The 72,089-nt window shown below is 43.3% G+C and overlaps 2 protein-coding genes across 2 annotated transcripts; both read right to left on the bottom strand.

The window, feature by feature from the left end:
- Window positions 1–29,171: 29,171 nt before the first annotated feature.
- Window positions 29,172–29,631, bottom strand: LOC126238393 (cytochrome c oxidase subunit 5A, mitochondrial-like). Its single transcript, XM_049947787.1, is given in 2 exon segments — window positions 29,172–29,441; window positions 29,443–29,631. Coding segments are annotated over 2 exon segments (459 nt in total).
- A 9,036-nt stretch (window positions 29,632–38,667) lies between these two features.
- On the bottom strand, window positions 38,668–59,056 carry LOC126198772 (uncharacterized). The gene is made up of 2 exons (XM_049935336.1): window positions 58,196–59,056; window positions 38,668–39,339 (listed from the first exon to the last, which is right to left on the bottom strand). Exons 1-2 carry the CDS (start codon window positions 58,562–58,564, stop codon window positions 39,328–39,330), a joined length of 381 nt encoding a protein of 126 aa, XP_049791293.1. The 5' UTR covers window positions 58,565–59,056; the 3' UTR covers window positions 38,668–39,327.
- Window positions 59,057–72,089: the final 13,033 nt, after the last annotated feature.

Here is a 72,089-nt window from a genome sequence, read left to right as displayed (position 1 = left end):
CGGCATTCGCGGCGCACGAGGCGGAGGGTCAATGTGGAGGCTGGCCGTGTGGCATCGCCCGCTCTGCCTGTGAGTGGACATGTGGCTGCTCCTTCAGCAAGGTCCGAGCAGGCACACGGGGGGAGGGGTTTATTAGTTATTGGGAGCTCCAACGTTAGGCGGGTGATGGAGCCCCTTAGGGAAATAACGAAAAGGTCGGGGAAGAAGGCCAGTGTTCACTCTGTCTGCTTGCCAGGGGGTCTCATCCGAGATGTGGAGGAGGCCCTACCGGCGGTGATAGAGAGCACTGGGTGCACCCGACTGCAAATTGTTGCTCATGTCGGCACCAATGACTCCTGCCGTCTGGGTTCAGAGGTCATCCTCAGTTCGTACAGGCGGTTGGTGGAATTGGTGAAGGCGGAAAGCCTCGCTCGCGGGGTGGAATCAGAGCTAACTATTTGTAGTATCGTTCCCAGAACCGATCGCGGTCCTCTGATTTGGAGCCGAGTGGAAGGCTTAAACCAGAGGCTCAGACGATTCTATGAAAATCTGGGGTGCAAATTTCTCTACCTCCGCTATCGGGTGGAGAAATGTAGGGTCCCCCTGAATAGGTCAGGCGTGCACTATACGCCGGAAGCGGCTACAAGGGTAGCGGAGTACGTGTGGAGTGCACATGGGAGTTTTTTAGGTTAGAGAATTCCCTTCCTAGGCCCGACAAGACGCCTCCTGAGACGCGGCAAGGTAGGAGTAGGCAAAATGCAACAGGGAATAACAATATTAATGTGCTAATAGTAAACTGCAGGAGCGTCTATAGAAAGGTCCCGGAACTGCTCTCATTAATAAACGGTCACAACGCCCATATAGTAGTAGGGACAGAAAGTTGGTTGAAACCAGACGTAAACAGTAATGAAATCCTAAACTCAGATTGGAATGTATACCGCAGAGACAGGCTGGACAGTGAAGGGGGAGGCGTGTTTATAGCGATAAGAAGTGCAATAGTATCGAAGGAAATTGACGGAGATCCGAAATGTGAAACGATTTGGATGAAGGTCACGGTTAAAGCAGGCTCAGACATGGTAATTGGATGTCTTTATAGGCCCCCTGGCTCAGCAGCTGTTGTGGCTGAGCACCTGAAGGATAATTTGGAAAATATTTCGAGTAGATTTCCCCACCATGTTATAGTTCTGGGTGGAGATTTTAATTTGCCGGATATAGACTGGGAGACTCAAACGTTCATAACGGGTGGCAGGGACAAAGAATCCAGTGAAATTTTTTTAAGTGCTTTATCTGAAAACTATCTTAAGCAGTTAAACAGAGAACCGATTCGTGGCGATAACATATTAGACCTTCTGGTGACAAACAGACCCGAACTATTTGAAACAGTTAACGCAGAACAGGGAATCGGCGATCATAAAGCGGTTACGGCATCGATGACTTCAGCCGTAAATAGAAATATTAAAAGAGGTAGGAAGATTTTTCTGTTAAGCAAAAGTGACAAAAATCAGATTACAGAGTACCTGACGGCTCAACACAAAAGTTTTGTTTCAAGTACAGATAGTGTTGAGGATCAGTGGACAAAGTTCAAAACCATCGTACAATATGCGTTCGATGAGTATGTGCCAAGCAAGATCGTAAGAGATGGAAAAGAGCCACCGTGGTACAACAACCGAGTTAGAAAACTGCTGCGGAATCAAAAGGAACTTCACAGCAAACATAAACATAGCCAAAGCCTTGCAGACAAACAAAAATTACGCGAAGCGAAATGTAGTGCGAGGAGGGCTATGCGAGAGGCGTTCAATGAATTCGAAAGTAAAGTTCTATGTACTGACTTGGCAGAAAATTCTAAGAAATTCTGGTCTTATGTCAAAGCGGTAGGTGGATCAAAACAAAATGTCCAGACACTCTGTGACCAAAATGGTACTGAAACAGAGGATGACAGACTAAAGGCCGAAATTCTAAATGTCTTTTTCCAAAGCTGTTTCACAGAGGAAGACTGCACTGTAGTTCCTTCTATTCTCGCACAGATGACAAAATGGTAGATATCGAAATAGACGACAGAGGGATAGAGAAACAATTAAAATCGCTCAAAAGAGGAAAGGCCGCTGGACCTCATGGGATACCAGTTCTATTTTACACAGAGTACGCGAAGGATCTTGCCCCCGTTCTTGCAGCGGTGTACCGTAGGTCTCTAGAAGAGCGTAGCGTTCCAAAGGATTGGAAAAGGGACGTCGAAGAGATGTGCAGAACTGTAGACCTATATCTCTAACGTCGATCAGTTGTAAAATTTTGGAACACGTAGTATGTTCGAGTATAATGACTTTTCTGGAGACTAGAAATCGTATCTGTAGGAATCAGCATGGGTTTCGAAAAAGACGTTCGTGTGAAACCCAGCTGGCGCTATTCGTCCACGAGACTCAGAGGGCCATAGACACGGGTTCACAGGTGGATACCGTGTTTCTTGACTTCCGCAAGGCGTTCGATACAGTTCCCCACAGTCGTTTAATGAACAAAGTAAGAGCATATGGACTATCAGACCAATTGTGTGATTGGATTGAGGAGTTCCTAGATTCAGAACGCAGCATGTCATTCTCAATGGAGAGAAGTCTTCCGAAGTAAGAGTGATTTCAGGTGTGCCACAGGGGAGTGTCATAGGACCGTTGCTGTTCACAATATACATAAATGACCTTGTGGATGACATCGGAAGTTCACTGAGGCTTTTTGCAGATGATGCTGTGGTGTATCGAGAGGTTGTAACAATGGAAAATTGTACTGAAATGCTGGAGGATCTGCAGCGAATTGACGCATGGTGCTGGGAATGGCAATTGAATCTCAATGTAGACAAGTGTAATGTGCTGCGAATACATAGAAAGATAGATCCCTTATCATTTAGCTACAAAATAGCAGGTCAGCAACTGGAAGCAGTTAATTCCATAAATTATCTGGGAGTACGCATTAGGAGTGATTTAAAATGGAATGATCATATGAAGTTGATCGTCGGTAAAGCAGATGCCAGACTGAGATTCATTGGAAAAATCCTAAGGAAATGCAATCCGAAAACAAAGGAAGTAGGTTACAGTACGTTTGTTCGCCCACTGCTTGAATACTGCTCAGCAGTGTGGGATCCGTACCAGATAGGGCTGATAGATTAGATAGAGAAGATCCAACGGAGAGCAGCGCGCTTCGTTACAGGTTGATTTAGTAATCGCGAAAGCGTTACGGAGATGATAGATAAACTCCAGTGGAAGACTCTGCAGGAGAGACGCTCAGTAGCTCGGTACGGGCTTTTGTTAAAGTTTCGAGAACATACCTTCACCGAAGAGTCAAGCAGTATATTGCTCCCTCCTACGTATATCTCGCGAAGAGACCATGAGGATAAAATCAGAGAAATTAGAGCCCACACCGAAGCATACAGACAATCCTTCATTCCACGAACAATACGAGACTGGAATAGAAGGGAGAACCTATAGAGGTACTCAGGGTACCCTCCGCCACACACCGTCAGGTGGCTTGCGGAGTATGGATGTAGATGTAGATGTAGAATACAACGAAGCCATTGTACGAAAAAACGCAATACTCTGCTGGTACCAGACTCTGCACAACTCCAAGTCAAACGTCACTGTACGGAGAATTCCACTACTGCGTCGTAAAGTACCGTAGAGGGGTATCACAATCAACGGCAAAAACTGACGCGGCGATAATAGATACAAAAACGTGCTGGTAAACACTGGTCTGCAAACGATCTGTTTGAGTGATAACCGTGAATGTGTGGTTACGAAGTCCAGATGACTCCAGTGTGAAATATTGTCCTAATTACTACAAATGTTGTGGAAAAGAAATTTGTCTGATACGTTCCCATCTAATTGGGCTCAAATTTGACCCAAGCCCTAACTTAATAATAAATACAACAGTACTGCAGTAAGTTGCATATTACATTTGTACTTGTTAATGAAGTATTATACATCTACTCCTCATAGATCTAATACTGTATGCGTCTCCGTGGTGAATTACGGATTAACCTGTAATACTTGACAATTCTGCTCCAATTATATCAGCCGGAGTGCAATACATTTTACTACTGAGATGACATCAGACAGAAGACTCAAGCGGATTATCAAATCCTGGAGGACACGACAAAGACCCTACTCTAGACATCCATCTTCGTCATATTGGCGCATTGAGATGTTCTCTTACAGCGCCAGCAGTAAACTTTACCGACGCCCGACCATGCACGTTACACATGCCCCAACGTTTCACAAGGTGTACACCATCAAGTACTGTAAAAGTCGAAGGCGCACTCGTCCATCTGGTTTTCTCGGAAGAATGTGTGATTTAACGATAGCATCCACTGGTACCTCTAATCATATTTCCAGTGAGAAACGTTGCTGATATGGTGATTCATGAACAGCATGTTGATTCACGTTAACCTTATTAGATATGATCGTAATCAGGAGGTGTACCTTTCAGATACGTTAGTACTAGCTATGACAATCTTCCTTACTGAAACAAGTGGCTGTTCACAAACATGCATTCGTAATTATCGCACAGATGGTTCGCCCGTGGATTCATGTTTACCAGGACATTATTCTTCTATTATCGTATACATTCACCAGCGTCAGTTTTCTCTGATAATTATGAATCAACCTGTATTTACCAAGACGCATATGCAGAGAAAGAGGACCGCATAAAGTGAATAATATAAATAGAGGACACAAGACACACACACTCGTTCTTCACTGCACAAACTATGTACCATAAAGTAACTGGCAAAACTACAGGTACTTCATAAGTATGAAATGTATTTACTCTAAAATGAATTGATGGTATTGTAGTGGACTGACAAGGCAGCCAGTCCACAGTGAAGTAGCCGAAAGGGCACACGTACACACACGCCGACTGGCGCGAAGTCTGGAACAGGATACGTGATGAATGTGATAAAGAAAAGAACGTAGCTACTAGAACACTTAACTTTTATATCGTCCTTTGGTATACAGCATTCTTGATGATACAAGTGAGACTCTTTAGATTCATGAAGTAACTAATGGCGCCTTGCTAGGTCGTAGCCATGGACTTAGCTGAAGGCTATTCTAACTGTCTCTCGGCAAATGATAGAAAGGCTTCGTCAGTGTAGTCGCTAGCAACGTCGTCGTACAACTGGGGCAAGTGCTAGTACGTCTCTCGAGGCCTGCCGTGTGGTGGCGCTCGATCTGCGATCCTGACAGTGCCGACACGCGGGTCCGACATGTACTAATGGACCGCGGCCGATTTAAGCTACCACCTAGCAAGTGTGGTGTCTGGCGGTGACACCACAGGTATGATGCTCCACTTATATTTTTATTGTATACAGCACGGTATATGCAAGGCGCACTCGTCCATCTGGTTTTCTCGGAAGAATGTGTGATTTAACGATAGCATCCACTGGTACCTCTAATCATATTTCCAGTGAGAAACGTTGCTGATGTGGTGATTCATGAACAGCATGTTGATTCACGTTAACCTTATTAGATATGATCGTAATCAGGAGGTGTACCTTTCAGATACGTTAGTACTAGCTATGACAATCTTCCTTACTGAAACAAGTGGCTGTTCACAAACATGCATTCGTAATTATCGCACAGATGGTTCGCCCGTGGATTCATGTTTACCAGGACATTATTCTTCTATTATCGTATACATTCACCAGCGTGTTTTCTCTGATAATTATGAATCACCCTGTATTTACCAAGACGCATATGCAGAGAAAGAGGACCAATTATTTCTTGCGAAAGAGTAGGATTTTCTGTACATCCACAAAGCTGAGGTAGAGGTTTGAAATATCTATACTATGGTTTCCTTACATTTTGCATTTGCATTCATTAACATCTGCAGCGTTACGTAATTAGCTTGATGTGATTCGTACTTTTATATCTATCTCTATGTTCACATTACTATTAAAATTTCTGCATAATTACAGTCTTCCGTAAAACACATTCTGCACATGAAATAGAGATAAAAATTGCAGTGAAGAGGTTGAATTTGGTGTCGTTTAATAAATTCACAAGCTATGTAAGACATTTATCACATAAAACGACTTATAGTTATATTCAGATCAACAGTTACAGTTCTCAATAGACAGTCCATAATGAATGAAAGAGTAGTAACGGCTAAAAAGTTAGTGCTTCCTTATCATCAGATAAGAGTCTAATGTACTCAGCCTACAAACACTTACCCAATGTTTTTGATATTCTCGGCGATGCAAAGAGGCCACCTTGAGCGAGCGATTTCGTAACATCGAGTTGCCAATCGTATATTGGCTACAAGCGGTGAAGGTCAGGCAGTTACGACCGTGTAACAGGCCGAGGAACAGAAGCGCCGACAAAGAGATCGCTAGCGCCGAGCCACAGAGATAGCACTACTACAAAGTTGGCATGCGCGAGGCTCGCTAGGCGTTCCATTGTAATGCCAAGCATCTCAGCCGTCCCGATGTACATCCTAATGGTGATGGGACATTCACTTCCAGTTTCCCGAGGGACAAGGAAGAAATGCAGGGTTAAGAAAAGCTACAAAGAAAAGCCTCACGAGACTATTTCTCGAACGAGACGAACTAATTGGTTCTTGTCATGTGGAACAAAGAGCTCTGGGTCTGCAGTGGAGTCTTCCTCTTACGTATAACTTTAAATACTAGTGGACATTAATGCTGTCACCTTGAAACAAGTGTTATAATTGCGCATCCATCTAATTTGACCGTAACAATCTACCCGAGAAAAACGTCATTGCATACAGGAATATATTCAGTTATGTATGTATCCTTAGAATGCAAGAGGCATCTCAGGGGCAACAACAAGTAAATGTCAGTGATTCATAGCCCGGTCTGAATTAGTTCGCATTTCACACCTAGCGAGCTGGATGTGCCCGCCAGCAATGAGCGATGTCATCTTCTGCTGTGTTGTCACTTCCGCTGCGTAAAATATTATGGCTGCCAGTTCTCAAGTAGGAAACTCGTCAGGACACGAAAATTTCGCTTATTTCAAGAGCAAACGTAACATCGACCATAGTTGAAACGAAGGCGGTTTTTGACACACCCACGAGGGGATGATCACAGATACGGCCAAACGTTGGCCTCATATTTGACAGGTCACTTCTGTGCAAACTAAAATGAAAGACTATTCAGATATTTTGGCTTCCCCCCCCCCTCCAAAAGAATAAAAAAAAACAAATCCCGCCTTTTTAGAAAACAATCCCCTAAAATTCATGATCCGCAGTCGACTCAAAATTGACGGGATCGATAGACAACTGAAGACTGAGCATTTTTCATCTTCATTTACGGGGGACTGCAAAGGCATAGTTTGCGCTTCAGTCTGGAACCGCGAGACCACTACGGTCGCAGGTTCGAACCTTGCTTCGGGCTTGGATGTTTGTAATGTCCTTAGGTTAGTTAGGTTTAAGTAGTTCTAAGTTCTAGGGGACTGGTGACGTCAGATGTTAAGTCCCATAGTGCTCAGACCCATTTGAACCATTTGAAAGGCACAGTTTCCTAGAAACCGAGGAGAGAAACTTTTTTGACTGCCGCTTATGGACCCATAAGATAAGCACATTCCAATGAAAGTGCAGCGGGCTTAACGACCAAGGCATCCGGCTGGGGAGCAGAGAAACCGTGTTGGATTCTATGAAGTTTCCTACCACTTGAGGACCATGAAGAATTAAACTCTCATTACATTATCTGGCTTCTGTATCTGGCGAAATTTCGGCCCGTTTCCGTTAACTACACCTCAGGCAGATAAAATATCATGTTTGTGACAGTGTTTCTTTCGGATGCACTCCCACTGTTGTAGCTTTCGCTTTCCATCTGATCCCTTGCAAAGCACATTACGTAGTTTTTTCATTTATTATTATACATTAACCTTACAGCGTTAGCCTAATCTTCGCATGGCACGCATGACAGAGGTGGGAAAAACAGATTATTGCAGCTACAAGTAAAATGAATCAGCCGCTAAGGCGACGCACGAAATGCGACGCTGCACCATAAACATACCGTAGCAATCGTTTGTACCAGACTGTACAAGACGGGGCGAGCTGTATGTTCCAGAGAAAAGAGACTCCAATGAGCGGATAACAAACGCGTGTATAGCGCAATGCAACCGTGTTGGGCTTACGGTGAATAGGGTATATATAAAAGGTGAACGAGAAGTCTATTGATAAGACTTCGAAGGTTGATAAAGGGTGCTCCTGTGTGTTTTCGTATAAGGCACCTGTGAATCCAGGTGGTTTGTTACAGAATAATCACGTGTCGTTTGATTTGTTACTCCAATTTGTTGCGTTGGTGCATAAGTTCGTAGCGTTTTCCCATAAGTTTGGTTCTAGGCGCTCAGTCCGGAACCGCGCGACTGCTACGGTCGCAGGTTCGAATCCTGCCTCGGGCATGGATGTGTGTGATGTCTTTAGGTTAGTTAGGTTTAAGTAGTTCTAACAAGGGAACCTCCCCATCGCACCCCCATCAGATTTAGTTATAAGTTGGCACAGTGGATAGGCCTTGAAAAACTGAACACAGATCAATCGAGGAAACAGGAAGAAGTTATGTGGAACTATGAAAAAAAAAAGCAAAATATAAAAACTGAGTAGCCCATGTGCAGTATAGGCAACATCAAGTACTATGTAAGCTCAAGAGCGCCGTGGTCCCGTGGTTAGCGTGAGCACTTGCGGAGCGAGAGGTCGTTGGTTCAAGTCTACCCTCGAGTCAAAAGTTTAATTTTTTATTTTCACACAATTATCAAAGTTCAGGCACTCACACATAATCAACTTCGCTCTCCAAAATTCCAGGACACGTTCAGATTTGCTTGGACATATGCAGGATTTGACGGTCTACACACGGAAAAATTTGAAAACGTTAAAAACATATGTTTTGACAGAGCACAGGGAAAACTGTGCGACTGTGAAACTGTTGCATTCATTTGTTGCAGTTTATGTGACAAACACCTATGTTTTCATCACTTTTTTGCGAGTGATTATCACATCCACAAGAAAACCTAAATCGGGAAAGGTAGAAGAATCTTTTTACCCATTCGCCAAGTGTACAAGTTAGGTGGGTCGACAACATACACTCCTGGAAATGGAAAAAAGAACACATTGACACCGGTGTGTCAGACCCACCATACTTGCTCCGGACACTGCGAGAGGGCTGTACAAGCAATGATCACACGCACGGCACAGCGGACACACCAGGAACTGCGGTGTTGGCCGTCGAATGGCGCTAGCTGCGCAGCATTTGAGCACCGCCGCCGTCAGTGTCAGCCAGTTTGCCGTGGCATACGGAGCTCCATCGCAGTCTTTAACACTGGTAGCATGCCGCGACAGCGTGGACGTGAACCGTATGTGCAGTTGACGGACTTTGAGCGAGGGCGTATAGTGGGCATGCGGGAGGCCGGGTGGACGTACCGCCGAATTGCTCAACACGTGGGGCGTGAGGTCTCCACAGTACATCGATGTTGTCGCCAGTGGTCGGCGGAAGGTGCACGTGCCCGTCGACCTGGGACCGGACCGCAGCGACGCACGGATGCACGCCAAGACCGTAGGACCCTACGCAGTGCCGTAGGGGACCGCACCGCCACTTCCCAGCAAATTAGGGACACTGTTGCTCCTGGGGTATCGGCGAGGACCATTCGCAACCGTCTCCATGAAGCTGGGCTACGGTCCCGCACACCGTTAGGCCGTCTTCCGCTCACGCCCCAACATCGTGCAGCCCGCCTCCAGTGGTGTCGCGACAGGCGTGAATAGAGGGACGAATGGAGACGTGTCGTCTTCAGCGATGAGAGTCGCTTCTGCCTTGGTGCCAATGATGGTCGTATGCGTGTTTGGCGCCGTGCAGGTGAGCGCCACAATCAGGACTGCATACGACCGAGGCACACAGTGCCAACACCCGGCATCATGGTGTGGGGAGCGATCTCCTACACTGGCCGTACACCACTGGTGATCGTCGAGGGGACACTGAATAGTGCACGGTACATCCAAACCGTCATCGAACCCATCGTTCTACCATTCCTAGACCGGCAAGGGAACTTGCTGTTCCAACAGGACAATGCACGTCCGCATGTATCCCGTGCCACCCAACGTGCTCTAGAAGGTGTAAGTCAACTACCCTGGCCAGCAAGATCTCCGGATCTGTCCCCCATTGAGCATGTTTGGGACTGGATGAAGCGTCGTCTCACGCGGTCTGCACGTCCAGCACGAACGCTGGTCCAACTGAGGCGCCAGGTGGAAATGGCATGGCAAGCCGTTCCACAGGACTACATCCAGCATCTCTACGATCGTCTCCATGGGAGAATAGCAGCCTGCATTGCTGCGAAAGGTGGATATACACTGTACTAGTGCCGACATTGTGCATGCTCTGTTGCCTGTGTCTATGTGCCTGCGGTTCTGTCAGTGTGATCATGTGATGTATCTGACCCCAGGAATGTGTCAATAAAGTTTCCCCTTCCTGTGACAATGAATTCACGGTGTTCTTATTTCAATTTCCAGGAGTGTATTCCTGTCATGTGGAGCACATGCCGTCACCAGTGTCGTATAGAATATATCAGACGTGTTTTCCTGTGGAGGAATCGGTTGACCTATGACCTTGCGATCAAATGTTTTCGGTTTCCATTGGACAGGCACGTCCTTTCGTCTACTAATCGCACGGTTTTGCGGTGCGGTCGCAAAACACAGACACTAAACTTATTACAGTGATCAGAGACGTCAATGAATGAACGGACAGATCATAACTTTGCGAAAATAAAGAAATTAAAATTTTCACTTAAGTGAAGACTTGAACCAAGGATCTCTCGTTGCGCAGAGGCTCACGCTAGCCACGGGACCACGGCACGCCTGAGCTCACAATATCCTTGATGTTGCCTATCCTGCGCATGTACTACTCAGTTTGTACATTTTGCTTCTTTTTTCATAGTTCCACACAACTTCTTCCTGTTTTCTCGATTGATCTGTGTTCAGTTTTTCAAGGCCTATCCACTGTGCCAACTTATAACTAAATCTGAGGGGGGTGCGATGGGGAGGTTCCCTTGTAAGTTCTAGGGGACTGATGACCACAGATGTTAAGTCCCATAGTGCTCAGAGCCATTTGAACCATTTGAACCCATAAGTTTAATAAACACAACACACAGATATAACAGAGACTTTAGTCATCAATAATATATTCTCCTTCACTATTTACAACAGTCAGCCAACAGTGGGTTAACTAACCGATCCCGCAACTGTAGAAATCGCGTGATTTTCAGGCGAACTTGTCGAGCCTTGTTCGGAGCGCATTTTCAACCGGAAAGGAAGTTCCTTGGCTCAAATGGTTCAAATGGCTCTGAGCACTATGCGACTTAACTTCTGAGGTCATCAGTCGCCTAGAACTTAGAACTCATTAAACCTAACTAACCTAAGGACATCATACACATCCATGCCGAGGCAGGATTCGAACCTGCGACCGTAGCGGTCGCTCGGCTGCAGACTGTAGCGCCTAGAACCGCACGGCCACTCAGGCCAGCAGGAAGTTCCTTGAAGGCTGTTTCATAGCGAGAGCAAAAGGTGAAAATCTGAGGGCGCAAGATCAGGTGAATAAGGTGGTTGTGGAATGACTTCCCAACTCAACTCCTGTATAGTGTTTTTTGACAGTCTAGCACAGGGCTTAACAACTGGCCGGTTTTGAGAGCGAGTACTCGCGTCTGCTCACGCACGTGCTCGCGAGCAGGTGCAAGGTCGTGGAGTAGGGAGGGAGGGAGGGGATGGAGGGGAAATGCGCGCGCACGTTTGAATGTGAACTCGCGTTCTTAGCAGATTTAACTAGCCATCTGAATGCTTTGAACATTTTACTACAAGGTAAAGATCTGCTAATTACTCATTTCATAGATCGAATACGAGATTTTAAAATGAAATTGACACTTTGGGTGAGTCATCTGGAAACAGGAAACCTAGCTCATTTTCCTAAATTATCATCCATGCAAGATGTTCACAAACACTGTGAACGTTATTCACATAGTTTAGTTGATCAGCGCTTTCAAGATCTGACAGCACTAGACAGTGATTTTGATCTGTTCTCTCCATATTCAGCGAATATTTAAGAGATTCGTCCTGAACTGCAGCAAGAAATTATTGACCTGCAGTTTGACAGAGAATACAGAGACAAATTTCAGAACAAGAAAAACATTTTGGAATTCTACAGACACTTCCCTCAGGATAGATTTACTCGTTTGCACAAACTGGCGGCTACAATAATATCAATGTTCGGTTCCACGTATGTTTGTGAACAACTGTTCTCTGCAATGAAATGTAACAAGACGCTCCTGAGAAACGCACTGTCTGATCGAAATTTAAACTGCACGCTGCGCCTAAAATGCACAAGAACAATTACTCCGAACATAGACGCAATTGTAAAGGGCAAAAAGTACAAGATAACCGAGAATCCCACACTTCAGTGACACCTTTTATTGTGTAACAGTTCACAAATTAATGCGAATGTAGAGTCATACACTAAGCTAATAAAATTATGTGGTACGTGTACATTCTCCTTTATTTGTTACATTTGTCGCAGTAATAATTCGTGAGTGATATCCCTGCAGGTGGCCGCGGATTTACATTGACTGGCGGCAGCTGTTGTGTGCCCCACGTGACTTTCCCCACTCTCCGCTCTAGTCCGGTAGTGGAGGTAGCGTGCTCGCGCTGCTCCGTGCTCGCGCCTTGCTGCTCACAGCTTGCTCCGCGAGCACGTATGTTGTGAATCCCTGGTCTAGCAGAATGCGGGCGCGAGTTGTCGTGCAATAGTGTCATTTCACTCAGTCTTCCTGGTCGTTGTTCTTGGTCTGCGTCTGCAAGACGTTTCAGTGGCTAACAATAGATGTCAGCAGTGATGGTTACACCTCGGGGAAGCAATTGTCGCTGTTCCACCAGAAGCATAACATTCTCGCTTATGGATACGCGCAGGTCTTTGTACTAGGAGTTGCTGCTTCGTTTGGCCTCAACCATTCAAATGGCTCTGAGCACTATGCGACTCAACTTCTGAGATCATCAGTCGCCCCGAACTTAGAACTAATTAAACCTAACTAACCTAAGGACATCATACACATCCATGCCCGAGGCAGGATTCGAACCTGGGACCGTAGCGGTCGCTCGGTTCCAGACTGTAGCGCCCAGAACCGCACGGCCACTCCGGCCCTCAACCATTCCTTTCTCTTCCTTATGTTAGCGCAAAGACAGCGTTTCTGGTCACCAGTAACGACACAGGAAAGGAATGGTCGGTGTTGTTCACTACCGAACTGATGGTGAGCAAGCAGATATGCACATACGGCCACCTGTTGATTTTTGCGATTTTGGCTTACGATTAGAGCATGCAGCACCCATACATCTGATTTTGAACCTTCCTCATTGTATACATACATTGCACGATGGTGAAATGATCAGTTCGTAACATTTTCCAACTCTCGAGTACACTGACGTCGATATTTGTGGGTTAATGCGTCTCCTTGATCATGGGCAGTTAGTAATGTCAAAACAGTTCTAGACATCAGAGAACCATTTTCTTGCCACACTGTGTCCAATGGCGTTATCCCCATATACGGCACAAATGATTCTGGCCGCCTTCTTGCTGTCACTCCTCTACTGAACTCAAACAGATGAATATGTTGAAGATGTTCAGATTTCTCCAGTTGGCACTCCATTTTCTAGCGTCCACAACTCCACTCACTATCACCAGGTGAGAAAATGACAGTATGTAAACTCAGGTAGCAACAGAGAACTAGAAATAAAAGATGACAATCGATAAATAAACCCATAGCAACCGGAATACCAACATGCAAAAAAAGAAAAAACGCTACAAACTTATCTACCAACCTGTATTGCACTGAAATTATCTGCAGAAGAGTGCAAATATTGACGCTATGAGCGATGTGTCTTGTACATTAGCAGACTTGTGCCATACACTCACGGTACTCGAAGTTGCAAGGAAGGCCCACTTGTCTCTTCGCCCTCATGCTTGTCTTGAGTATAGCTCGGTGACATCTCGCTTTTGTTTTTTTCGTTAGTGTTACTTGTACGTTAACGGTGGTACATGGCAATATGGATAGGATTACTGGTGAAGAGTTGGCCGACATCCACTTAGTGTATGGCTTCACTGAAGAGCGGCACATGGAGCCGGCAGTTGTGACCGAGCGGTTCTAGGCGCTCCAGTCCGGAACCACGCGGCTGCTACGGTCGCAAGTTCGAATCCTGCCTCGGGCATGGATGTGTGTGATGTCCTTAGGTTAGGTTTACGTAGTTCTAAGTCTAGGGGACTGATGACCTCAGATGTTAAGTCCCATAGTGCTCCGAGCCATTTGAACCATTTTTGATCGGCACATGGACGCATGCTGAGCTGTTTCCTCAGTGATGGCGACTGCCAAGTGTACGTGTTTCGTCTACGAATTGTTGTAGCGTTACTATACGTTTGGTGTTGTACATTTTGGTAATTGCAATTACGAGTACTTTCAGAGAAACATTCGTAATTTAATTGGGATAACAGACTGAAAAAATTACTTCGTGTTTTGGAACACGGTTCTAGGCGCTTCAGTCTGGAACCGCGCTGCCGCTACGGTCGCAGGTTCGAATCCTGCCTCGGGCATGGATTTGTGTGATGTCCTTACGTTAGTTAGCTTTAAGTAGTTCTAAGTCTAGGGGACTGATGACCTCAGATGTTAAGTCCCATAGTGCTTAGAGCCATTTGAACCATTTTTTGTTTTGGAACTAGCCAATGGTGACCACAGGTGCCATATGCCAATAACTCTAAAACTGGCACAAACACAGATAAAACAGTTATACATGATTGCTTGACAATTCATACAGCGAACAGTTTTTTAAAATACAAGGGTTATGATGAAACTGAATGAAATATCGAATGGTCCACTGTAGCTGTATTTGCTCACGTCACTTATAAACCTACACAACCGGTCCACAACTTTAAAGTTGCGTCTTCTGGTGCGTATATATGTACTATGTCACAGGTTACAGAACGCCGCAGAGCAGCGATCGGCGCGGCTAGGTAAAGTTTTCAGCCCTCCTCAGCTGATAAAAAACCATCGTCAATTGATAAAAAGACCTTGAGCAATGATGAGTGTCATGTCCGTGTTAAGTCGCCAACTGTACACTTCCCGGTTATAATATGCTCTAGTCGGCCTATGTCAAGCGACAAAATGCCCCTCATACCTAACCACGCCAATTGCTACTCTGCAGCATTCTGTAACCTATGACATATTTGCACCAGACGATACAACTTTGAAGTTGCGAAACAAGTTGAGTGGGCTTATAAGTAACCTGAAAAAATACAGCTACAGCTACTTTAATGGTTTAGACACCTGCATAAAAAAAAAAATTGTTCACTGTGTGAATCGTCAAGCAATCGTGTACCTTTCCCTGAACAACCTCCGAAATTTGTCTTTAGAGATCAGTGTCAGTCCGTGTAGATGTGAGCCTAAGGGACACCTTGTAATAACCTTGTGGTCGCTGATTCATACCTTCAAGTTGACTGAATCTGAAAGTTCGGATTTGTTTGTCGCCAGCACTTCGAATATGTTTCCCTCACTAGTGGATTGTCTCGCCAGCTGCTAAATCTATGTCTGGTAAAACGATACAAAGTTCTTTTTGCCCGCCTCTTGTTCTAAATGCTTGGATGTCCGAAGAAATAGACAACAAATTGAAATAGCGTCCCACTATTACGGCAGTCCAATGTGTGCGTCAATAATGTAGTTATTCGTTAACCGGCTATTGTACCCTCAATGTTAATCTACAGACAACTGTGGACTTTACGTTACGTAGGAGGGCACGAGGTGTACTTCGACAAACAAGTGGATGGTGCGACGTGCTCACGTGTCAGCCGTATTGTTTGAGTACCTCGGCTGGTGTACCCTGGACAGATAGCGTGGTGGACTCTAGCGATAACACAGTGTGCCGTGCCAACAGCGTTGCTACCCAGGGGAGCTGCCAACAGCCGGGGCGACGGCACCCGAGGTCCAGTCGATGTTAGCGTTGCGCGGTCCACTTCCCATCTCCTGTTCGGCGGGCATGACTGCCGCGTGCTGACTCACCGCTTCCCTTGGAACCCCAGCCGAGCCTCCAAGCAAGCTCGCCAATATTGCTACGTTACGTCACGCGCTGGAAGGCAAAAGCACGGAACAGACGCATTGCATTGGCAGTTCCCAGAACACGCTACGATTTTCCTTCGGCGTCTTACACCTAGGGTCGGTCCGTGAATCCGTGAGCATGTTTTGTTTCCGCACAAGCGATTTCCGATTGGCGCCCCCCCCCCTTTCCCTTACAAAACGCTCTTTTCCCTCGTACATTTAATTTACAACCGCGTGTGTCTGTCACTACTAATTGTGATATGTGTTGTATACAAATCTCGCACCTTGGTGTCCTCTCAGCTTGACGCCCCAAGCGTCAGTACTAATTGTCGTACGTCCTATGCAGAACTCCTGTAGGTCCGCTTTCCCCAAAAAACTGTAGGCTACGCACACGACAAAAAGTACACGGATCGACCCAATCCGGATTTAGGATCTACAGTCACGTGGGCTTAATCTTAGCTGCGGGATTAGCCGAGCGGTCTTAGGCGCTGCAGTCATGGACTGTGCGGCTGGTCCCGGCGGAGGTTCAAGTCCTCCCTCGGGCATGGGTGTGTGTGTTTGTCCTTAGGATAATTTAGGTTAAGTAGTGTGTAAGCTTAGCAGTAAAGTCCCATAAGATTTCACACACATCTTAGATGCGGGCCCTACCCGGAACATGTTTGTGAAAACCAACCGGCAAAAATAACATTTTACGATGTAGATCAATTTTCGAATTAAAAGCCTGTAACATAGAATTTATGGTTCATTATTCAATTACATAAAATTTTGCTATGCAATTTATTGGCTCAAATGGCTGTGAGCGCTATGGTCTTCAGTCCCCTAGAACTTAGAACTACTTAAACCTAACTAACCTAAGGACAGCACACAACACCCAGTCATCACGAGGCAGAGAGCAATTTATTGTTTTATGAATTGATGAGATAATAAAACTGAAGAGAGTTGTATAAGTTTTCGCCATCATTACAATTATATTTTCATATAACATGCTATAACTGTACTTGAATATGTTTATAAGGGAAATGAAAGGTAAAGAAAGGAATGTAACAAAATTGTTCAAATGGCTCTGAGCACTATGGGACTTAACATCCGAGGTCATGAGTCCCCTAGAACTTAGAACTATTTAAACCTAACTAACCTAAGGACATCACACACATACATGCCCGAGGTAGGATTCGAACCTCAGACCGTAGCGGTCTCGCGGTTCCAGACTGAAGCACGTAGAACCGCTCGGCCACAGCAGCCGGCCGGAATCTAACAGCAAAACAAAATCATACTTTCGTTCAATTCACTACAACACTTTCTCAAACAATAAGCCTTAATATTAAGTTTTGTAGCCGTTCTTCTTCTGCTGCTCTTCAATTATGATCATCATGCAGATAAGAACCAACCCGTCTTCTGCAATTGAATTTTGTTGCAAGAGACAGCTATGTTCTTATGCTCGTGATAAACATAGGAGCCTTGAAATAATATTATAATCAGCAACCTGGTTTGCACCTAAACTTTACATTAGTGAAGCTAAACACAGTACTTTTATAACTTCGTTGTCTTAAAACATCAATTTCAATAGTAAGCGACGCCAAAACATTGAGCCTGTCTTCTAACACAGGGATTAGAAACCAATTTATGATCCATTTGAGCGTTTAAAATGACCTTTATCCACTGTTGTTTGTGACCATAAGTGACAGTTATATTCTGAGAGCGACCCTGACGTTAGGAAAATGATCTCGCACTTTTTTTTATTAACGAAAATTTTATACATCAACCTCTCTCCTAATTAGTTATTTGTCATTTACCTCATCATCTTTTTGAGACTTGTGTAAAACGCCTCGAACTGAATGAGTTCACTTTCTAGCTCATCGTCCAAGTCAAACTGTTGCCAAAAAGAGAATCAGCTAGTTTATATGAATTACTCTATTCCACCTTTGTTCATGGTGGTATCGCAACCCTCTGTTGTTACTTTTTTTAAAAACAGTCATAGGTTGCACAATGTTCCTTTTCACCTCAAGAACGTTCTTAGGATAATTAGGAACATTCTGCAACCTACGACTGTTTTTCAAATAGTAATGTCGATTTGGATATAGCTAGGACGGGAAGGAAACTGTTTTCAATGGATCAGATTGACGTCTGATCATCAGACACAGTCAAGAGGAGACAAAACTACGCTTATTCTGCGCTTCAGCTGTCCACTTCTGTACTCATTGCCAGTGTAAAAAGCTAACAACTGTTTTCAATTGGTATTTTTCAAAGCCATCGCTGTTTGCTCCTACAAAACCCCTTAGGGATGTTAGTGCTAAAGCAATTTTGTTCATGTCCATTGTAGGAATCGGCAGGGTTTCGCTATGATTCTTTTCTTTTTACTTGTCTCACGACATCGTACCAAAATACTAGTGTTCGGAGCCCCATTTCCAACTCTGATATTTTATTGTGCAGACTATGTGGAATAAGACTGCATTCTTTTATTTTCTTATAACCTGGAAAAAGGACTTTTGTAAGCATCTGCTTGACTTGACTAATGTCTTTTTGTTACCCTTTTGGGACCAGCGTGGGTTTGCAAGTTTGTGACTTTTTTGAAGCAGTCAGTTTGAGCTTTAAACCAGTTAGTTGGAGCTGCAAAAAGACATATTTTACGCAGCAGATCAGGTTTGATTTACCTGCTGACACAGAAACATTAGAAATGGCAGGCTCTTAAATGTGAATTGAAGAGGTACTTTTTTTCTTCAGATTTTCGATTAGCACTTCTGGTTTCAAATTCCTCCTTCTTTTATGTGACGATTATTTTGTATATTCTCGAGGTCTACAGTAATGAATTACGAGGAAAAACATATAATGCGCTACAACTATGGGCGCAGCCGCCATGGTACTGTAATAGTGATGATCATAAATTTTTGGAGTTGTTTCCAATTGGTACAGTTATTACCACGAATTATTTTAAAATAAAATGCATTCATTCATTTTTAAACGCATTTGTTTGTTCGACTTTAGAATTACACACTAAAATACTCGCTATTGTCGCGTGTCTTTGCTATAAACCCACGAATCAGTAAATGTATCTGTAAGACGCTATCGATTTTTATACATCTTGTAAGTTTGCCTCACTATCAGGTTAACGAATAAAGTGGTATTCCCCAGCTTGAACAGTCCAAGAACTTGCGTCTGACTACAGGAAATAAAAGACAAATATGGGTCCTGGTTTGGATGAAATTTCTGCGAAATAACTCGCTTAAAACTGCCAAAATGTTGTTCGGAATTCCATTTAAAACTCTTATCAATGAAGTGCCGCGAGATGACCAGTACGCAACTGGGAATCTGACGAAAGAAAGTCCGGGCGAGGAGGGGGGAGGAGGTTAAGAGGTGAATACTGACTTGATGCACATCAGCTGTCCACTGAAAACTTCTGCTGAATAAACCGACACAAAATTGTTGCGTCTAAGTCTCTCATGTATTTCAGAGGGCCCGCATCGCACTTTTAAAACGAATGCGTTTTTATTACAAATTTTTGTGGTTCAAGCTCTCAGACTGCGGTCTACATGGCCTGCTCGTAAATGTGGCTATGCATAGATCCACTCTCCAGCGAATGTTTTTTAAGACCGCAGTGCTCTTTATATTTACGCAATGGTGTACCCGTAAAGTTCTGCTGGACGGATGCTGGCTGGCTTCGTCATGTACTGGCGTTCACAGCCGCATCGAGCCGAGGCAGCGCTATTCTCAGAGCTGCCGAATCTGTTCCTCCCCTCCCAGATTTTTAAATGCTGATTTTACAAATTTTGAAAGTGGGTTTAACAAAAGTAAATCACTGTTGAAAAATAGTACTTATATATATATATATATATATATATATATATATATATATATATATATATATATATATATATATATATATATCATCTGTCTTCCGACTGGTTTGATGCCGCCCTCCACGATCACTTGTAACCTATGTCCTCAGCTATTTGCTGGATGTACTCCAATATCTGTCTTCCTCAACAGCTTTTGCCCTCTGCAACTCCCTCTAGTAACATGGAAGTCATTCCCTGACGTCTTAACAGATGTCCCGTCGTCCTGTCCCTCCTCCTTGTCAGTGTTTTCCACATATTCCTTTCCTCTCCGGTTCTGTCCAGAACCTCCTCATTCCTTACCCTATAAGTCCATTTTCTTTTTGACGTTCGTCTGTAGCACCACATCTCTAATGGTTCGCTTCTCTTTTGTTTCGGTTTTCCCGTGGTCCACGTTTCACTACCGTACAATACTGTGCTAGAAACGTTCTCAGAATTTTCTTCCTCAAATTAACACCTATGTTTCATACTAGTAGACTTCTCTTGGCCAGGAATGCCCTTTCTGCCAATGCTAGACATCTTTATATCCTCCTTGCTCCGTCCGTCATTGATTATTTTGCTGCCTAGGCAGCAGAATTCCTCAACTTCACCTACTTTGTGACCATCAATCCTGATGTTAAGTTTCTCCTTGTTCTCGTTTCTGCTGCTTCTCTTTACTTTCGTGTTTCTTCGATCCATTCTCAGTCCATATTCTGCACCTATTAGACTGGTCATTCCATTCAGCAGATCATGTAATTCTTCTTCACTTAGACTCAGTGTAGCAAGGTCATCTGATGAAATTGTAAACGATGTTTTTCAGGAAATCATTAAGTGGTTCTCTGTAAATTAGCTCTCATTAAACTTTGACAAAACAAAGTATATACAGTTCCACACAGTAAATGGAATGACACCATTATTAAATATAGACTTCTATCAGAACTCTGCTGGGAACAGTTTCTCTGAGTTTTCTGAATGTCTGTGGAGGAATGGTGGTCCATTCTTCATCAAGAACCGAAACAGAGAAGGTGGTGATGGAGATCGGGGTCTGGAGCGGAGCCGACGCTCTATCTCATCCCAAAAGTGTTCCATTGGGTTCAGATCGAGACTATGGACAGGCTAAGCCATTTCAGGAATGTTACTGTCCACAAACCATTCCCTCGTAGATACTGCTTTATGACAGGAAGCGTTGTCATGGTGATACAATTATCGCCTCCGAACTCTTTTTCTACTATACGCAGTACACAATGCTGTGAAATGTGTTGATATCCTGCCACATTTAGCGTTTTCTTAGGCGAAATAAGATGGCCGCACCCTAACTTCGAAAGACATCTCCGTACTGCAACACTACCTCCAACGTGCTTCACGGTGGGCAGTACACCTTCTCCAGGAATTCTTCAATCTGAAACCCTTCCGTCAGATTTCCACAGGGTATAACCTGATTCTTCAGTCTAAATCCCTCGTTTCCAGTCATCCTCTGTCTAGTGGGTCACTGTTTACACCACCTCACGCGTCGCTTAGCATTGGTTAAAAAAAAAAAGTATGACTTATAAGGAGGTGCTCGACCATTACATCCCATTCACTTTAACTCCCCACGCACAGCCACTGTGCTAACTGGACTGCTGGTACTACTTTGGAACTCACGAGTGATTCCTTCCGCTGATTTCATGCGATTTTTATAACACTCCGAAGGACCCAGTCTGCGTGGTCTTGGATTTGCTGTGGTTGTTCCTTCGCGTTCTCTCTCAAATGGTTCAAATGGCTCTGAGCACTATGGGACTTAACATCTGTGGTCATTAGTCTTCTAGAACTTAGAACTACTTACACCTAACTAACCTAAGGACATCACACACATCCATGCCCGAGGCAGGATTTGAACCTGCGACCGTAGCGGTCACGCGGTTCCAGACTGAAGCGCTTAGAACCGCATGGCCACACCGGCAGGCCGTTCTCTCTCCACAGTCACATTACGAACAGTCGGGTGGTTTTAGAAGGGCTGAAACGTGTGTGGCTGTTTGTTATATATGTCACAACCAATGATAGCCTACTTTCAAAGTCAATGAGCTCTCCTGACCGACCCAATCTGCGATTACTCTTTCTCTACTGATAACTCAATACTCCCTGCCTCCTTTTACACTGGCGGGTTCGCCTTTCACGACATCTAGTGGTCAATTCCGCGTTATAGAGGGGGTCCAGATACTTTTGGTTAGATAGCTTACTGATGGAAAATATTGCGCACAACAAATAAAACGTATCATTCTAGTAAACCAGTTGCAAACTGTTTGATCTTTCTGAAACAACTGAAAAATCTACGTTCTAAGAGACGGAAGGCAAACAGGCTCAAAATTTTTTTTTTTAATGTATTTAAACTGTATGCTATTTTATGCATAAAACAGTTTTGGTTTCTTGTAAATATGACAACTTTTTTCTTCAGTTATGCCCTCCAAACACACCTTTACCACTCCACCACTTGGTGTAACCAGTGGTTCCTTCATCTCAATCCCTCCAAAAACCAGGCAATCATCAAAGGCCGCACCACCCGCTCCTTCCATCTACATGATTTCTACCTCACCCTTTATGGTCGTCCCATCCAACTCAACCCCATCCTGAGATACCTTGGTCTCACCCTCGACCATCACCTCACCTGGACCCCTCACCTCCTGACCATCCAGCAGAAAGCCCATTCCTGCCTCCACTTCCTGAAACTCCTGTCCGGCCAACCATGGGGATTGCATCCTTCCACCATCCTCCACATCTACAAATCCCTAATCCACCCTATCCTCTGTTATGCCAACGTGGCCTGGATCTCTGCCCCCACCCACTTTCAGAAGGCCCTCCAAATCCTCGAAAGCCATGTGTTCCACCTTGCCTTGCGCATCCGCCTTCCTTCCCCCACACGGCTCCTGTACGACCTCATCCCCTTCCCCCACTTCCTCCTTCTCCTCCAAAATTTCCGTATCCTTTACACTGTCCGCAAGCTTGATCCCTACCCCCTGGTTTCCTCCTTCCTCTCCACCCCCGCCCGCTACCGCACCTCTATCACTGTATCCCTCCCTCTCTCCACCTCCACACCCTCCATCTCCTTCATCAGGGCAATTTCCAGCACGTCCACCTCCCGGATTTTAAACTTCGCCATGACATATACCCTTCCTTCCAACTGTAACCTGGCCTTGTTGCCCCTCCCCAGGGTCCCCCTTTTCCTCTCCCCTCCTTCTCCCAGATCGGTTTTTCCTCCCCCCCCCCCCCCCCGAGTCCCTGCATACCATTCTTGCCTCATTCCCTCCTACGTCCTTCCCTCCCCACCCACCCCTCTGTGGCGCGCTCCCCGCCCGTCTTCCACCCTCTCTTCCCCTCCCTCGCTTCTTCTCATCTCCTTGCGCCTGGAAGATCCTCCGTTTTGCTCATCGTCATCAGTGTGCTACATCAGTGTTGTGTTTCGTGCTGGTCTCTTGTGCGTCAAGAACTGTGATTTTGGTTGTGTGCTGGACTTGTATACAGTGTTACTGTCAGTGTTTGTTATGTGCTATACCGTCTGTCGATACTTTTATGCTGAAGCCATACTTTGCCTTGTGTTCTTTTAATTGACCCAGTGTGTGGTTTTTGTGCTCAATACTTTTTAAGGTTTTTTTCCTCCATTTTACAGTCATCCCCTTTTTGTCTGTTCTCGTCCATTATGTTCCCCCTTTTTATACATTTGCCCATCATATTTTCTCCTTTGTAATTTTAAATGTCTTCTGTTGTATCATTATTGTCTGTTGGCTGAAGAGCAGTGCATATGCTGCTGCCAGCACGCCCTGATGGGGAATTGAAATTCAATACAGAAATGAAAAACTTGAGTTATGATGGTTTTCCTGACGTTCTATCCGATCTGGCAATTAAATGCCACGCCTTCTTTTTTGCACCATGCAGAGATAATGTGCAGGTTTCCATTATTCGTAATACGCTATTTCCTGATTCTATTTCTAAATTAGAATGCATTGGGAATGTCCAGAACAGAATAGGGTCCATGTTGAGAAGATTGTTAAAAGAAAATTCAAAACAGTACTGGAAGATGATAAGATATAGGTGGTAAAGGTCGCCTCACCAGCGTGGAAATAGATTACAGAATTATTGTGGCTTGGCCCTAAGAAGAAATGTTGGAAATTTAGAGAACATGATAAAATCTGTATGGGCTTTCTTTTTCCATAAGCTTTCCACAAATGAAAATCCTCAGTACTGTCTTTGCCCGAATGGTCCTGACACTTGGTGCAAATACAGGAGAAGTGCAGTACATGACCACAAATATTCTTTACATGCAGCAGCAACGAATGAAATTAAAACTATATTTAGAGATCGTTGTAAAGATACTTTGTTGAAGAAATGTCTTCACAGGAAATCACGATATTTAAATGAATGTGGGAATTCTGTCATTTGGACTCGGTTACCGAAAACTGCATTTGTTCAGAATACAATCCTCAAATTTGTTGTTTATGATGCTGTTTCATGCTTGAGTGATGGTGCAACAAGAAAACCGGATATTTTGGAAGTATTGGCTATAAAAACTAGTGTAAATATTGCAAAATCTTTGGTGCAAAAAGATGAAGAGAGAATCCACAAAGCAAAAATTTCTAATTTAAAATGCACAAAACAAGCTAGGCAGAAAAGAAGATGGACCAAGAGAAGAAAAGAAGACCAGTATGATTCAGATGATGCTCAGTATGGTGCAGGAAAATATTAGTGGTAAGTAATTCCCACCAGTAACTATACTAAAATTGCAATATTAAACTTTAAATTGGTTTTTCTCAAAATTACATTTTTTTCTTTCAGGTACCATTATTTTCTAAAATAATTGAGTTGGAACTATGAAATTTGGGCAATTTGTACTCAGGATGGTAATATGTTATTACAAGTAAACTGAGAATCACAAACCCAACATAAACTGTTTTATAGTAATTAACGTATTGAAAAAAGTGAAATTTTATTAGTGAGAGAATGAAAAAAAATTTTCTTCAAATTCAAATGAGGTGTTTTGTCATTTTACTTGTAAGTGTAGGCATATATGTTATATACGTACATTCAGTAAAAATTTCACTGTTTTAACACTTATAGTTCTCTTGAAAAGTGTACCTATTCGAAGGGTGAAATAGCATTCGCAGAATAGTGATAAAAATTGTCCTCCGTCTCCGTTTAATATTTATGGCAGCTACTGTTGGCCAACATTGCTTTTCGTATGCTAGTGAAGAATATTTTTGTTTTTCCTCCTAAATCATTAATTGTGCATAAAAGAAAGAGGGCTGCAATTAAGAGTTGAGAAAATATCCATTTTCAGAAATTTTGTTTTTATCCTAGTCTCCCTTTGCATTTCCTTTCTTTGGCCAAGGAAAGTCATTGATTATGACGTTTAGTCAAGTTTAGCAGCACTGTCGTGTCCTGTCAATGGAGATGGCTAAATTCGACAGTTCGCTTCCATCCATACTCTGCGTCAAGTTTTATGTCAACTTTAACTTTTTGAAACTGAGTTCACAAGGTACTGCTGTCGCTAGATTTAACATAAATTTCCTCAAAGCTATTTCAATGTTTCGATAAACGTCTGTTAACCCACTCATTAAAAGAAACCTTCAAAACATCCAAAGCCCTGTCCATGCTCTTCATCAGATCTTTCACCTCGAACGTGACAGAGGCATATTTTTTAGTTTGCAGAAATCAGCAGAAATCGGAAGTCTTCGGTCAGATGTTGCATTTGCTTCCGCATATGGTTCCCGACCCTCAACTATTACACAACCGTATGGAGCATCAAGGACTCCGTTGTAGTTTGTGTGTGAGCTGAGCAGGAGCCTACGGTACCAACAGAACGCTCTGTTGTCGCATGAACAACGTTAGCGATTTCGTATGTTACGTAGTAGTCGTTTGTTTATCTTTCTGTTTAGATGGAAGTACACTGTAGAAATTACACAATAAACACCCAGAACGTATCCTCACGAGCCGCCACCGGTTATCTCTCATAGGACAGTATTGTGGTGCTGTTTCTCAAGAACACGATTCTGCTTCACGCACGGTATGTCTTTCTATAATCTGTCTGCGAGATCTTGAGGTACTCCCGTGGCCCGGTAGAATATGTAGGGGACAATTTCAGATGTGTTCTCTATTCCAGTGCCAGTATGTGTGCCAGTTTGCCTCAGGAGAGGATACAAAGGCTTTATGACACCATTCCCAACCGAATTAGTACATGCATCCAGGGCAAGTGGGATCATACTGCTATGTTGTTTCAAAATTTGACTCGATATAGGTAATTACTCGAATAACGTTACATACCATCTCAACCCGCAAAGTCTCAATTTACTTCCTACTCCCCTTCTGGTGCTACGCTTTTTTTTTTTTTTTTTTTTTTTTGTCAGACAGTATACAAGTTTAATGGTACTCACTTTGAAGATAAATTATTAATTGCAGTTATTTTTAAATTAAATACACTCCTGGAAATTGAAATAAGAACACCGTGAATTCATTGTCCCAGGAAGGGGAAACTTTATTGACACATTCCTGGGGTCAGATACATCACATGATCACACTGACAGAACCACAGGCACATAGACACAGGCAACAGAGCATGCACAATGTCGGCGCTAGTACAGTGTATATCCACCTTTCGCAGCAATGCAGGCTGCTATTCTCCCATGGAGACGATCGTAGAGATGCTGGATGTAGTCCTGTGGAACGGCTTGCCATGCCATTTCCACCTGGCGCCTCAGTTGGACCAGCGTTCGTGCTGGACGTGCAGACCGCGTGAGACGACGCTTCATCCAGTCCCAAACATGCTCAATGGGGGACAGATCCGGAGATCTTGCTGGCCAGGGTAGTTGACGTACACCTTCTAGAGCACGTTGGGTGGCACGGGATACATGCGGACGTGCATTGTCCTGTTGGAACAGCAAGTTCCCTTGCCGGTCTAGGAATGGTAGAACGATGGGTTCGATGACGGTTTGGATGTACCGTGCACTATTCAGTGTCCCCTCGACGATCACCAGTGGTGTACGGCCAGTGTAGGAGATCGCTCCCCACACCATGATGCCGGGTGTTGGCCCTGTGTGCCTCGGTCGAATGCAGTCCTGATTGTGGCGCTCACCTGCACGGCGCCAAATACGCATACGACCATCATTGGCACCAAGGCAGAAGCGACTCTCATCGCTGAAGACGACACGTCTCCATTCGTCCCTCCATTCACGCCTGTCGCGACACCACTGGAGGCGGGCTGCACGATGTTGGGGCGTGAGCGGAAGACGGCCTAACGGTGTGCGGGACCGTAGCCCAGCTTCATGGAGACGGTTGCGAATGGTCCTCGCCGATACCCCAGGAGCAACAGTGTCCCTAATTTGCTGGGAAGTGGCGGTGCGGTCCCCTACGGCACTGCGTAGGATCCTACGGTCTTGGCGTGCATCCGTGCGTCGCTGCGGTCCGGTCCCAGGTCGACGGGCACGTGCACCTTCCGCCGACCACTGGCGACAACATCGATGTACTGTGGAGACCTCACGCCCCACGTGTTGAGCAATTCGGCGGTACGTCCACCCGGCCTCCCGCGTGCCCACTATACGCCCTCGCTCAAAGTCCGTCAACTGCACATACGGTTCACGTCCACGCTGTCGCGGCATGCTACCAGTGTTAAAGACTGCGATGGAGCTCCTTATGCCACGGCAAACTGGCTGACACTGACGGCGGCGGTGCACAAATGCTGCGCAGCTATCGCCATTCGACGGCCAACACCGCGGTTCCTGGTGTGTCCGCTGTGCCGTGCGTGTGATCATTGCTTGTACAGCCCTCTCGCAGTGTCCGGAGCAAGTATGGTGGGTCTGACACACCGGTGTCAATGTGTTCTTTTTTCCATTTCCAGGAGTGTAGTTAAGGAGCAGCCTTAGACACAGATGCTGCTGTAGAAACTGATTACTTTGCACAAGTTTTGTAGCTATTTCCTCCAGTTCCCACATCCACTGAAACGGAATCTCATGATTCTCTAATAGTCCACATTTCTGTTGCAGTTACTATAAATTCCTTTCATCTTATTTCAAATAGGTGTCTATATGAGAACAGTTTGACCATTTGTGGCATACTGACGAAGAAATTTGTCAGGTAACTGCCGCCTTCTCTCTGTTTTATCTCTCACGTATTTATTACTAACTATTCTGGAAGAAGAGCAGTCATATGTTATTATCCAGTGTAGCTGAATGCACTAGATTATAGTGAGGCTATTAGAATGTTAAAAAGACATGGCTTTAAGGTGCTGCCAATGCCCAAATCATAACAACAGAGGCTCAGGAAATACAAAGATGAGGACGGAAATCGGTCGCATTCGTATCGAAGTATCTTTCCGGCTGTCTCCTTAATCGTTTGAGAAAGCAAAGGGGACCAAACGTCTGGACGAACGGACGGGAATCGAATCTCGATACTCATGCAGCCGAGTGAACCAGCCATTGCGTCCTCTCTCTCGGTAACAACTTTGTAGGAGCGTGGATACAGCTTTTCACCGATCCTCGTCAACGTATGCTTGAAGAAGCATTGATGGAAGTAAATAGAAGAAACTTCTACAAGTGGAATTAAAATTCTTGATGGAAAAATGTCACTGATAAAATTCAATGATGACGTTGCTATCCTCAGCGAAAGTGAGGAAAAATACAGCACGTGTTGAATGGAATAAACAGTCTAATGAGAACAGAATTTGGATTAACACTAAACGGGATGAATAGGACAGAAAGGAGGAGTAAAAGGATTGGGAATTATGATCTACCTAACATGAGAATTGATGACTGCGAAGTAGACGAAGTGAATTAATTCTGCCACCTAGGTAGCAAAATTGGCAGCCGAAGCAAGAAGGACGTAAAAATCAAATTGCCGCAGGTAAACGTGGCATTGCTGGCCAAATGATATTTACCAGCATCAGACATCGCCATTAATAGGAGGAACAAATTTCTCAGAATGTGTAAGGAGCAGTCAAATGAAAACGAGACAAATGAAAAAAAGGTAAGTAAACCGTTTATCATTTCAAAAGTAATCGCCATAAGTGTTAATATACTTATCCAACTGGGAGACAAGGCGGTCACTGCCTTCATGCCGGCCGAAGTGGCCGAGCGGCTCTAGGCGCTACGGTCGCAGGTTCGAATCCTGCCTCGGGCATGGATGTGTGTGATGTCCTTAGGTTAGTTAGGTTTAAGTAGTTCTAAGTTCTAGGGGACTGATGGCCTCAGACGTTAAGTCCCATAGCGCTCAGAGCCATTTGAACAATTTGAAGCCTTCATGGAAAAATATTTGCGGTTGCATACGAAAGCTACATATCATACACACTCTGCAATGGTAATTCTGGTTTGTCATAACCAAGTTCTTCAAGAGTGTTGATTCCGAGCTCTTCCAACATCGGTCGGATTTCTTGTATTACGTATGGATAAATTTCTTCGACTTTGCCCCCACACTTATCCTTTACGGGCTCCAGGAACCTTACTGAAAGGGCGTAATCATTTATCTTACGGCATGCCCTCAATGCTGCATTTATAATTTTTGGCTCTGGTGCCAGGTCAAAACCAACAAGGTCGTTCATTCATTGCCTTGCGCACCTCCCAGCCATCAATATCCTCTCTGTTAAAAAATGCTTCATACCGAGCATCAAATTCTCCCTCTGTTTCGGTGTGCGACGACATTAAACGTGACGGAATGGCGGAGCACGCCGCACCGTTTTCAAATGCCATGCCCCGTAAAGATGAATGTAGTCTAAGAGCAACCGTTCGCGTCATTTTGGTAACCGATTATTATACAGTAAATACTTTAGCCTCTACCGAGAGCTAGTATCACACTATCACATTTCCTTGTCAAAGTCGGTATGTCAAATATTTATGTCAATGAAAGTTTGATAGTGTAATACGGAGCTTTGTCAAACATAGCCTTTCATCAAAGAGACGTGATGAAATCTAGAGCCTCGCCATAGAATTGATCACAAAGTTTGTTCGTCTTCTGTTCGCTACAATGTGAAATGTAACCGCTTGGAGCGCTGGCGTCGCTACAGCTATTGACATCTCTGTAGTGTGTTTGTAAACATGGCTTCAAAGTTTAGGCTTGGTTATGTGTTCCTTCGACTCTTTTTAATGTGCTATGTATTGTGTCCTCTTCATACATTTTTTCGTATGTTTACTTTTATTCTAACTTACGTTGTGTGTTATAATCCTAAATTATTGTGGTAAAAGGTTTCACTTCGCAGAGAAAATTCTGCAGGGTAATCGAAACAATTAACCAAGAAAATGCTGGCTTGCATGTTGCCAAGCTTGTTTCCTGTACGCTGCAGAAGTTTCGCTGGGAAGCTGTTACACATCCTATATGCTGTCACGATCCCTCCCCCCATACGATTTCCGTATTTTTGCTGCCCTGAAGAAAGGTATTTGTGGCCGTCGATTTGCTACGGATGAAGTGGTGCAAAAATGGCTCCGTAGGCAACCGCAAACAATTTTGGTTGAAGGCATTGCCTGACTTTTCTCACTGTGGGATGACTGTATCAAGAATTATGGCGATTACTTTTGAAATAATGAACAGTTTACTTACTTTTTTTTCCATGTGTCTCGCTTTCATTTGACCTTTCCTTATACTTTTGAAGCAAAGCATTACACGGAAGTGAATCATGGACTCTGATAAAACCGAAAAAGTAGAAAATCGTTGCTTCTGATACGTGGTGTTACAGAGGGGTGTAAAAAAATTAGGTGAACTGAAAATAAATGCGGAAGTTCTCCGCAGAATCGGTGAGTAGGGCAACATGTGGAAAATACTGACTAGAAGGACAGGGTGATAGTACGTGTGTGGGGACATCAAGGAATGACTTCCGTAATACTATAAGAAGCTGAGTGTAGGGGGTTAAAACAACAGGGAAAGACAGATTTTGGAATATGTTCAATAACAACTGAGGACGATGGGTGGAAGTACTGGTCTGAGATGGAGAGATAGGCCCAGGAGTGGATGTTATGGTGGGTAGCAGCAAACCAGTTGTTTCTGTATTAATCTACATCTACATCTACATCCATACTCCGCAAGCCACCTGACGGTGTGTGGCGGAGGGTACTTTGAGTACCTCTATCGGTTCTCCCTTCTATTCCAGTCTCGTATTGCTCGTGGAAAGAAAGATTGTCGGTATGCATCTGTGTGGGTTCTAATCTCTCTGATTTTATCCTCATGGTCTCTTCGTGAGATATACGTAGGAGGGAGCAATATACTGCTTGACAGCTCGGTAAAGGTATGTTCTCGAAACTTCAACAAAAGCCCGTACCGAGCTACTGAGCGTCTCTCCTGCTGAGTCTTCCACTGGAGTTTATCTATCATCTCCGTAACGCTTTCCCGATTACTAAATGATCCTGTAACGAAGCGCTCTCCTCTCCGTTGGATCTTCTCTATCTCTTCTATCAATCCTATCTGGTACGGATCCCACACTGCATTTTGTTTCGATTGTTCTTATAATTACCCTTCCACTTAATGACCACTGATGCCAATACATTATGAGACAGTCGGTAAATCTTTTAGAAATTACAAAGTCGTGCAAGTCTTCCAATTGCTAGCAGCTACTTCATCACAGCTTCTTGAATCCCGTTTCGGTCTGACAATACCGATATTTTCTGAAAGAAATGGCATTCGATTGGAAACACTTGTGTGTGTATACTCGGAAACATTGTATCCAGAGAATTATAACGATTCCCTGGTGTCATGCACAACGTGGGTACAAACGTTATACTGCTTAGCATAAATCCCCCGCTATTTATTTCTTATTGCTTTGCTTGAATATCTAGACAGTTTTAATACCGTCTGGCAGTAGGCACCACCACGGACACTGTGTTCTCGAGGAAAAAATAATACACCTGAAGTGTTTCCTTCCTGTGCCACACTTCATCTAGAAACACACACACACACACACACACACAAAAAATTACCTTCACAATTCCTTGGCATGAACTTTAAGTTTTGCTTGGCTGATTGATTTGGGGGAGGGGACCAAAGAGCGAGGGCATCGGTGCCATCGGATTAGGGAAGGATGGGGAAGGAAGTCGGCTGTACTGTTGCAGAGGAACCATTCCGGCATTTGCCTCAAACGATTTAGGGAAATTACAATTTTTATAGTAATTATTGTTAGTGTGTATGGCCACATTCTATAGACTGTCATCAGGTGTCGGAGCTCAACAGCCTATCAAGTGACCCTCTAGAACAAGTTTTCTAATTCTGTTACAAAATTAAATGCGCGCGTGACGTTCTTGGAATCAGCATGCCACTTTTGAATCCGCTTGCTAGTGAGGTCTTGTGGGTTATAGAGAATTATGTGTGCAACAGAGAAAATTCCAACGCCGCCAACTGAGAAAAAAACAAGTTTTACTTCCTACTTATTATACTATTTTTACTTGTCACATAATTCACTTGGTCTTAAATGCAGACCTCGCAAGCAGTCTGCATCCTATGTAGAACTTTTTAACAGATTGTAACCTACGTATGTAATTGAGTATATTTATAGGGACAGCTTCTGTACCAGTACATGAAAACCATCATGTAACCAAAAGTTCACACAACAATAATACTTGACAACCATTAGTGTATTAGTACTATTCCTTATCTTTGCTCCATTAATAATCTAAAATAATTGTACCGGTTGCCAGTTACCATGATGTATTATTATTATTATTATGTCCTCTTTTTAAAATCATCAACTTACCGTATACGTAACAAGGATGTGACTGTATGGTACGTGACGAAACACCAGTAGGAAAATGTATACGCTTTGTCCCACATTGCGTACACATATCTTGAATTGCTCCGCGTTCATTCTTATATTTTTCGCTTGAAAAGATTCTTTATTCCACTTAGATCACAAATTACCGTAAATATGGGAATCAAATACAATGATTCCGTAAATGAAAGAACTACTTCATCAGTTCCTGGATCGCCACCATCTTCTACAGCGACGATGTCGCATTTGATTCTATATTTTCTCCTTTTTCTGGTATTTCTAAATATTCTCAAGCACATTCCACGAATCTCTGCAGCACCATTGCTTCTTCACGCCTCGTAGAACTAACTAGTGGTTCATCTGTAGTTGCATCACTTTAAACAATATTTTGAATTCTTGAGAAAAAGAGATAAGAGACGCATCAGTGTCTGTGTTTCAGTGCAGGTTGCAAATATCCTTCAGTATCCAGAAAATTCTGTTCTGTGGGTCTTACTTTAAGGCTAAAAGCAATGGGAAGGATTTTGCCATTAACCATGGGTCGGGTATGACGCACAAATATTGCGGACAGAAGTGACGTATAGTGCGAGTATAGACATGATATCTTCGCGCTCTATTGCAAACAGGTGTGTAGCACAATATAAGCACGTCGGAAGGTAACAGACTTTAAAAGTGGGGTCATAATCAGTGCAAGACGTATGGGTCACAGAATGTGGGAATTTATAAAAGAATTCGTCATCCGAGGCCAACAGGATCTAGTGTCGATCTTCAGCGTCACCAGTTGCACAAGACAATCGCAAGTGTTTTGACGAAATGACGCCGCGACACATTCGTGGAGCCATACGGAACGACTGATTATCTATAGCCGACGATTTTAATGTGGGGACTGAAACCCTTTTTTAGCAGGGCTATGCATAGACAAATGCAACACATACGCTGAAGTGTTTCAGGTTGTCTTGGGCTGCATGGTGGTCTGTTATACTTCACCTCAACCACCGAACACATAAATATGTTGCCATCTGATCACTCTTTTATATACAATGAATGTCGCTTACTGAATATTCGGCCGCCATTAAGTATTATTAATCAGGGTCCAGCTAGTCTGTGCTCTGAATCCGTGTACCTCCTTCCTCCAGCTTGGCTCATTAGCTTCTCTTTCTCATTCACTCAACCATATAAATAAGAAATGAGATTCAATTTACCTTCTTAAGGATACAGAGTGCTTATAAATGGTGGAAAAATCGAAATTTTTTATGACTTTATTAAATTCTATAGTCTTTCCTGATTACATTGCTATATGCATTATAGGGTTTCAAATGAAAAATGACCTATATATACCAAATTTTAAAGTTACAGTAACTTAAGCCACGCCCTCTTTATTTCTGTTACAGAAACCAGTATTATTTGGAAAAGAACAGTGAACTTTCTGTTTCCAGCGATTATATATATGATACATGGTATATGTTGGTAACAGTGTAGGTTTCTAGTGTCTGTAAATGATTATCTTTGCTAGTATTTACTTCGTTGAAGCAGTTTCTTCACGTGTTACTGAATGTTTGTTGCCCAAGTCCTACATATGTTTGTGGAAGTACATATCTTTTAGTGTGCAAGAAATACGAACTATTCCACGCATCAAGAAATTCAATAAAAGGAAATTCCGTGGTAACCAGTTCACAAACAAAGCAAGCCACACTGTTGAAAGTAATCAATGTATCAGTTCTTCAGGGAAGAAACTCCCGCATGGCACGCCTCCTGGTGATTCAAATTTTTGTGTTAACAATGATGCTGTTTGTAGTGGATTTGTTGTTGTTGATGTGGGAATCTTATCTTCTTTGATACAGGAAGTAGAAAAACGTAAACGATGTGATGATGTAGGCAGTCTGAAAATAACTGAACAACAAAGTAACAGGAAGGGTTTAGCGTCAAAATTAGTTGTTCTGCGTAGATCCTGCAAGAAATCTACCTCGGAAATGACTTCGAACATTGTGCATAATTCATATGATGTGAATTGTAAGTTAGTGTATGCAATGTGTGCAATAGGAAAAAGAAGAAAGGCTGCTCAAACGTTTTGTGATTTGATGGACCTTCCTCCTTTTGCCAGTAGGTTCAGCAGGTACATAAAAATACTTTTAGGTTCCTTGACGGTTGTGTGTAAAGCATCTATGAAACGTGCAGTAGACGAAACTGTAATTATTAGTGGAACCAGGGACACTGCTGTTGATTTGATGGGACATGGCAACGTTGAGGACATCGTTCCTTGAGTGGTGTTGTAAGTGCCACTTCTCTGGCGAAAGGAAAAGTTGTTGATGTTGAGTGCTTATCTAAGGACTGGCACACCTGCCATTTTAACACTGAAGGACATACTGAACATCAGTGTTCTAAGAATTATGGTGGTTACGGTGGAGGTATAGAGTGTGATGGAGCTCTAAAAATATTTCAGAGGTCGGTGCCCGTTTATAACGTTAGATATAAGAAGTACCTAGGCAATGAGAACTCTAAAGCTTTCAATAAAATTAATGATTTCAATGTTTATGGTGATTCCTTGGTAAAAAAATTGGAGTGTTGTGGACACGGCGAAAGAGGATGGGTGCTAGACTGAGGAAGCTACGAAGAGAAATGAAAGTTGCTACCTGATGGAAAATCTCTGTCCGGCCGAGGCAGATTGACAGAAACTGAAATAGACTTTCTTCAGAGTTATTATGGACTGGCCATTAGACGAACTGCACCTTTGAATGATGTTACAGCAATGACAAAAGCTGTATGGGCCACCTACTTTCATAAGTCGTCCACAGATGACCACCCTGTTCACAGACTTTGCCCTGAAGGAGCAGATTTTTGGTGTGGTTACCAAAAATCAAAAGAAAGTGGTCAAATACAGCATCATAAGCATTCTCTTCCTGAGTCTGCTATGAATTAAATAAAACCAATTTTTAAAGACCTAAGTGACCCTGTTTTGCTTAGTAAATGTCTTCATGGGGGCACTCGGAATACAAATGAAAGTTTCAACCATTGCAAAGATTACCCAAGAATGCTTTTGTAGAACTAAATACATTAAAAGTTGGTGTACTGGATGTAGTTTCAATGATGGAGTGATAGGAATGTTGGAAGTCCTGAGAAATTTAGGCATAATATGTGGTTCTAATATGGAAGATCAATTGCTTGCGTGTGACAGACAACAGGTGCATCAAGCTGAAACATTAACTCTTCAAGTTACCAAAGAAGCAAGAAGTGCTGAAAGGAATGCCAAGAGGAAGCTTGAAGATGAAGAAATGCTGTAGGATAAAGACTGTGTTTCCGGAGTGTTCTGAGGCACAGTTTAATTGGACTCATGTCTTCATTCGCAATTTCCCGCAAGTTGTATTTTTCAGAATTCAGGTACAAATATTTCCTAAAATTTATAAAGCATTGCTCTAACTTTTTTCTGTAACTTGCAATAGTCCATACTTATGTAGTAGACCTAAGCTTTATTGCAGAATCAACTAAATTATAGAAAAACTAACATTTTTGTTAAGAAAAAATTGTAAAAATTAAAATGTAACATGTGGTATTTTTATCCTTGTAATATACATAATAGATGGAATTAAATAGATCTAGTTCCTCAGCCGTCTTGTCATGCATATCTGGTAAAATTTGGTCTCCTTCAAATGTATAACATTGGAGTAAATGGTACCTCAATTTGAGGAAGCATTTTGGAAAGAGAATGCCTCAATATCTTTGTAATTTTTTTAATAACCCTAAGCAGGTTCAAAAATCTTCAAAATACTTCTAATTTGTTTAGAAAGTGTGCTGCATTACCTGATATTAACAAAAAATGTGTAAAACATATAGATAATAAACAGTGCCTGAAGGAAATCGGTGTTGATTTTTACATAATATTGAGCCGGAACAGTACCCTGTACTCTTAAATTGCCTTCAGAATAACATCTCAGTACATGATAAATGAGGACAGCTACCATCTCGTATACTGCATCTCTATACTACATACATAACGTATCTGATATTTAACGTGATAATACAATACATTTATTATCTTTGACACTGCGCGTTCTGAGATTTCCTGGAGCTCTTTCTTAGGCACCATATGCTCCATGGAACTCCTACCTCCACCTCAGCAGGTAGTGCCGTCTGATTGCTGCCCACTTCCGTATAGTCAGTGGATCGTTAGCTCTGGTATCAGCACCTACGATTTAAAACACCCCAACAGTGGGGTGCTCACCACTTTTCGACTGCTCCCAGTCACGAACATATTTTCTCTGACTTATATATTTAAGCAAGTGATACTGTGGTGTCACCGCCAGACACCACACTTGCTAGGTGGTAGCTTAAATCGGCCGCGGTCCATTAGTACATGTCGGACCCGCGTGTCGCCACTGTCAGGATCGCAGACCGAGCGCCACCACAAGGCAGGTCTCGAGAGACGTACTAGCACTCGCCCCAGTTGTACGACGACTTTGCTAGCGACTACACTGACGAAGCCTTTCGCTCATTTGCCGAGCAGATAGAATAGCCTTCAGCTAAGTTAATGGCTACGACCTAGCAAGGCGCCATTAACCATTTGTAACGTTGCATGTACCTCCAGATAGAGTCTCACTTGTATCATCCAGAATGCTGTATACCAAAGGACAATATAAAAGTTAAGTGTTCTAGTAGCTACGTTCTTTTCTTTATCACATTCATTACCAATCCTGTTCCAGACTTAACGCCAGACGGCGTGAGTTGACGCGTGCCCTTTCGGCTACTTCACTGTGGACTGGCTGCCTTAACAGTCCACTACAGATACCTCTAATTCAAAGCATGGGATGTATCACCATAAGGCTTCAGCAGCCGACGACTGACACGTCCAGTGTCTTGCCATGATGTCTGGTAACTCAGTGCTCTTTTCTTTGTGACATTTCCAGTGGCATATGGTTCTCAGTTTTGCTATTTTATTTCTATTTACTCTTAACGTTTTGACATAAATTCGTGTTCAGTTATATTGTTGGTACAAATACTGTGTGACAGATAAAGTGGCAAGCACAATTCTCACACTTGTAACTTGTGACTATGTCATGCAGCATGTAAGGACAGAGATTAACAGGATTATATGGTGAGAACCTTCGTGATATTCGTGTCTTTGTACTCTAAATGCACTAACGTCATTATTAATTTACTCTTCGTGACATGTGATTGACGCTGAGATAGCTCTGAATTTTGTACATTATAATTTGATAGCTGTTTCAGATTAATAAATTAATTAATTAACATATGCCTACCATATAAGTCATTACCATAATAAATGGTGAGGGCAAGGTATTCGTAACTTACGCCAAGAATCTACAGAAATTATTCACTTCCTCAGCTTCCCAACATCCAGCTACTGAGGTAAAGACGACAACTACAACGTTCGTGATTGTCTGCTGGAAGTCGTTCAGAACCAGCTGAGGTGTACAACTACTGAGGCCATACACCCGAATAGTGAAACCACAGCTAACTACCCAGGGCGAATATCATCACTCTGAGTCTGTTCATTGTGCTTCAGATGATGATGATGAGGTCCCATACTACGAGGAGCGTAGGGGACGATGCGGGAGACCCGCACCGCTGTACTAGGCCACGTCCTAGAGGAGGTGATTTGCCATTGCCTTCCTCCGACCGTAATGGGGATGAATGATGAGGATGAAGACGACACAACACCCAGTCATCTCGAGGCAGCAAAAATCCCTAACCCCGCCGGGAATCGAACCCAGCGTAAGTTAACGATACCTTGTCCTCATCATTTATTATGATAATGACTTACATGGTAGGCATATGTTAATTAATTAATTTATTAATCTGTCACAGCTATCAAATTATAATGTATAAGCTTCAGAGCTGTCTCAGCGCGAATCACATGTCACGAAGAGTAAATTAATAATGATGTCAGTGCGCGGGAAGCGAGAACGCTACCCCTAGACCACTACCTGCGGACTGTGCTTAAGAAGATCTTGGTTATTATTGATTCATATATGTGTACTTTGAGGAGAAAACATGAGAGAAGATGAAAATATAACAAAAGCTGGTTTTCAAAATGGTTGGGTTCAATGAATGAGCAAATAAAAGGAACAAGTTTCACCTTATAACTTTTATTGCGTGATACGGAAAATAACACAGGGGTCTCTTTATAAACTGTAAATATGTATTAGTTTTATTCGTTTAAATACTACCGTCTTTGGCATTTTTCGCAAACGAAAAGAATCATACAAACAGTTACGCTGATGTTAAAGATTATCTATAGTGTATCACAGCAAATAAAGGTGTATAAATTTGGATTTCAATACATTTTTGATACAAAAGACATCTTACCAGCTTGTGCCTGCAAGGAATGTACTTACTTCATAATGTGCCTAATGTTCTGTAACGCACAGAGCATAAACGTATTTATTTTCATTAACCATAAAGAGACTTAGCTATACGATCAAACAGGTGATGTGTACAAGACAGCTACGCGTTCCTTTTTAATCCCTCTAGGCTGTACAACATTTGGCGTTAAACGTTTCCTCGGCAACCTGACTGAAGCGTGTCGTCGTTCATAGCTCTTATTCAGGATGTTTGCACAGCACTTATCCACGGTTTGCAGTTAGTGAGCACTGTAGGTCAGAGTTTGGCTGCATCGTGAGAGGCGTTTCCCGCGGGATCCTCTCGTGTCGGTGTTAGTAGTCTCGCCGTCCCAGTAACAGTTCTCCCGACCAGAGGGAAACTCTGGACAAAGCGCTGGAGGGGAATCCCCTCAGCGAGGCACCTGTGGAAACAAGGAAATTGCTGTCAGAGCTCAGAATGCACGATTAAAGACTAAAAATAAATAAACAAATTAAGTGCTCCATTAAAAAAAAAAAAGGATTAGCTAGCAGTATTAAATTGAGAAAGCCAGTGACTCGACTCCGTGGAATGCGTCTTTGGTCTTTTTGTGTAGGAAATTGCTGAATTTTACTTCATATTACAGGACGAATGAATCAGTTAACGGCTGTCTAGATAGCAGTCTCCCGACAGTTAAAATTGGAAGAGCAGGAGGGTTAGCAAATAACCAAATTTCCTGATTTTGCATGTACAGTATAGTAGGAACGGCAGGTGATAAAATATGTAGGTGATTTGGTGTGCGTTTGGTATATAGAGCTGCTACATCTGGCAGCGACTAAGACTCTAACCCAGCTGAACATCAAGTCGAACTAAGTCGAAGGGCGGTCAGAAACAGTCTGGCAAAACTTGTAAGGATGCTGCAGGGTAGATTGTGCTAAGAAATAATTGTTAACAAAAAAATTCGATCACTTGCAGCGTATTTGATTTAATTAGCATTGAAGTTAGCCAATCAGGTCGTTGTGTGTGCAGATTCAAATAGCTTGCTAGAGACGGTGTTGCCAAATGTGTTCTCCGTTTGGTTTCCTCAAACCAAACAAGACAGCCATACAAAAATTAGACGCTGGACGGTAACAAGGATCGAACTCCCTACTGTCCAATGGTTTCTCGTGTTTCCTTTTTTCTATTTTTTTCCTTTTTGCGGTTTAAGGTAACCAAACAGAGAACACATTTGGCAACACTAGCAGTGGCAGACTGCCTGGATTTGTGCACGCAACGACCAGATTACCTAACTTCAATGCAAATTAAATCGGAAAAAGCACAACGTATCGAATTCTTTTGTTAAGAGTTATTTCACAGTACAGCCTACCCTGCAACACCCTTACAAGCTTTTCAGACTGAGCATCGTGTATATGGTTACATCATTCTATGCAACTTGTAGCTGTAGCTCTGTATAAGCGTCCATGAAGAGCAGTGACTGGTGAATGATGGCGTGCCAGTCCCTCACCGACACCCTAACATCAGATGTTTTCAATGAGCGCATTTGAAGAACAGGCTGGTCAGGCCAACGGTCAAACACCCTCTGTGCCGAGGTAGGTCACGACAGAAGGGGAAACTCTCGGTCTTGCGTTATCTCGCTGAAGATAACATCAGGCAGATGTCAAGGATAGGGCATGTAATATTATTGGGCTTTCCGTCGAGTGAAAGCTGTGAGTACTCTTGGAAAGGCATTCACCTAGCTGTGTATTAAATGATCAACTTATGAGATGAGACCTATTCTTTGAAAGACATTTGTTTTACATAATTTACGTAACTGTAAAGATGCACATCTAGCGCGAATGCTAATACATCGATTGCGCAGTCAAAGAAATATTTTAGCTGAAGCTGAACTGAGCGTTCCGCTTCCATCTAAATAAAAAAAAATCCTTTGTAGATCTTCAGATTTTATCGTACTTCTTCTTGTAATGTGAAAGCGTAAAGAAGGTCGTCTTTAAGCGATAAATGTGAGCGGTCTTGCCAGCGTGCAGACAACAGTTATTAATTAATAAAATTCAAGTAATTTATGTTCGATACTGTAAATCGGCAAGTTATTGTTATGAAGGTGTTGAACGGTGCAAGAATTGTCTCGAAGGAAGGAGAAAAGTAATGACTGTAATTTGTGACAAAAAAGTGAACCAAGAAGTTAGCACAGGACAGGCTGAAATCTGATTGCACCGTCAGAAAATTACTTATGTAAGTTATACTGTTTATAAATAAGCCCTAATTGCTTGTGAGAATTATTTGAATATATTTATTGTTTACCAGATTTCTTATTCTATTCTTTTCCTTTATTTTTTTACCTCCATGTCATATTATTTTTATAAATGTCAAACAGTCTTTACTACAGCAGAGAATACGGCGGCATCCTGCTCGTAGACAGAAGGCCGCTCCTTGTCTTCTATACAACTCATAGCTGCCACATTTATTAATGATTTCATTTGCAAATGTAATTTTTTTTGTTCATTGTTAAAGGTCCATTAGGTAATTATAAAATTCATACTGATTACGTAAAGAAATCCAGGTTGTTCTTTTCCAAATAATAGAAGCCTTTGCGTAATCAAAAACTAGCCTCCTTCTGACAACGATCAGGAGCCAATCAGAAGACGGACGTCTTCGACCGCTTTCGTGTTTCCTGTGGCGAAGCTGTTCCCAACTGGGAACACGACATTTTAATATGAAACACATGATTAAACATGAAAAAAATTGAAATATATTTAACTTATTTTTTTTCTTTTATCATACTAGAGGCAGAACCACTAGCCTTAACACGTTAGAAATGTAGCGCTGCTGTCCAAATCACCAACTACGCGAACCACAGGTGAACGTATTGCGTAGTAAACAGCATTCCATATCATCACGTATGACGATGACGAATATAATATCCACGCATGGATACAGCCATCGTGATGCTGCATGCAGAATCGGGACTCAATTGAGAAGACAACATGATGCCAGTCCTGTATACTGTGTCATTAGATGGAGACTTAACCAAAAAGTTCAATTTGAAATACATGTCTGCTAACTTGGACAGCATCGGTGTCAGTGGCAACTTGAAATTACACATTCGCAATCATCTCGCAAGCGGCTCGTTTGTAAATCGATGGTTACTGGTCCGTTTTTGCTTCTGCTATCGTATACTTTCACCTGCATCAGTTTTCGCTATTGTTTGGCTATACGGTATATAAAACTTTTAAGTATGTTAGAGCGGAAACTCTACCACCGGATTTATAACTTCGATTGAGGCTGTATAAAGACCTGTTGAATTGTTCATATTTTTGGAAGACTATATTAATAAATACGAAAGACATGTGACTCTCAGCGTAAAACAAACAACAGTGCTATTGAATACCTGCATTTGACGGTAATTTGTTGCCCTATTTGTGCATGGTGATTTTCCTTCAAATTGTTTCACATTTAGTACGCATTTATCGTCACAGCAAAATGATGTAAGGAAATATTTCTCACATGGGCTGCCTACTTCTAAAGACATTCATTCAAAATGCTTCTGCTTTAAAAATTCAGTACATTAGGGAAGCAAGGTTGTAGTTTAGGTATCTACAACTCACCTTCGAATACAGCTAACGATACGCACATAAATAAACTGATTCACTGAAGAGCGTTTCTCAGCACATGATTTTACAAAAAGAGTAACGACAAGTTAACTGTAATTTTAGAACGAACAGAAGCAAATACGTTCACACGAAACAAGTAAGCTACACATTGTTTACTTTGATTTATCACATATAACCTCCCTCAGTAGTATAAGATGAAGCCGGCCGGGGTGGCCGAGCGGTTCTAGGCGCTACAGTCTGGAACCGCGCGACCGCTACGGTCGCAGGTTCGAATCCTGCCTCGGGCATGGATGTGTGTGATGTCCTTAGGTTACTTAGGTTTAAGTAGTTCTAAGTTCTAGGGGACTGATGACCTCAGAAGTTAAGTCCCATAGTGCTCAGAGCCATTTGAACCATTTTTTACATCGTGAAGGAAAACCTCAACAAAATCTGTCACTCCTGAAGGTGGAACTGTCACTCTTAAATACGTATAGATTCAATAACAGAACGAAAGACAGACAGTTGAGGTTCTTTTATTAATAAAATACTCACTCTCCTCTGTCTCAGTTTGCCACAATGGGGCTATTAAGAATTCTGCAAATGTTTCGCTTGACAAGTAGATTTTGCAACTTTTTTGTTCACGGAGATCAGAATAAACGATGTTTTGATTTCATGACGCGTTAAAGAACTCTGTGACTGGGTCCTATACTGACTGTGTACTACGAACAAACCGCTCCATTGACACACAGCCACCACAGATTGAAAAAATATCGCTCGCGTGAAACACAATTGGCTCCTTATTCAGTAGTGCTATCGACAGTGGATCTCAAACTGATTCAATATTTGTTCAAAGGGCGATTAAAAAGTTTCCGTTTGAGGTCGTTGCTGCAGCGTATATACAACGTAGCGCGACTCCGCTGTGGTCATATGAGCACTGACATATAGGCAAGGAATTAGTGTGGCATTCGTGTCTTTCCGATGTGCGTGCGAGAAATGCGGAAACGTGCTGTATGGTAACGTTATTACCAAATGCACCCAAACAGCACCATGATCTTGTTATCGTTTTCTTGCCTGCGAAGGACAAACACCGGTAGATATCCATCAGAGAATAAAGAATGTGTGTAAAGGCAGCACTTCCGTCAGAAGCCACCGTCGTGGAATGGTGCTGCTGTTTCATGATAAAGCGTATCCCCATATCGCAAATGTCGTAAGGTAGAAATTACGTCACCTCAAGTAGGAGAGACACGAGCTAAAAAAATGGTTCAAATGGCTCTGAGCACTATGTGACTTAAGGTCATCAGTCCCCTACAACTTAGAACTACTTAAACCTAACTAACCTAAGGACATCACACACATCCATGACCGAGGCAGGATTCGAACCTGCGACCGCAGCGGTCGCGCGGTTCCAGACTGTAGCGCCTAGAACCGCTCGGCCATTCTGGCCGGCAGAGACACGAGCTACCACCCTGTAGTCCTGGTCTGTCCAAATGCGACTGTCACTCCTTCCGCCCTTTAAAAGAGGCCTTGAAGGGTCGACGATTCCTATAGGACGAGAATGTGCAGCAGGCAGTAACAGATTTTTTTCAAGCAGCAGTACACGGTGTTTTGCCAAACGGGTGTGTTCAACCTTGTGCTTCAGTTGGATGATTGCGTGAATGCTCACGGCGATTTTGCCTTATTGGCGTATCGATTCTGGACTGTAGGACTTTCGAACGGAAACTTTTTGATCGATCCTTAGAGATTTCCAGGCGTCTTTTCACATCGTTCATCGCAAACGGCTTCTAATCAAATTGCGTGGCTATTGAGTATCATCACTGTTGTGCGATAGAATTCGTGATGGTGTATCAGAAAGGTCACAGCTCTTAGTCACCGATGCGAAGTCATCGAGTGAAACAGAAGTGTTGCCTGAGATTCCGTAAGGAAGTGTTACACTGCCTCTGCTGTTCCTAACCAACACAAACAATTTATAAGACAATCTGAGCAGCGCTGTTAGACTGTTTGAAGATGAAGTAAAATCATTGGAAGATCGAAAGCTAATGCAGAATAGTTTAAACAAGTTATCTTCATAGTGTGAAAAGTAGCAATTGATTCTGAACAATGAAACACGAGTACCAAAAATAATATGTTAAAATCCAGTTACCCAATAAATCACACAAATTTAAAGGTCGATCCAAGTAAATACCTATGGTTTACAATTACCACCAACTTAATAGCAAATGTGAGACGAACCAAATATAGCGTTTTATTAGCAGAATATCTAGAAATGCAACAGATCTACTATAGAGGGTGATTACACTACGCTTATCCGACCTTGTTTGGAGTACTGCTGCGCGGTATGGGATCCTTACCAGATAGGACTGGCGGAGGGCACAGAAAATGTTCAAGAGAAGGGCAACTCGTTTTGTATTATCGCGAAACAGGAGAAAGAGTGTCACGGATATAATACGCGAGTTGCATGGCAATCATTAAAACAAAGTCGTTTTTTGTTGTGGCGATATGTTTTCAGGAAGTTTCAATCATTAACTTTCTGCTTGGAATGCAAAAAACATGTTGTGGTCTCCCACTGTAAGTGGGAGAAATGACGCTCGTAACAAAATAAGGGATATCAGATCTCGCACGGAAGGATGTAGGTGTCCTTTTTGGCCACGTGCCGTTCGAAAGTGGAACGGCAGTCAAATAGTCCCAAAGTCGTCCGATGAACATTCTGCCAGGCACTTAATTGTGAATTGCAGAGCAGTCTTGCAGGCGCAGATAGAGATAATGACGCTTTTATTCTATCTCCTTCTTTCTCTCTCTCGACATCTGCATCTACTTGATTAATCTGCAAGTCACGATTATGTGCCTGGCAGAGTGTTAATCGAACCACTTTTAAGGTATTTCTCTGCCTTTCCAGTCTCGAACAGCGCACGGAAAAGACGAACACTTAAATTTTATTTTGCGAGCTCTGATTTCGCTTGTTTTATTATGATGATCATTCCTTCCTCTATAGGTACGCACCAACAAAATATTTTCACACTGAGGATAAAGATGGCGATTGAAATTTCATGAAAATGTCCTGGCGCAGCAAAAAACGCCTCTCTGTTTTTTATGAAACGGTACACATTTTTCACCGGAGCTCGAGAAGTATTGATAATAGCAGTATAGTGGCAAAGTAAACGTTATTGTTTTGCAATGGAATTTTTCTTCTTTCATTATTTCGATCCGTGACCTCTCTGATGTTTATAGAACATATTTAGGTAAGTGGGTAAGCTCATTTTCCCCCCTGGCATTTCTTATCGACAAATGGTTAGCTCGATAAACAAGATGCGGAAGAAACGGTAGTTACTCTATAAATTAGAATTCTACAACGTTCTGAGCAGAAATTGATGTGGCGTTGTCCTCTCACATATAGGACATCAAATTGGCGAAGGATGGATAATTAATTGGAGCTCTATAGTCTTTCAGACGTATAAGATTACTGTTCACACAAAATAGGACTCCGGATGGTATCTAAGTCACACGTCACTGTCAGGCCAAACTTCACCTGATATGATTGCTAGAAGTGTATGCACAAAACAAAGAGCCACCTCACCAGTATGTGGCCATCAATGTAACCCAAGATAAGCCAGATTCTATCACTTGCACCTTGTCCCATCGTTACGCAGGGTCGGCCATGGTTAACCGGAACTGGCATGTAAATGGTTAAGGGGTGGCCGGATGCCCTTCCTGCCGCCACCCCGTACCCCCCAGGACGGAATTAGTGTACCCCAGCTGTCTGCGTCTAGTGTAACCCATGGAATAGTGCGAATGTGTTCAGTTTTCTGTGAGTCGTGTAACTGAGGCGGGACGTGGGGATCAGCCCGGCATTCACCTAGTAGGATGTGGAAAACCGACTAAAATCCATATCCAGGCTGGCTGGTACACTGCCCGTCGTCGTTAATGCGCCGGGCGGTTTCAATCCGGGGCTGGCGCGCCTACCCGAGTCCAGGAAGCAGCGCGTTAGCGCTCTCGGCTAACCCAAGATAAGCCAGATCTGACAGATAATGTGAACCGTCGCCAACACGTACACCCTTATTTCACAGGACGGAGGACCGTGGAACAATTTTCAAACGGCACCAAATGCGAACTTTCCTTCACAAGGAAATGGTTTCGCCGGCAACCAAAAAATGGGGCGACAGCAGCCGTCTCAAGTATTCTATTCACAAGTAAATGCACCCAGTGGATTTGACCCCTTTACACCGGCATTTGTACCACATAACCAGCATCGAAACAAACACTTAAGGCCATGTTGTATATTCCTTCATACAATGTAGACTGAAGCACTAAGATGAACTCACTTGCTGCAGCATGCTTTTCACAGTGTTGCACTGATGGCACAGGGGCAGTAATAACTTCGAGCGTCATAAACCCTCGTCAATGAATACGACCACCGTATACTGTCAACAGCACCGAGCGAGGTGACGCAGTGGTTAGGACAGTGGAGTCGCATTCGGGAAGACGGCTGTTAAAATCATTGTCCGACCATATAGATTTAGGTTTCCCGTAATTTCCCTAAAACGCGTGGTGCTGGGCTCGTTCCTTTGAATGGGCACACCCGATTTCCTATCCAATCCTTCCCTAATGCGGGCTCGCGATCCGTCTCTAATGACCCGACTGTCGACGGGACGTAAAACTCTACATCTTCCATCCTTCCTTCCTTCTATCAACAGCAACGCTACCTCACGGCAATTGCACACTGTGGCGCTAGAGATCAAGGAAATGTGAGAAAAACTACAACTTACTCTCATAGTGTATAAGTCACACAAATTGCAGGATTACGCAAATTAATTTACATAAAAAATTTCTGATGAGACGAGATTTTTCGCCACGTAAGCAGACTGGCACATCGAGCAGAACAATCGTAGTATACACCATTGGATATTACACGAAATAATAAATACTCGTGGGCACCTGAAGATGGTATCGTGCTGCCGGAACGCGTCACGTCAAATTATTATAGAAAATAAATAGTGATTCAAATACAAAACGAGTAAAGGTTTGAAAATTCAGTCGTTAGTTTCCTTATTACAGAAAGCAACTTGTATCTACTGGAATAATCAGAAAGCTTTATGTTGACAAAGGCGTTTCATACAGGGTGAGAATTATCGAACTATATGAAATAAAATCGTCATAACTTCCGAACGATTTGCGTCAGAACGTGCATATTGCACAGCTGGCCGCGGGGCATGCCTGATTTGGTTTAGCGACGAAGCCCACTTTCAAATTAACAAATGTTTGTGAGTTCTTAAGGGACCAAACTGCAGAGATCATCGTTCCCTAGACTTATACGCTATGTAAACTAACTTAAACTTACCTATGCTAAGAACAACATACACACCCATGCCCGCATTTGGGGGACTGAGGATCCGCATTTCGCGATTGAGAAGTCTCTTCACCTTCAAAAGGTGACTGTCTGGTGCGCAATGTCCAGTCACGGTATAATCGGTGCTATATTCCTTGATAGCACGGTGACTACCGAACCGTACGTGAGGGTTTTGGAAGATGATTTCATCCTTATTTCGACAGGATGTGGTTCATGCAAGACGGAGCTCGACCCCATCGAAGCAGAAGAATGTTCGATGTCCTGGAGGAGCACTATGGGGACCGCTATTTGGCTCTGGGGTACCCAGAGGCCACTGGCATGGGCATCGATTGAGGGCCATATTCCCCGGATCTGAACACAGGCGACTCCTTTTTGTGGGGCTATGTTAAGGACAACGTGTACAGAAAAAACTCCAAAACTACTGCTGAGCTGAAAACAGCCATTCAGGAGTCATCGACAGCATCGATGTTCCGACACTTCAGCGGGACATGCAGAATTTCGCTATTCGTCTGCGCCACATCATCGCAAATGACGGCAGGCATATCGAACCTGTCAAAACCTAAACCCGAATACCTATAGTGATGTTGACATGTTGAATAAAGTGTATGCACGCCGTAGTTTTTAACTAATTTACAGTTCAGTGTCACCCTGTGTATTTATGTAAACTGTTGTGCAAAGCTCAAGGACGGAAATAAATTTCGCATGAAATGTCACTTTCTAGTATCATAGTTCGATAGAACTTCGACCATACGTAGACAAACTTACTACAGTATAACACAGAAGGAAAATGGAAGAAATACGGAATGAGACAAACAGAAATAACGGTTTCACTCAGAGACCATAATTCCACTGGAAGTCACCGTGATTCATGATGGTCCGCTGGCCATTACAAAAGGCGGGACATGGCTCCTAATAGGGTGTGTGATAAGTACTGGCGGCAATGCATCCTCTGCAACGAGTTCTCATGCTGGCCACAAAAATGGTTCACATGGCTCTGAGCACTATGCGACTTAACTTCTGAAGTCATCAGTCCCCTATAACTTACAACTACTTAAACCTAACTAACCTAAGGACATCACATAGATCCATGCCCGAGGCAGGATTCGAATCTGCGACCGTAGCGGTCACGCGGTTCCAGACTGTAGCGCCTAGAACCGCTCGGCCACCCCGGCCGGCTGCTGGCCACAAACTTAAGGACATGTAGGGGAACGGGCCGGTTCGTTCTTTCGCCGAACATCCTCGTGTTCCAAGAGCTCCACCACCCATACAGTTCGATGCAGTCGCACATTGTCATTCATAAACATGAAGTCAGGGCCTCATATATCCCTGAAAAGATGCACTTCCGGAAGGAGTATTGCGTCACAATAACGCCGTCCGGTCAATGTAGCGTGTTCAAATATTTTAAGGTTAGTACGCTCAAGCAACTTTATATCCCTCCACAGGTTCGAATCCTGCCTCGGGCATGGATGTGTGTGATGTCATTAGGTTAGTTAGGTGTAAGTAGTTCTAAGTTCTAGGGGACTGATGGTCTCAGAAGTTAAGTCCCATAGTGTTCAGAGCCATTTGAACCTCTCCACACTATAGCACCTAGACCACCAAAACTGTCTTGTTCGACAATGTTCTAGGAGCACTGTATATTCCCACCTCTCACCAGCACTGTCGCACATGTTTGTTTCGGTGGTCAAATTGGTACGTTGAGGGGAGTCATAATGTTGCATGGGCGTACTAACCTCCAGATCTTTTAACACGCACATGTTCGTTTTGGTGGTCAACGTGTTACGTTGAGGGGAGTCATAATGTTGCATGAGCATACAAACCTCCAAATCTTTTAACACGATGCACTCATTGGTCAGCGTACTGTATTGGTGGTTGCAATGAGATGATATTCGGCAAATGGACTGACCGGTCCGTTTCCATGGCTAGGGTCCCATCGAGCATATGTGGAATGCTTTTCAATGTCAATAAACATCACCTACAGCCGTATACTTTAAGATATTTTATTTTTAAAGCAACCAGTTTCGGGAATTCATTTCGACTTCTTCAGATCCCATAAGCTTTTTTCATGGCGCTATACGATAAGTTGGTTTATTTGGATAAAAGCGTATGGAGCCTGAATTGCCGAAACTGGTTGCTTTCAGAATAAAATAAAATATCATAAAAGATACGGCTGTTGGTGAAGTTTATTGGCATTGAAAAGTACTTACCAGCAGATGTCCCCACGCCACGATGGACCAACAGATATGTGGATTACGTTGAGCAGACGTATTTCAGCACTTCCACATGCACCACCGACCAAACACCAGTTGTCAACCGCGCTGTGGGAGAAATGTAACGCCCTTCCACAGGAATTCCTTACCTACAACGTGCTGATATGAGGAAAGTTTCCAAACGATTTCTCATACGCAAACAGCAGTTGACTGGCGCTCCTTGGTCAAACGTTGTTGTGATGCACCGTGTAAGGAGGAGAAATCCGTACCATCACGTTTCCGACTTTGATAAAGGTCAGATTGTAACCTATCGCGATTGCGGTTTATCGTATCGCGACATTGCTGCTCGCGATGGTCGAGATCCAATGACTGTTAGCAGATTATGGAATCGGAGGGTTCAGGAGGGTAATACGGAACGCCGTGTTGGATCCCAACGGCTTCGTATCGCTAGCAGTCTAGATGACAGACATCTTATCCGCATGGATGTAACGGATCGTGCAGCCATGTCTCGATCCCTGAGTCAACAGATGGGGGCGTTTGCAAGACAACAACCATCTGCACGAACAGTTCGACGACGTTTGCAGAAGCATGGACTATCAGCTCGGAGACCATGGCTGCGGTTACCCTTGACGCTGCATCACAGACAGGAGCGCCTGCGGTGGTGTAATCAACGACGAACCTGGTGCACGAATGGCAAAACGTCATTTTCTCGGGTGAATCCAGGTTCTGTTTACAGCATCATGATGGTCGCATCCGTGTTTAGCGACATCGCGGTGAACGCACATTGGAAGCATGTATTGCCGGCCGGGGTGGCCGTGCGGTTCTGGGCGCTACAGTCTGGAACCGAGCGACCGCTACGGTCGCAGGTTCGAATCCTGCCTCGGGCATAGATGTGTGTGATGTCCTTAGGTTAGGTTTAATTAGTTCTAAGTTCTAGGCGACTGATGACCTCAGAAGTTAAGTCGCATAGTGCTCAGAGCCATTTGAACCATTTGAAGCATGTATTCGTCGTCGCCATACTGGCGTATCACCCGGTGTGAGGGCATGGGGTGCCATTGGTTACACGTCTCGGTTACCTCTTGCTCGCATTGACAGCACTTTGAACAGTGGACGTTATATTTCAGATGTGTTACGACCCGCGGCTCTACCCTTCATTCGATCCCCGCGAAACCCTACATTCCAGCAGGATAATGCACGACCGCATGTTGCAGGTCCTGTACGGGCCTTTCTGGATACAGAAAATGGTCGACTACTGCCCTGGCCAGCATATTCTCCGGATCTCTCACCAATTGAAAACGTCTGGTCAATGGTGGCCGAGCAACTGGTTCGTCAGAATACGCCAGTCACTACGCTTGATGAACTGTGGTATCGTGTTGAAGCTGCATGGGCAGCTGTACCTGTACACGCCATCCAAGCTCTGTTTGCCTCAATGCCCAGGCGTATCAAAGCCGTTATTACGGCGAGTGGTGGTTGTTCTGGGTACTGATTTCTCAGGATCTATGCACCCAAATTGCGTGAAAATGTAATCACATGTCAGTTCTAGTATAATATATTTGTCCAATGAATACCCGTTTATCATGTGCATTTCTTCTTGTTTAATGGCTAGTAGTGTATGTTGGCAGTGCGATAGACTGCATTAATAACTTTGACAGTGCTGTGCGCCCTCCGTAAGAGACTCTGTGTGGCTGGTCGGACTGTCAGTTGGGAGTGTATAGTCAGCAGTGATGGAGGTTGGAAGTTCATAGTTAGCAGTGATGAGGTTAGAGGTCTGAAGTGTTAGCTCGAGCGGACTGTCTGGACGTGTCCGTCATAGAGATTTAAAATTATTGACGATTATAAAACTTTTTGGAACTGGATGTCACGGACGATTATATATTTTTTGAACTGGAAGTCACATTATTAAGGTAAAATTTGCTAATACATTGTTTGCTCTGCAACAAAATCTTTCCTTTGCTAACCACAAGCCTATTAGTATTTAAGCCTACAGTAGTTAGAATATTTTATTTAGCTGGCTTTATTGGTGCTTGCTGTATCGCCGTAGTTCGTGTAATGAAGACTTTTTGTGAGGTAAGTTTCTTATGAAATGTATAGGTTATTGTTAGGATTTCTACTAATTGAGGGCCATTCTTTTGTGTTAATTATTTGAGCAGTCAGACTACGTTTGAGTTGTATTAGTCAGGAATAATTCTGTAGGTCAGAAATGAAAAGATAAAGACAAACAAAGAGACAGTACGCTCAGTTTCACTCAGCAGTTTAAGCAGGTTCACTTGCATTCAATTTCATTCAGGAGTTCCAGAATTGAACCAAGAAGTTTCACCTTCCCAATTATTTCAGTCCAAGTAAAAAAAAATATTAAGATGTTTCAACACTCTATTAAGAACCGTGTCTCGCCTTTTGTAATATCAATATACCATCATCCACCGCGGTGATTTCGGTATAATTATTGTCCTTAAGTAGAAGTATCATTTCTTTTCGTCTCGTTGCATATTTCTTTCAGTTTCCTTCTGAACTGTACTGCAGCAAGCCTTTCTATGTGGAGTAGAAGTTGCATCGAGCTATTTTACTGGTCAGTGACATGTTATGCGTAAGTTACTTTCGTCTTGAAGCTTCATACAGCAGTGTCCATAAATATATGGAGTGCCTTTAGAAACATATAGCTTTCTGGTTATTCCAACAGATATAAGAGGCATTCTGTAATAAAGGAACTAATGACAGAATTTTGAAACTTTCACATGTTTTACATGTGAATCACTTTTTATTTTCAGTGGAAACTTGATATGCCATCTCCAGGTGCTCGCATGTAGTTATTATTCTGCGTAATACACACTCGATTATACTGATATGTTTCTGTTGGATGTGCCAGTCTCGTTACATGGCCAAAAATCTCAACTGATGCCGGCCGGAGTGGCCGAGCGGTTCTAGGCGCTTCAGTCTGGAACCGCGCGACCGCTACGGTCGCAGGTTCGAATCCTGCCTCGGGCGTGGATGTGTGTGATGTCCTTAGTTTAGTTAGGTTTAGGTAGTTCTAAGTTCTAGGGGACTGATGACCTCAGATGTTAAGTCCCATAGTGCTCAGAGCCATTTTTGAAATGCTGTTTTTTTTTTGGATTGCTTGTGCCCGCATCTCGTGGTCGTGCGGTAGCGTTCTCGCTTCCCACGCCCGGGTTCCCGGGTTCGATTCCCGGCGGGGTCAGGGATTTTCTCTGCCTCGTGATGGCTGGGTGTTGTGTGCTGTCCTTAGGTTAGTTAGGTTTAAGTAGTTCTAAGTTCTAGGGGACTGATGACCATAGATGTTAAGTCCCATAATGCTCAGAGCCATTTGAACCATTTTTGATTGCTTGTATCAGAGTGCATGAAGTCGCAGTAAATCATTAATTACTTCACGACCATACGTATTATCTGAAAATCGTAGTGCAATGTGTAATCAGTGCAACACGAATTACGGGACCGATCTCTTGTCCTACTTATCATAACTTCCGTTGGATACGTGACCAACATACTGCAATCTTTTTTTTTTTCAGAGAACTAACAGTTAGAGAAAAGACCTGCTGTTAGTCCATACAGAACAATGGAACATTAGACACTGCTGCTGCGTCTATGACGAGGTGGTTTTGATAATAGCAACCATTATGGGCTGGGCAGTGTTCGCCGCTAGGAGTGAATACACCAACTCTTAAGTGGTTTCTTGTAACTTCCAGAAATCAAGGCACTTCAGGTAACACGGAAAAAAATGCAGTTCATCACTGTTAATTAATCGTGTCTGTTATCAAACACTACTTCCAGGTAGCTAAAAGCTGCACAGCCTACTACGGGGTCCTTTCCCAAAAATCACATCCGTAGATACTATGCCAAACGCTCGAATACAAAAATCGGAAAAAGAAGATCACAATTCCTCGTCTGTGCACGGAACACAGTTGCAAGTTCTTACAGGCTTTTCGTGCGGCAGTACAGCGCAGACTGTTATATTCTTAATAAGAACAGTATGTTACAATTTTCTGACGTAATTATCTGCTGTTTTTGTAAACTTTTTTGCAGAACACTTCCACAAGATCGGGAAGTGAGATGAAGCTGTCACAAATTGTGTACGTCAAACGTTTCTTAAATGTTCGTTACTTCACCATGATCTTAAATCATGTTAATGTGCTACATGTCTCAACGTAATGTGAATTGCATTGTGTACTTATACAGAACAGAAAAGTTGAGAGATTCGCTGATTTTATACCGAACATAATTTATCACGTATCTGAAACACAAACAGGGGTTAGAGCATTAAGCGAAGTTTGCAAAGGATAGAGTACCATGCAACAGTCTTTGTGTCGCTTTGTGGGAACTCTGGTAATTTCATAAGAGCCCTATGTTACTCCATACGATATGGGAATGGCTCAGACGTACGGCAGTTGCTGGTACGACGGTATCAGGATATGTGTGTAATTGTGCAGAAAACCAGAAGTCGGGAATCTACTCTTTGCAGATACTGACAACACATCTAGACTTTCCAGGGCATACTGCATTCAAACTAATAGAAGGGCAGTTTACGACGAATGGGTAATAATGTTGCAGTGTGATAGTGCACCCACCCATCATAAATGTAGGTTGTCGTGATAGTGTGATTTGTAGCGTAGCTTGATGTCTATGTTTGCGCCACGTTTGACACAATTTACCGTATTTAACACACTGTCAACTTTATAAAAACTAAAACTGCAAGGTAAATCAGAAAACCAATATTGGAAGACGCACAATTCTCTGGGAACTATTTTGATTTGCTTATGTTCATGTATCGTAGAAAAAGTACGAAAAATGCGTGGGGAGGAGGCAACAACGCACATTCTCCATCTTTATAATAGTAAGTTAAAGCGATAATTATGATTTCTGTCGATCATATCTAATGTAAACAGAGGAGAATCGTAAAACTGATAATATCACTTAACGTTTAATCTTAAAGAAACAGAAATGAGGGACAAAGATATTTATGAGTTAGCACCAAATATATTTTGTGAAAGTTGTCTTGAGCCACTATTTAGATAAACAAGTTACAAGGAAAATGTATCGGATCTTCTGGCAGCAAAAATGTCAGATTTTATTTGTGAAGAGCCAGGAATCGGTTACCAGGAAACAGTTATAGCATCGCTCATATCTAGTGCTGCATGAAAAATCAAGAACTGTTCGAAGGTATTTCTTTTTGACTATTCACTCACGAGGACCATACGGCAGTAATAGCAGAGCCCAGGCTGGTGCAATGTTCCTAGATTTCCTGAAATCCTTCACTAAAGTTCTTAACTGTCGCCTAATAGACATAATACGTGCTTACTGGAATGTCTTCCAGTTGGACTGCAAACTTCCTGGATAACAAAACACAGTACGGCATACTTTATACACAGCTGCCTTAGTGTGCCACGGAAAGAAGTGAGATATTTGACAATAAAAATCTTTGACTTCCTACCCAGTGACGTAAGAACTTCAACTGATAATAAAATTAAATTCGAGTGGAGACTGAAATCATATCTGCTTGACAACTCCTCCTGTTCCATGAGAGAATCCTGAATTTGTAGCAGTGTGTGTGGTACAATCTGTGTGTGTGTGTGTGTGTGTGTAATAAAATGAACTTCAAACACAAACTGGAGTCATATCTGATTGACAACACAGAAGAAAACAAAGTGTAGTAGTGTGATGTGCGTTTAAAATAAGAAGAAAAAGACAATGAACATACTTGAGTAGAAATGGATGAATGGAAGAAAAAAATCTTAACTTAAGAAATCATGTAAATGGTCAGCGCGTTGCCAAATCTGCCGCTGAGAAGCTGTATTATAAGTTTAAAACTGATTTGTCCCACTGCACAATGACAGGTTAAAATTATGATCAACAGAACGTAAACTCTGAAAATAGTAGGGCTGAAGTCGAATGCAAGAAGAAAACAATTCTTTTCCTTCGTTTGGAGGAAATTTATTCAGAGAAGGTGGCATTTTTCCACTTCCGCTGTATTTATTGTACTGGTGCGGTATTTTTACCTTTAAAGCTATTTTCATGTAGTTTCCTTACAAAAGAGAGGTGCACCACATTACCATCAGGAACGGAAACGTAACGATATGAATGTAACTTAGTAATCGTAGAAGAATGGTTACCTGCTGTAGAAAAATGTTCCACATGCACTAGAAAGGCAGCATCTTTAAATGTGCGTGTTCCCCGTTTTGGCTCACACGTATGGTGTCCTGTTGGTTTGACAGCTCGACTTTATAATAAATTTACAGAGATATTACACCGAACAAAGACTGAAGGTAAAAATGGACCATTAATTTTAAATAACTATTAGTGTATATTTATTTGTGTGTTTAAGGAAAGTTGGACTGCAAATAATAGCCGGCCGAAGTGGCCGTGCGGTTCTGGGCGCTACAGTCTGGAACCGAGCGACTGCTCCGGTCGCAGGTTCGAATCCTGCCTCGGGCATGGATGTGTGTGATGTCCTTAGGTTAGTTAGGTTTAATTAGTTCTAACTTCTAGGCGACTGATGACCTCAGAAGTTAAGTCGCATAGTGCTCAGAGCCATTTTGCAAATAATAACAGAAGTAAAATAAAAAAAAAAATTAAAATATGTGGTTAGGTAACATCATATTGTAAATTTTATTTACTGTGTAGAATATTTTTGATTGGTAGTTAATATAATGTGAAGTTATGGAGAAACTTTCTGTTCTGAAGATCTGCGTGTTCATCAAGAGGTTTAGGTTTTTTAAATGACTGAAAACTTCAATTTCGTTTAAGATGTTCATTTTCTTCCCTTCCTTAGTGTAATGCCGAATTTGGAGCTTTTCAGTACTGTTTTTAGAAGTGTGCTTCTTATTAAGAGATGTAATGCAAAGACCCTAGTATTGTTATTGCTAGCTTTTGTGTGCTCTTTGAAACGTATCCAAAAATTTACACCAGTTTGCATATTGCGTATTTGTCTGCTACAGGTAACTATGTTTCTAATAAGTTTCTGTCATTGCGTTTCAAATCTGTAGAAGTAATGTAGGACGCTTTCTTTTGTACAAAATCACTTGAAAATAGCCATGAACAGCAGAAACTAGTTACGTACCAATGAAATACATTCAGAAGAACTGGAAAAATGCTACCTTATTTTTAAATTAAATTGGTCAGGTGGGAGCAGGGCTCGCGCACCGAGGATTCTGACCAAACATAATTATGGATGTAGACAGTTGTAGTCCATTCTGAGACTAGAGGATTTCGACGTTTTTTGCCTCTTATCGACATTGATACTGGTACGATATCGTTTCCACGTATTCCAAGACATTAAAGAATGTTTTAATTTCAACTTCGAAGTCAGATAACAAATGGCAAAAGAAAAGTTTTTCGTATAATATAACTACAAATTAACATTTTTAAAAAAAGTTTTTCCCTTACTTCTACTGTGAAACCTTTCATACTGACAAATTTCGTAATTCCACATCAAGGCCAAGCACCCTATAGGTTTTAATGAATGAGTTTGGCCGGCCTCTGTGGCCGAGCGGTTCTAGGAGCTTCAGTCTGGAACCGCGCGACCGCTACGGTCGCAGGTTCGAATCCTGCCTCGGGCATGGATGTTTGTGATGTCCTTAGGCTAGTTAGGTGTAAGTAGTTCTAAGTTCTAGGAGACTCATGGCCTCAGCTGCTAAGTTCCATAGTGCTCAGAGCCATTTGAACCATTTTGAATGAGTTTGTATCAGAACATGTTACACAAATGGCCTTATCTTTTCATGGTACTGATTTAGAATCTTCACTTTTTTACATCATCAGCGGTGCGTAGACCTTAATAAAATGGCTCTGAGCACTATGGGACTTAACTTCTGAGGTCACCAGTCCCCTAGAATTTAGAACTACTTAAACCTAACTAACCTAAGGACATCACACAAATCCATGCCCGAAGCAGGATTCAAACCTGCGATCGTAGCGGTCGCGCGGTTCCAGACTGTAGCGCCTAGAACCGCTCGGCCACCCCGGCCGGCAGACCTTAATATGTGACATGAATTTCAACGTGTTACCGTCTACCCATAACAGGGTTTTGAATAGTCGGTCAGACAGACAGATGAACAACAGACTGATGCTATGTAAGAATTCTGTTTGTAACGAGCGAGTCACGGCCTCCAAAAAAAATGTTTCGTCTGTTCAGTGTCCATGAGACCTGACAGGTATACTGACCATAGTCGTCCAGGCCTCGAGTGTCACAGTGGAGGGAAGATCGGTGGCTGGCGGCGTCGTGGTGAGCGTGGCGTTGGCGCAGTCCGCTTCGCCACACGGCGGACTGGTGAAGACGACGGACAGGGCGGCCACGAAAAGCACCAACCAGCACACCCAGAAACCCCAGAAGGTGAGCGTCCGCAGCCGCACCCAGAACGGGTCCTGCGCCATAGCCAGCAGCTCCCTGTTGGTGAGCCCCGACCACCCGTCGCCGCCGATGGCAGCTACGGGTAGCATGGGACCCGGCGCCACCACCGTGGCCGCCCCGGGATCCTTGGGAACCAACAGCACCACGTGGCTGAGGAGGGGCGTCCGCTCGTCGCTCACCATCCTCGAGCCGCTGTCCCAGTGGCGATGAAACCGTCTCTGTCCTACCGTGCTTCACACCTGTGCTGCGAGGGAACCGCGCCCGCGACCGTCTCGGCGCCGCGGAGCTGAATGCTGTTCAGCTTCGAAGCGAACCTGTCTCTGCCAGCCGTCTCTTGCGTAAGCGCGACTCCCGGCTACACCGCGCTGCTCTCTGCGCGGATTCTGCGAATGTTTAAACTCCCCGAGACATTGTCCACTGCTCGGTGACGGTGCTGTGGGATGGTGGTCAGCGCTGACCGTCTTCGACGTGCATCGAGGTCATTTGGTGGATCCGCAATTACTGACGGAGCTGTGCGCTGCCACTCTCGGATTGCTGTCGTCCTTGACGGGCGCGGCTGGCCTTGAGCGGAGAGCCGCCTGGTGGGAGCTGTCAGCTGCAGCACACGTGCGCGCGCACACTCTCGCACTAGAGACACTCCCGACCGCAGGTCGGGCTGCCGCCGCTGACGTAAGGAGGCGACTGGACCCTGCAGCTGCGCTCTGGGCCTCATATACGGCCCAGTCAGCCGGCGACGGCGACCTCCTGACCCGTGACGTGCGCGCGACGTGCTGACTCTCCAACCCCACCCTCCGCTGCTCCCTCAGACCACTGCGCGCGCGCGAAAAGAAGTCTGTCCGTAGCAGTGTCATCTGGCACCTGCAACTCCAACGCTGGCTTCGCACGGCGACACGGTCAATCACTTCCCTGCATCGCACACGGCAATCACACGACGCCGCGCCACTGGCAAGCGCTCCTTTGTTGTCATGCAGATAATTGCAAAACTAGGGCAGCTACAGCTAAAGTAATTGAGTCGCCTAGATGCAAAACTGTCCATGTCCTCCATAACCGGTATTGAGAAAAGGTGGAAAAACTGTTTTCACTGGGTAAATACACACTGCCCTACACTGTATGTTGTATACATAAGTATGGATTAGTACAAAATCATTTGGGCTATCGAAAAAAAAATCAGGAACTCAATGCGTGTAAGATACAAGCAAAATAAAAATGGACTTGGACAGTTTCGCATCTGACTTTGCAGTTGGCCACTTTTGCATGCAACTGAAATGGACATGGACAGTTTTGAACCTGACTAGTTGTACATGAGGAGAGGATATGGGGTGAACATAAAACTGTGTATTCAGTTTTAATTTCTTTTAATATTTCTGAAGGTACATGGTGTAACAACTGACAAACTGCAATCCACTTAATACATCATATCTGGAACAGTGTCTTCATCTTCTCCTGTTGGGCATTCTGATTCAACTGATGCCCCTGACCCGCTGGAACCTAGTAATGTCATGTACCACGACAAGGATTCACGTTCCCTCCGGGACTCACTATAGTGTTTCTCGAGGAGTTTTGAAACATCCTCCAGTTTCTTTTCATTAATAGGAACAACCGTGTTCGTAATGCAGCTCGAGTTTGTGTGTCCTAAGTATTTCCCACGTTTGCATACGGGTACTGCTAGGTTGATTTCAGAATTGTAATTAGGCTCCCATTGGACTTTTATAACATTCTGAGAATGTGTATAACTTTCAGAATAAACAGCTGTAGGATACCACACAAGTACAATGTTTACATGCTTATGGTAGCCATCTTGCATTACAGTCACATGACCCCAGCCTTCAATGCGATTTGTCAAAGCGGACAAGGCAAGTTTTGCACCCAACTTACTGATGGACACTTTTCGTGAACTGTTTTCCATAGAACATGGAGAGCTTTGAGCATAAATAGCATTTCAAGCACGTGTAAAGTGTCATGCTCTACAATCCATAGTTGCCAACGTAATTTTTTAAAAAAGTGGACATGGACAGTTTTACATCCAAGCGACTCAATTATAACTGCCTAACCAGGCAATGGTTTGCAATTGCTGAATACAAATGGGAATTGCAAATACATCCAAAATTTCTTCCCTCCCCCCTCTCTGTCCATCATCTCTTACTCCCTCTCCCTCCATCTATCCGTAGAGATGGGTCGTTCGCGAACTAACGGGTCCAAAAGAACGGTTCACCAAGATGAACGGAAGGAGCGAGGAACGAATTCTAAGGAACGGTCTTTCATAGTACACTTCGGTCGCGGCTTTCTATTTTCAGTTTCCGGGAACGGGAAACGGTCGGTCTCGTTCCCGCAACGGCACGACTGCCGGTCTCGTTCCAGCCTCGGTGGCCGGCCGCTGTGGCCGAGCGGTTATAGGCGCTACAGTCTGGAACCGCTGCGGTCGCACGTTCGAATCCTGCCTCGGGCATGGATGTGTGTGATGTCCTTAGTTAGGTTCAAGTAGTTCTAAGTTCTAGGGGAGTGGATCATCTCAGAAGTTAAGTCCCATAGTGCTCAGAGCCATTTTGAACCCAGCCTCGATCCCGTTCCCGTCTGTCTCGGTCTCGGTCTCGCTCGGCCGGACTCGTCCTTCTTCGTGTGGCCACTCGTCGCAGTTCCACTGCCGACTGCTCATGTTTAGTTCAGTATCGAGTTGTTGTTGTTGTCGTTCGTTTCGTTTGCTTCGCACGCCCATTGTAAATCCGTTTCAAATCTTTTCTGAACTTCTGGTTCTTTTCGTATTCTATTCAGCGGCCGCGACCGGTAGTTGAAATGTATTTTATGGTTACGTAAATTACACAAAAATTACGTGGTATGTAATACGTACATTTTTTCAGGTAACAAAACGGCGTATCAGCTTACTTCACTATTTCGATAAACAGCAGAAGAAATACTTGTAAAAAGGCAAGATTTTTTGTTATTATACATGCAAAGGACCTCGTCACGTCAAACACGAGTAGCCATCTTCCGTTTTCTTTCTTTTTTTTTTTTCTTTTTTGTCCAAGGTACAAGAGTATGCTCATTGTTATGGAAGGCAGACCGACTCACAAACGAATGAAGCCCTCGCTTCGTAATCGAATGTATGGTGTCACATTTTGTAAAGAGAATATAATATGGTAACTCCTACAATATTATTTCAGTGGTACAGGGTGGCGCACGGAAATCGGCCCCGAGTACTAGACTGCTCATTGTCGCTTACCAATCGTCATCTATTGTTTCTAGATTGTTTGCAGTTGCTTATTGTTATTTTTTCACTGCCTAATTATATCATGTTTATCTATTCTGCTCGTAGCGGTCAACAAATCGTGCGTAATTGGCTAGCATGTCTGTATTCGGGACCGGGTTTTTCGTGCGCCACATAACGCTACAGTTGGCTAAACGAGATGTTTTGCAGAATCACGAAAATTACAAGTGTGTGATTATTCTATTTTGAATAAAAACTGCCGGCCGCTGTAGCCGAGCGGTTCTAGGCGTTCAGTCCGGAACCGCGCTGCTGCTACGGTCGCAGGTTCGAATCCTGCCTCGGGCACGGATGTGTGTGATGTCCTTAGGTTAGTCAGGTTAAGTAGTTCTAAGTTCTAGGGGACTGATGACCTCAGCAGTTAAGTCCCATAGTGCTCAGAGCCATTTGAACCATTTTTGAATAAAAACTCTGTACTCCAGGGGGTAGGCAAGTGTCCCCTCTTGGCGCCTTCCATCTTCAGTCACCTATGCTACTAATTTTCAATTTTTCCTAAGAACCATATACCAAGCACAATGAACGGCGAACGAGTAAAAATGTACGGTTCCCAAAAGAGAGCTATCACCAGTGAACTACTTCCCAAGGATGAACGACTTTGCCCATCTCTATCTATCCGCGCATAACCTCCTCTCTTTTCTGGTAATAACCCCCTCCCCCCCCCCCCTCGCTGTCCGTTTCCGTTTGAAAGTTCAATACCTTCATACATCTCCTCCTCCCTCCATCTCTCTGTGCATAACGTTCTCTCCTTTCTCTCTGTTCGTAATCTCCTCCCTCCTCTTTCTATACGTCTGCTCCAGTCCGCATCTCGTGGTCGTGCGGTAGCGTTCTCGATTCCCGGCGGGGTCAGGGATTTTCTCTGCCTCGTGATGGCTGGGTGTTGTGTGCTGTCCTTAGGTTAGTTAGGTTTAAGTAGTTCTAAGTTCTAGGGGACTGATGACCATAGATGTTAAGTCCCATAGTGCTCAGAGCCATTTGAACCATTTTTTTTACGTCTGCTCCTCGCCCCTCACTATGTCAATTTCCGTCTCACTGCTCTGTATATCGCGTAAAAATCTGAAGTAAATCTGGTGATTCATCTAATGTGCCCTTGGCATGTAAACGCCATTCGACGGTTTCGCAATACAACACTAATAGGAATGGTAAGACTAGTTAAGACGAAATGGCTACAGGAAAAATGTGAAGACAGCGAAAAAGAAATGATTGTCGGAAGGACAGACTCAGCATACAGGAAAGTCAAAACAATATTCGGTGGCATTAAAAGCAAGGGTGACAACATTAGAGTGCAACGGGAATTCCACTGTTAAATGCAGAGGAAAGAGTGGATAGGTGGAAAGAATACATTGAAAGTCTCTATGAGGGCGAAGGTGTGGTGTTACCGCCAGACACCACACTTGCTAGGTAGTAGCCCTTAAATCGGCTGCGGTCCGTTAGTATACGTCGGACCCGCGAGTCGCCACTATCAGTGATTGCAGACCGAGCGCCGCCACACGGTAGGTCTAGACTCCCTAGCACTCGCCCCAGTTGGACAGCCGACTTTGCTAGCGATGGTTCACATACGCTTTCATTTGCCGAGACCACAGTTTAGCGTAGCCTTCAGCTACGTCATTTACTACGACCTAGCAAGGCGCCATATTCAGTTACTATGTATCATGAACAGATAATATTGTGACTCATGTACCGTCAAGAGCGACGTTCATCATTAATGGATTAAAGTTAAGTATCAAACTAATTATGTCCGCTTTCTGAATTCTCATTCCTTGTCATGGTCCAGAACTCACGTCAGTATAGTTCTTCCCTCCTCACGCCAGCCTGCGTGAGCTGAAACGCGTGCATTTCGGCCTCCTCTCGTAACACGGTGTTGGCTCTTCTGCCAACACAAGGTTTGTCTGATGTGACAGAAGAAGAAACAGGAGTCGATTTAGAAGAGCTTGGGGATCCAGTATTAGAATCAGAATTTAAAAGAGTTTTGGAGGACTTAAGGTTAAATAAAGCAGAAGGGGTAGATAACATTCCATCAGAATTTCTAAAATCATCGGGGAAGTGGCAACAAAACGACTATTCACGTTGGTGTGTAGAATGTATGAGTCTGGCGACATACCACCTGACATCATCCACACAATTCCGAAGACGGCAAGAGCTGACAAGTGCGAGAATTATCCCACAATTAGCTTAACAGCTCATGCATCCAAGTTGCTTACAAGAATAATATACAGAAGAATGGAAAAGAAAACTGAGGATGCGCTAGAAGACAATCAGTTTGCTTTAGGAAAGGTAAAGGCACGAGACGTTGCGATTAATAATGGAAGGAAGACTAAAGAAAAATCGAGACATGTTCATAGGATTTGTCGACCTGGAAAAGGCGTTCGGCAATGTAAAATGGTGAAAGACGTTCGAAATTCTGAAAAAAGTAGGGATAAGCTATAGGGAGAGAAGGGTCATATACGAGTGTACAACAGCCAGGAGGGAATAATTAGAGTGGACGACCTAGAAAGAAGTGTTCGTATTAAAAAGGGCGGAAGACGAGGATGTAGCCTTTCGTCCCTACTGTTCAATCCGTACATCGAGGAAGCAAGTAAAAGAAATGTTCAGGAGTGGAATTAAAATTGAAGGTCAAAAGATATCAACGATACGATTCGCTGATGACATTGCTATCCTGACTGAAAGTGAAGAAGAATTACGTGATATGTTGCACGGAACGAACAGTCTAATGAGTACAGAGTAAATCGAAGAAAGGCGAAGGTAATGAGTAGTAGAAATGAGAAAAGCTAGAAACTTTACATCAGGATTGGTCACGAAGTAGATGAAGTTAAGTAGTTCTGCTACTTAGACAATAAAATAACCAATGACGGGTGGAGCAAGGATGACATTAAAAGGAGACAAGGAGACTAGCAATGGCAAAAAGTGCATTCCCGGCCAAGAGAAGTCTGCTAATATCAAATATCGGCCTTAATTTGAGGAAGAAATTTCTGAAAATGTACGTATGGAGTAGAGCATTGTTACTGTTGTGGTCTTCAGTCCTGAGACTGGTTTGATGCAGCTCTCCACACTACTCTATCCTGTGCAAGCTACTTAATCTCCCAGTACCTACTGCAGCCTACATCCTTCTGAATCTGCTTAGTGTATTCATCTCTTGGTCTCCCTCTACGATTTTTACCCTCCACGCTACCCTCCAATACTAAATTGGTGATCCCTTGATGCCTCAGAACATGTCCTACCAATCGATCCCTTCTTCTAGTCAAGTTGTGCCACAAGCTCCTCTTCTCCCCAATTCTATTCAATACCTCCTCATTAGTTATGTGATCTACCCATCTAATTTTCAGCATTCTTCTGTAGCACCACATTTCGAAAGCTTCTATTCTCTTCTTGTCTAAACTATTTATCGTCCATGTTTCACTTCCATACATGGCTGCACTCCATACAAATACTTTCAGGAACGACTTCCTGACACTTAAATCTATACTCGATGTTAACAAATTTCTATTCTTCAGAAAAGCTTTCCTTGCCATTGCCAGTCTACATTTTACATCCTCTCCACTTTGACCATCATCAGTTATTTTGCTCCCCAAATAGCAAAACTCCTTTACTACTTTAAGTGTCTCATTTCCTAATCTAATTCCCTCAGCATCACCGGACTTAATTCGACTACATTCCATTATCCTCGTTTCGCCTTTGTTGATGTTCATCTTACACCCTCCTTTCAAGACACTGTCCATTCCGTTCAACTGCCCTTCCAAGTCCTTTGCTGTGGAAAAACCGGAGCAGTGGAGAATCGAAGCATTTGAGATGTGGTGCTACAGAAGAAGGTTGAAAATTATGTAGACTGATAAGGTAAGGAAGGAGGAGGTTCTGCGCAGAATCGGAGAGGAAAGAAACATGTGGAAAACACTGATAAGGAGGAGGGACAGGAAGATAGGACATCTGTTAAGACATGAGGGAATGACGTCCATGGTACTAGAGGGAGCTGTAAAGGGCAGAAACTGAAGAGGAAGACAGAGATTGGAAGACATCCAGCAAATAATTGAGGACGTAGGTTGCAAGTGCTTCTCTGAGTTGAAGAGGTTAGCACAGGAGAGGGCCGGCCGAGTTGGCCGAGCGGTTCTAGGCGCTACATACTGGAACCGCGCGACCGCTGCAGTCGCAGGTTCGAATCGTGCCTCGGGCGTGGATGTGTGTGTTGTCCTTAGGTTAGTTAGGTTTAAGTAGTTCTAAGTTCTAGGGAACTGGTGACCTCAGAAGTTAAGTCCCATAGTGCTCAGAGCCATTTGAACTATTTTGAACCACTGGAGAGGAATTCGTGGCGGGGCAGCATCAAACCAGTCAGAAGACTGATAAAAAAAAAAAGAAAACCTGCTTCCAGTGGTCGTTCTGCAATCGTGTAGTCACACAATGACGGTTCTTTCTGTCTGTGTATATGCAGTACGTTAAGTTTGTTTCTTCCAAGGTCAACTGCCACTTCCTGCGCCAAACGTTGACCATCTGCAGGTCTTTCTGCATTTCGTTACAATTTTCTGGCGTTGCCACTTCTCTGCATACAAAAGAATCATCCATGGAAAGCCTCACATAACTTCCGTGTTACAGTTCCGTCGTGTAATTCGTCTTCCTTGTTCTACTCTGACTGAATAAGAAAACCAAAAATAGAACATTTCAAAGGAAGTACTTGGTGCTTCCATTTCTAGAAGGAAGAATAGTTGAAGGTTTATTGAAGCTATTTTGTGTAGGCGGTGTTGGACAGCTGTTATAAAGAATAAAAATTACATCGTCAATTCACAGTTGTACTTTCAAATTTTTATTAAAGACGTCGGGTCACGAAAAGTATTCACCTAGCCACTGCAGAAGAAACCTGTTTCAATAATAACCATAGCTTGGCAACTATAGTTCATTGAAGCATGGCCCCTATTGGATTTTAGCAACTAACATATCTTTGCTCAAAATGAGCAACGATTTCGAATGTGACTAAAGTGATATAAACTCCCAAATAACTAATTGCCAGATTGAGCGCGGCGGCAGTGCATTATTAACACTGCACGCGCTTTAAGCTGTGAAATATAAATCCTCATAGGTTCACTACCATTCCTGTAAATACTGATGTAGAGCGACACTTCAATGCTCAGGGCAGTGGCGATTTGGATGAATGAATCCGATCGTCCATTCATTTTCAGGGAAAACAAATGGTTTTCAGCCAGTATACAGACACTGATGAGTTTTGAGCTGACAACTTTGGGTGAACGCTTTTATTCATATTGCGTAATCACGCATGCATGGCCACTCAGCCATGTCCGTAAGTATGCTTGGAGAGATTTTTCTCACGGAAACACTATTAAAAAAACGACATTTTATAGATGTTGGTGATGTTGAACCTTCATATATTAAATTTGTTAGATTATCTGCCCTTGGCAGCAGTGTTAAGAGTCGAACACTTTTAAGAGTTTTACTGGGTATTGCAAATCTGCAATGCATGGCTGAATGCGTGTTTGTGAACCCAGGATGGTCACACTGATGAGAAAGTCGACTGTCTGTAACAAAAATAACGAAGTTCAGGTGTGGATTATACTATGAAATTTTAACTTTTTTCTTTAATGAAAGTAAATTTCCTCAATAATTTTATCTTGAAACTCTTCCATTGGTCCGTGTTTACATATAAAAACTACGATATGTGTTTGTGGGTCTGCATTTATGCAAAACGATTTTGGTTTTTGTTTAGTTATTCCCCCAAACTAGTTTCAGCGACAAATATCGCCATCATCAGCGGGTTGTTTGATTCTTACTGACTACATCTCACAGTATGACTTTTACAATAGTTGGTGCTGTTTTCGTTTTCGATCACGAACAAGGTGCGGAAGTTAGGTTTCTCTGTGTCTGTAAGTAGCTGCAAGGCGTCCAGTGAACTTGCAGATGACATGATGTAAGTCGAGGAAAAAAAAAAAAAAAACGAAAAATAAAACCGCAGAAAATATTCCGGAAACAGTGGAAACATTTGTAGGGATATGCTGTGACGTATAGTAAATATAATCAAAGATCTCACTGATGCTAAAGATCTTTGTCGCTGTAGCTAGTTTGAGGGAATAAATAAATAAATAACGAAAGCATCAGGGTTGACCCACAATACCATGTTGTTGTTAAATTTCCTCAACAGTGCAGCGACTGTAGATTGTAAACACGTACGTATCATCAAGCCATCTGACAATGGATAACTTTACTACGACTACAAAAACTCTTTCCTCATATTGCAGGTGACTCCCATTACAGATTCATGGTATATGACTTTGCACATATGGGACATCCTCACATTCAACTGTGTTCAAGAATTCATTGTTTTACAAGACATTAATGGAGAATGAAATTAAGTTTCCTCACAGCAAACATGTGTGTCGAGGTTCCGATGGCTTTCCTTGTTGGCGTAGGTTGTGTTATGTCGTCATTCTTACTACGTCCGTACAGAGGCAATTTCTTGTCGGTTTCAAAGGTGTCAACACAACATTAAGGAGGCACTCGCCCTATTTTGGCTTTGGAGTACACACTTCAAACTGATGCGGATACATGACACTATTTTTCAACTTAGTCACCAAGTCCCTGTACATAAAAGTCAAAATGTTGTCACAATCGGTCAATTCCTATACTACAGAAATATGTTCCTTGGTCACAAAGCCATTCGAGAACAGTAGATTGAACGTCCCCATTGTTGGAAATTTTTTTCCTCCTCCCTTTCGCAGGTGTTTTTCAACTTGCCGAAAAAGATCTGGACTTCCTGGTCAGCATCTATGCGGCCTTGGTCAAATTGTTACAGACCGCTCGGCGATGACAAAATCGAGGCGCACGATCAACAAATTTTACTCAAACGATTTTACAGAAACCATTTGGTAAAAAAGTTCGGTCTTGCTTTACTTGTAGCCTTACATGTCAGATTCATTATGATGTGCCAATCATTAAGTTAATGGTCATAGTTATTGTCATATTTATGTGGAGTAAGAGACTGCGCGAAATTCGAAAAAGTTTGCGATGAAAAATAGGGCTCGGTATGGTTTTGCGTTTGGTGCATATTACATAATATGTTGCTGCGTCTGTAATGTCGTTAACATATTGAATTTTTCTTTAGGCTTTGGTGGGCTGTTTATCTGTTACCAATCTCGAGAAAACTGATTTGACATAGCACATTCATTTGCGATCACGCCGAGGGATAAAGCCAGAGTCAAATATCCACAATTTAGTTCACAAACAGTTTGAGACATCGAAATGAGAGTTTGGCAAATGATAGCATACAAAGAGGAGAGTGTTTCCGCATGGTTATTATGCAAAAATTCATTATGTACCATGTTATTCCACTAACTATAGCCGCGCGGGATTAGCCGAGCGGTATAAGGCGCTGCAGTCCTGGGCTGTGCGGTTGGTCCCGGTGGAGGTTCGAGTCTTCCCTCGGGCATGAGTGTCTGTGTTTGTCCTTAGGATAATTTAGGTTAAGTAGTGTGTAATCTTAGGGACTGATGACCTTAGCAGTTAAGTCCCATAAGATTTCACACACACACACACACACACACACACACACACACACACTAACTACAGACATTTTCGATGAAAGAATGCAATTTTTAAGGACCATCGTTAGCTGCTATGGGTTTTGGAACAGCAAAGTGAAGACATTCCACATTTATTTTGTACCGAAGATGTGCTTTTCCATAAGATATACATGGTGACTCACCTAACATTACCGCTGGATATATTTCGTAAACCACATCAAATACTGACGAATCGATTCCACAGACCGAACGTGAGGAGAGGGGCTAGTGTAATTGGTTAATACAAACCATAAACAAATGCACGGAAGTATGCTTTTTTACACAAACCAACGTTTTTTTAAATGGAACACCGTTAGTTTTGTTAGCACATCTGAACATATAAACAAATACGTAATCAGTGCCGTTTGTTGCATTGTAAAATGTTAATTACATCCGGAGATATTGTAACCTAAAGTTGACGCTTGAGTACCACTCCTCCGCTGTTCGATCGTGTGTATCGGAGAGCACCTAATTACGTAGCGATCCAAAGGGAACGGTGATGGACCTTAGGTACAGAAAAGACTGGAACAGCACATTACGTCCACATGCTAACACCTTTTTATTGGTCTTTTTCACTGACGCACATGTACATTACCATGAGGGGTGAGGTACACGTACACACGTGGTTTCCGTTTTCAATTACGGAGTGGAATAGAGTGTGTCCCGACATGTCTGGCCAATAGATGTTCAATGTGGTGGCCATGATTTGCTGCACACAATTGCAATCTCTGGCGTAATGAATGTCGTACACGCCGCAGTACATCTGGTGTAATTTCTCCGCAGGCTGCCACAATACGTTGTTTCATATCCTCTGGGGTTGTAGGCACATCACGGTACACATTCTCCTTTAACGTACCCCACAGAAAGAAGTCCAGAGGTGTAAGATCAGTAGAACGGGCTGGCCAATTTATGCGCCCTCCACGTCCTATGAAACGCCCGTCGAACATCCTGTCAAGGGTCAGCCTAGTGTTAATTGTGGAATGTGCAGGTGCACCGTCATGCTGATACCACATACGTCGACGCGTTTCCAGTGGGACATTTTCTAGCAACGTTGGCAGATCATTCTGTAGAAACGCGATGTATGTTGCAGCTGTTTGAGCCCCTGCAGTGAAATGAGGACCAATGAAGTGGTTGCCAATGATTCCGCACCATACATTTACAGTCCACGGTCGCTGTCGCTCTACCTGTCTGAGCCAGCGAGGATTGTCCACGGACCAGTAATGCATGTACCGTAGATTCACTGCCCCGTGGTTTGTGAAACCTGCTTCATCGGTAAACAGGTAGAACTGCAACGCATTCTCTGTTAATACCCATTGACAGAATTGCACTCGATGATTAAAGTCATCACCATGTAATTGCTGATGTAGCGACACATGAAACGGGTGAAAGCGGTGACGATGCAGTATGCGCATGACACTACTTTGACTCAGTCCACCGGCTCTCGCAATGTCCCGCGTACTCATGGGTGGGTTCATGGCAACAGGAGCTAACACACCAAGTGCACCCGCTTCTCCTGTGACTGGCCTGTTACGGACCCGTTTGCGTGCTACGACCATACCTGTTGCATACAGTTGGCGGTAGATGTTTTGCAATGTGCGGCACGTTGGATGCTCTCTGTCCGGGTACCGTTCTGCATACACCCTGCAGGCTTCAGCTGCATTTCGTCGACACTCGCCATAGATGAGTATCATCTCCGCCTTTTCAGAGTTCGAATACACCATGGTCACAGTTCCTACAACACTACGCTATCACAGACATCTGGTAACACGGTATACTACAGTTGGTCTGCGTGCGGAGACGAATACAGAATAACAATAGCAGCAAGCGCTACATGCGGACACTGCGACAGCTAGACCAAACCACAACAGTGCACTACAGCCACACTCGTAAACACGGTCGTCATCATAAACATGTCCCCGCAGATGCTGCTCGCCGACCGTGGCCCGTGTTTGTTAAACACGCAACTGAACGTCGGAGGTTTCAAGCGTCAACTTTAGGTTACAATATCTCCGGATGTAATTAACATTTTACACTGCAACAAACGGCACTGATTACGTATTTGTTTATATGTTCAGATGTGCTAAAACTAACGTGGTTCCATTCAAAAAAACGTAGGTTTGTGTTAAAAAACATACTTCCGTGCATTTTTGTATGGTTTGTATTAAACAATTACACAAGCCCCTCTCCTCACGTTCGGTCTGTGGAATCGGTTCGTCAGTATTTGATGTGGTTTATGAAATATATCCAGCGGTAACGTTAGGTGACTCACCCTGTATATCTTACTTTTCCTCAGTCCCTCAATAAACCAAAGTTTCAGAATTCTCTCGCAATTGCATCTGCGCTGACATGTTAGTGAGGTGATACTGTGTAAATTACGCTGTGTTTTGGCAAAAGAAGCAAATTTGAACATGGCAACAAGAGAAACATATACGTTCTGTTCACAATTCGCCACTCATGACGCGCCTCTGGAAGTTACAAATGGTTAAGAAGCCAAGCGAAAACAAATCGCTGCATTTTCAGCGGAGTTCTTTTTAGATACTAACTGTAGATCTCTTTGAATGGTCACCATGCAAGTGTGGGTGTGGAGGGGCTTATAAATGACTTTTTTAAATGATGATAATATGAATATTTATATATGTATTTGGAGAGAGAGAGAGAGAGATTGATGTTTGATTGAGATTTTTACTTTAAGTCGTAACTGGTACCTGAATTTTGGTTGCTGCCTCCTTGAATGATCAGCTTCTGCATCAGTTGGTGACATTACAATTTGGAGGAAGTTATTGTTCGTTAAGGTTTAAAATGCGACTCTGTTAGTTACTTGACCGTACTGCGGATAGCTTTGAGCTAAGTTTTGATACCTAAGGAACCACTGTTGTAAGTAAATAAGATCAAACAGCA

The sequence above is a fragment of the Schistocerca nitens genome, chromosome 1 (genome assembly GCF_023898315.1).
Source record: "Schistocerca nitens isolate TAMUIC-IGC-003100 chromosome 1, iqSchNite1.1, whole genome shotgun sequence".
Lineage (NCBI taxonomy): Eukaryota > Metazoa > Arthropoda > Insecta > Orthoptera > Acrididae > Schistocerca > Schistocerca nitens.
Note: the sequence above shows the minus strand (reverse complement) of the source record. Positions and strands in the feature narration are given on the sequence as shown.

What these genes read in the sequence shown, in the direction of transcription:
- LOC126198772 (XM_049935336.1), bottom strand. Translation starts at nt 58,564, where the DNA reads ATGGTGAGCGACGAGCGGACGCCCCTCCTCAGCCACGTGGTGCTGTTG.